Source organism: Rutidosis leptorrhynchoides, chromosome 4, assembly GCF_046630445.1.
Source record: "Rutidosis leptorrhynchoides isolate AG116_Rl617_1_P2 chromosome 4, CSIRO_AGI_Rlap_v1, whole genome shotgun sequence".
Taxonomy (NCBI): domain Eukaryota; kingdom Viridiplantae; phylum Streptophyta; class Magnoliopsida; order Asterales; family Asteraceae; genus Rutidosis; species Rutidosis leptorrhynchoides.
The window spans coordinates 51,883,132-51,955,220 of NC_092336.1; the positions used below are offsets into that span (position 1 = coordinate 51,883,132).

The 72,089-nt window shown below is 31.8% G+C and overlaps 7 protein-coding genes and 1 long non-coding RNA gene across 20 annotated transcripts in view; 5 read left to right on the forward strand and 3 right to left on the reverse strand.

The window, feature by feature from the left end:
• The first annotated feature begins 1,311 nt into the window (after positions 1-1,311).
• LOC139843482 (protein yippee-like) lies at positions 1,312-3,133 on the forward strand. Its single transcript, XM_071833566.1, has 5 exons — positions 1,312-1,477; positions 1,911-1,954; positions 2,350-2,458; positions 2,651-2,706; positions 2,802-3,133. The coding sequence occupies exons 1-5, from the start codon at positions 1,382-1,384 to the stop codon at positions 2,884-2,886; spliced, it is 390 nt and encodes a 129-aa protein (XP_071689667.1). The 5' UTR covers positions 1,312-1,381; the 3' UTR covers positions 2,887-3,133.
• Positions 3,134-6,331: 3,198 nt separating this feature from the next.
• Positions 6,332-12,702, forward strand: LOC139843483 (uncharacterized). 13 transcript variants are annotated; one of them, XM_071833576.1, is made up of 9 exons: positions 6,332-6,498; positions 6,793-6,854; positions 7,585-7,647; positions 7,810-7,845; positions 8,047-8,081; positions 8,198-8,232; positions 11,034-11,609; positions 11,888-11,978; positions 12,321-12,702. In XM_071833576.1, exons 7-9 carry the CDS (start codon positions 11,431-11,433, stop codon positions 12,417-12,419), a joined length of 369 nt encoding a protein of 122 aa, XP_071689677.1. In that variant the 5' UTR covers positions 6,332-6,498; positions 6,793-6,854; positions 7,585-7,647; positions 7,810-7,845; positions 8,047-8,081; positions 8,198-8,232; positions 11,034-11,430; the 3' UTR covers positions 12,420-12,702. The 13 variants fall into 13 exon arrangements, with proteins under 13 accessions (XP_071689677.1, XP_071689673.1, XP_071689671.1 ...); XM_071833572.1 differs by having other exon boundaries at positions 6,332-7,243; XM_071833570.1 differs by having other exon boundaries at positions 6,332-6,854; positions 7,123-7,647.
• A 4,684-nt stretch (positions 12,703-17,386) lies between these two features.
• On the reverse strand, positions 17,387-20,432 carry LOC139843654 (uncharacterized). The gene is made up of 3 exons (XR_011757668.1): positions 19,622-20,432; positions 19,324-19,485; positions 17,387-19,238 (listed from the first exon to the last, which is right to left on the reverse strand). It is a non-coding gene; the product is annotated as an uncharacterized lncRNA (long non-coding RNA).
• Positions 20,433-32,717: 12,285 nt separating this feature from the next.
• Positions 32,718-36,407, forward strand: LOC139840280 (uncharacterized). Its single transcript, XM_071830541.1, has 6 exons — positions 32,718-32,749; positions 33,049-33,288; positions 33,812-33,923; positions 34,083-34,197; positions 34,357-35,529; positions 35,899-36,407. The coding sequence occupies exons 2-6, from the start codon at positions 33,072-33,074 to the stop codon at positions 36,142-36,144; spliced, it is 1,863 nt and encodes a 620-aa protein (XP_071686642.1). The 5' UTR covers positions 32,718-32,749; positions 33,049-33,071; the 3' UTR covers positions 36,145-36,407.
• Positions 36,362-38,364, forward strand: LOC139840633 (lachrymatory-factor synthase-like). Its single transcript, XM_071830889.1, has 3 exons — positions 36,362-36,411; positions 36,526-36,625; positions 37,888-38,364. Exons 1-3 carry the CDS (start codon positions 36,362-36,364, stop codon positions 38,362-38,364), a joined length of 627 nt encoding a protein of 208 aa, XP_071686990.1.
• A 299-nt stretch (positions 38,365-38,663) lies between these two features.
• Positions 38,664-43,170, reverse strand: LOC139839524 (coronatine-insensitive protein 1-like). Its single transcript, XM_071829605.1, has 3 exons — positions 42,575-43,170; positions 40,461-40,932; positions 38,664-39,733 (listed from the first exon to the last, which is right to left on the reverse strand). The coding sequence occupies exons 1-3, from the start codon at positions 43,063-43,065 to the stop codon at positions 38,894-38,896; spliced, it is 1,803 nt and encodes a 600-aa protein (XP_071685706.1). The 5' UTR covers positions 43,066-43,170; the 3' UTR covers positions 38,664-38,893.
• Positions 43,171-51,286: 8,116 nt separating this feature from the next.
• Positions 51,287-55,248, reverse strand: LOC139842707 (signal peptidase complex subunit 2-like). Its single transcript, XM_071832821.1, has 5 exons — positions 55,051-55,248; positions 54,813-54,964; positions 54,595-54,676; positions 52,200-52,345; positions 51,287-51,560 (listed from the first exon to the last, which is right to left on the reverse strand). Exons 1-5 carry the CDS (start codon positions 55,168-55,170, stop codon positions 51,464-51,466), a joined length of 597 nt encoding a protein of 198 aa, XP_071688922.1. The 5' UTR covers positions 55,171-55,248; the 3' UTR covers positions 51,287-51,463.
• Positions 55,249-67,739: 12,491 nt separating this feature from the next.
• LOC139839525 (probable zinc metalloprotease EGY2, chloroplastic) overlaps positions 67,740-72,089 on the forward strand; it is a 5,678-nt gene continuing 1,328 nt past the window's right edge. Inside the window, exons 1-12 of the mRNA XM_071829606.1 lie at positions 67,740-68,033; positions 68,123-68,201; positions 69,076-69,159; positions 69,246-69,320; positions 69,387-69,473; positions 69,992-70,042; positions 70,132-70,242; positions 70,313-70,387; positions 70,469-70,574; positions 70,703-70,796; positions 71,137-71,290; positions 71,904-72,089. The exon at positions 71,904-72,089 is cut by the window's right edge and continues 22 nt beyond it. Of these exons, the coding sequence (XP_071685707.1) occupies positions 67,879-68,033; positions 68,123-68,201; positions 69,076-69,159; positions 69,246-69,320; positions 69,387-69,473; positions 69,992-70,042; positions 70,132-70,242; positions 70,313-70,387; positions 70,469-70,574; positions 70,703-70,796; positions 71,137-71,290; positions 71,904-72,089 (1,257 nt within the window). The 5' untranslated portion in view covers positions 67,740-67,878. The remainder of the gene's footprint in view (positions 68,034-68,122; positions 68,202-69,075; positions 69,160-69,245; positions 69,321-69,386; positions 69,474-69,991; positions 70,043-70,131; positions 70,243-70,312; positions 70,388-70,468; positions 70,575-70,702; positions 70,797-71,136; positions 71,291-71,903) is intronic.

Consider the following 72,089-nt stretch of genomic DNA (forward strand, 5'->3'; position numbering starts at 1 on the left):
CCTTAAAAAAATAATTACAAATATTGTGAGTATTAAACTCCTCATATTACCGTCAATGGTTTATTTGTTCTTAAAAGATTATGTCAAATCACCTTAAATATATAATCAAAAATATAATCAAACCTGATATTTAGGGGAGTGTCAACAATGGGCCCTCCTCATGTGCTACGAGGACCCCATCGGCACGGACCATGTCCGCATCCGCCCTTCAAAATTCGCCCTACACTTCGTGCTTTTTAAGCATTTTCCTGACGAGCATGCCAAAGAATGTGTTGTACATATACTTCATCACTTATACATTAGTTTATTTAATCAATAAAGTGGTTCTCAGTTTTTTTAAGAAGTATGTTATGGATAACAGTGATTTAGTTATGTTCTGGGAGGATATTTAATAAAATGCTGACGTGATACTTATGTGAAAATCCGTCCGGAAACGAAATGAAGTCATGGTTGTGACTTGTGTTACCAAACATCTTTTTAATTCAACTAAAAATGCTTGAGAGACAACATTTTTGTGACGAATTAAGTAACTAATGTTTTGGGTATTTTTATATTTCGAGTGTTTGCTTGCTTAGATTTGGTTTAATTTTTTTTTCAATAGTTGTTCGTTAGGTTGTATGTTTGATTTGGTTTCCTTGCCGTTTGTAGTCCCTTATCGTCTGGTTAGATGGTCCAAATGTTATCATTCGCTATTCGTTTTTTTTTTTTTGGTTGTTGTTAGCTTGTAGTGGCATTGTGTTTTTGCTCTTAGTGTGACTTTGACTGCTTCAGTTATTCATTTGTATCGTTTTTGTTTTTGCTCTTAGTATGGGGTCGGATTACTCGCTCTTCCCGGATAACCCGGACATGGAAAACCTTACAACTATCGCTAATATATCCCAATATATTCAATTTCAAGTTTTTTAACAAGGGAATATTTCTATAATTAAGTTGTAACCTTAAAGAACCAATTTCTTTTTGCAGACTGCAATGTCACTCGGTGCATTAACGACAATTAATCATACATATATCATATATGCATATAGTTTAGGGACAAGATTACTAAAGTGAAGGTTAACATGCTTCAAGATTCACGAAAACTATATAAAAGGATGGTGACTCACGTTATACGATTGTATTTTATGCAACATTAACTTGTAAAGTTGTAGTCTCACCAACAACCTATGCAAGTTAAGTTGTATTCTCTCCAAGTTAAGTTGTACTTTTTTAAAATAGAAATGTGTCACAGAAAATGATGAAAGTGGGGTCCACAACTCCTGCTAAAAGGTTACTGGGGTCAGATTGCGTGAACTTCTTGTTGATTAAATCCTTTCTAAACTGTCTTTCTATTTCTTCCCCAATTTCCTTCAAATCTTCAATTCGACATTTAATTCAACAACAAATGGGCCGATTGTTTTTAGTAAATTTGGAAGGGAAGGTTTACAGTTGTAAACACTGCAAAACTCATCTTGCTGTTGGTGATGACATTGTTTCAAAGGTTTATTGTTTTCAATCTTGATTCCATATATTTGATTGATTACTGAAATTGAATATATGGGTTTTGAATGTGATTGTTTAATTATTAAATCCCATGTTTTAATTTTGATTTTTGTGTGTAAAGTTTGAAACTTTATTGATGACGATGTTTTAAAATGATAATTGATTTCTGTTGAAAGCTTATTGATTTTACGAATTTATCACATCTTACATTGATTTGAGATTAAGATTATTTGATTGATTATATTTAACTAACTGTGTGAAGAAATAATGTGAATCGGTTATAATTAGAATTGAGATTGGTTATTTACATAAGAACTCATGTTAGATGAAATATCTGTAGGTATGTAATTGGTGATTTTAGTGTTTTGATTACTATTTTTTTTTTTTTTTGTGTGGCTGAATTGAGATTTATTTTTTTTGCATTTTTGTAGTCCTTTCATTGCAAACATGGGAAGGCTTATCTCTTCAGTAAGGTGTAAGTTTTCAAAGCTATTAGTATGTGTTAATGTTGTTTTTTCATGATTTAATTTGAATGATACTAAGACAATGTGGCTATTACTTTGCATGCCTTAATGAAAAAATAAGTATTAGAAGCCACTGAACCAAACATATCAGTACTCTATAATGATTTGTTCACCTGCATACCTTAGAAAAAGAATTACAACTATCACTAATGTTTGGGTTATTATATCAATTATATCATATTCTTGCAAGTGTATGATTGGTGGCAGCCTATGCTTTCATGAACAAGCAATGACTTTTTCGAATCAATAATTATATAAACAGTCTTAACGTCGAGTTTAATCTGTAGATTTGGATTTTAAAGATTGTTATGTTGTTAGATTTTCCGTAACCTCTCATGTTTTACAGATCAAATGTCACACTCGGAGTTAAAGAAGATAGATTGATGATGACAGGATTACACACTGTTGCTGACATTTTTTGTGTCAAGTGTGGATCAATTGTTGGATGGACATATGTAAGATCTTGATTCTTGAGGATTTGGATGTTCACCATTAACTTTTTTCACTTTATGGGTCACATATATAACTTATTTTTGTAGAAAATAACAATGTATAAAGTCATAAAACCAATGGAATCTTAGAGTTCAAATTTTTATAATATGCAAACACTTTTGTAAAAACTTTATGATTAATCTGTTGACTTTCAGGAAACTGCCCATGAGAAAGCCCAAAAGTACAAGGAGGGAAAATCAGTGCTAGAGCGGTTAGTATACGAGTTAAATTGTGGGTCATAAGTGCAGTGTTAATGAACTTTACCTGTGCACAAAGCGTAAGTTTACTGATCTTAAAACTGCGCAGGTTTAAGCTTTCGGGGCCAGATGGAAGCAATTATTGGGTTAGTCATGAAACACACATTGCTCGAGGTGAACAAGAAGAAGTTTGATGACATTTAAAAATCGTTCAAAAAGTTCTACATCTGAAAATTGTAAATTCTTCCACCCCTTTTCGTCCTAATGTTGTCGCTTATGAAATTGTGAATGTTGCTCTCTTTGATGTAATATAATGTGAAGCTATGTACTTCAAGTCTTTGTGAATGAAATTAAAATTTGAATTCTGGATAAAAGGATGATTTGTTTGCGTATTCATATTTGAATTTGCTTTTTAATCATTGTGTCTTATGTTTCTCGTTCTCGATGACTTTTCGCTCATTGCATTTGATTTCTTGATGCATGCCCATGGCTCTTACTTTTTTGCGCAACCATGTTTTCAAGTAGCTCCTTTCTTACCACCGCGCTTCTAGCCTAGTGGTATTCACATTCCTTGTGTTTGGGGCTAGGGTTGAGGTCGTGAGTTCGAGCCTCGCTCAGCCCACCCTCTTAATTAATCTGCCTGAAATATGGAGCTCCAGATTGACCCGGAGGGGTTTTTCTCCCGGATCCATTCAGGATTCAAACCCAGTCCGCCTGCCCCTCGGGAAGGTTTAAGGATCGGGTTCCTGCAATGCGATTCGAGTTTCCTCCCGAAAGTGCTTGCGTGCGTGGCAAATGTTCGCGAAGGTGGTTAATTCACCACTGGGTGATGACGACAACTTGCCTTAAAAAAAAGTAGCTCCTTTCTTTGGGTTCAAAAAGTGTTTCAGGTCAATAATTCCAATCTGCTTTTCGAAACATACTATAAGTTTAGTCTTGTAATCCCATCACCATAGTCATTTTGCCCACCTCTCGTCACCTCTACTCTTGAGTTATAGCAGGTCTTAAGAACATGAGTTTCCTACCATAGGTGCACATCTCAACCCATTTACTTATAAATATGTCAAATCATGTTATGCTTATTGTCTAATGGGTCAAATAGGTGTATAGTTTTTTTTTTTTTTTTTTTAAGGAAACCCATCCTCTTTGTCCATGACGGGGTCAAACTCACAACCTTAAAGTTGATGAGTTCCCTTAAAATCGTTAAATCAAAAGCCGTTTGGTCAAGTAGGTGTATGGTTAAACATTGGCACTTACCTAATCTTTCTTTGAAAAGAGGTGTACGCTTAAACAAATATCTACTATGTGCTTATATATGTCAAATCCTGACCCCTTTTGAGATGTACAAGAATTAACACTTTTGACCCGTAACCCAATCTTACATCTAAAACTAATAAATAAGCTCATGGGCTACCATTTATCTCATATTGATTTTAGAGCAAAACCTGAACCTGGTTATATGTGGACCTAAATGCCAAGAGTGGTGGCGAGATCTTGAAGTGTGTCCATCGAGAATTTTGTTTTTAATAATTCTTTTAAATGAGAACATATTGTTCGTGACCCATCAAAATTGTTACTTTAGAAAAAACTCGCGTTTTTCTATGTGAAGGTTTTAGTTGGTTAACAGTCAGTTTATTGAACGTTTGAAAAAAAGTTAACGGTCGGTTAATTTAACGTCAATAAATAAAAAAATGAAAAATGAAGGAGAAACAAGGAAGTAAATAACTTTTTTTGTTCTAAAGTAGCTATATGTCCAGAAAAATAACAGTGTACGCCACATACTTTCAAAAGGTGTTACTCCGTATAGTGTAGGCTTTAGTGACCGGTTACCTGCATGTACAGTCCTCGGGGCTAACGGACGTTAACAAGAATCATTCATAGAGCGAATTGATTAGAGTTTCAGGTCCGTGATTACTCCTCCAAGCTTCGTGTTGCATCATGTAATGCACACGCGGTTAACTAGTCACCAATAACCTACATTATAACGCTTTTTGAAGCTATGTGACATACACTAGTATTTTTCTGGGTATATAGCCTACATTAGAACAAAAAATAAAAGTATAAAATTATTTGGTAGCCTTAACCCTTAATTTAACTTTCAGTAAACTTTTGAATCTTAATCTCATTATTAGCTTCATTTTATAATTTACAATATACAATTCGTTACCCATAAAAAATTGTTTGATTAATTTAATTTTTAGTAAACTTCTGAAATTTAATTTGATTATTAGCTTTATTTTAAAATTTGTACTGGTATAAAATTTGTTGATACATACTTTGGATTTTCGTCACTTGACGAATACATTATGAATGCTTATTACATGTACTGTACACCTAGATTTGTAGATGTGAGAAACTTATCATTCGCACGGGCATATGCAGATAAAGGTACATCCATACGGATGAAGTGACTCATATGTACGGATCAAAGACTGGTTTGGGTATAATATTCATCCGTACGGATGAGTTAATTCATTAGCGAAAGGCATCTGTAGGAATGTAAACTAACAACCTATGAATACGAGTTCTTGTTTTCATTACGGTTTAAGAGTTTTGAGAGCCCTACTCTTGAGACTTGCGGCGATCCAGACGTGTGGGGTAGATTATGCTCAATCTCCATTTGCCAATCGATGTTTCTTTGCTTAAATCACGTAATCGTTCGCGTTCTATATAATATTAACTTTGATTCATCGTGTTTATCTCTTCTATCTTTTGATCTTGCTCGTATGTTGTATAAAGATCCAAATAACGTTTTCACAATTAAAAAATCGACTTAGAATTTAATTATTTTTTAATTGTAAGTGTTTTAAGCACTCAAACAATCTGTCTTTCGTATGGACTCTTTAAATAAAAATGTTTTAGTGATTTTGTGTAGACTAAAACACTTACAATATATATATATATATATATATATATATATATATATATATATATATATATATATATATATATAAAAGAGATTAATTTAGCTTTGTTGTCATTAGAGGAGTAATAATAGGGATGATTGACAAGTGGAATTTACACGTGTCAAATACTCATAGTTTTTGATTTTAATAAAAAAATTCTATTAAAACAAATGAAACACTCCAACTAATTTAGAAGAAATTTAAACTGCATCACTATCACTATCACTATTATTTATTTATACATTAAAAGAGAGTATCGATTAGCTAATAAATATTTTCAAAACCCCCTTAATTACCATTAGATTAGAAAATTACATTATAATACCCCTTAATCCAACGGTTCAAAATAATCCTATATTCATATTAGCTAATAAATCAATTTTAATTTTTAAACAACCTAAAATGCCCCTTTAATAATAAAAACATGGGAGTAAAATTAAGAATCTCATATTAAGGGTGTGTTTGGACGAAAGTAGCTGGAGCTGGAGCTGTAGTTTATGAGCAGAAGCAGGAGCTAGAGCTGGAGCTTATTTTTAAAGCTGGTAGCTGGAGCTTATTATTTTTTATAAATGTTTGATAAACTAGCTGGAGCTTATTTTTCAGTTCATAAGCTCTACTTTTTTTCATAAGCTACAAGTAACTTATTTTTTCAGAGTTTATGATTTTCATAAGCTCTATTTTTATGACTCGAAACTTATTAAAATCATAAGCTCTCAAGCTCCAATAACTCCGATAAGCTACTAGCCAAACACACAAATAACAACCTCATCTTCATTCAACAATATCACCTCCATCGCCACCATTAACCACCGGCGCCACTACCGCAAAGACCACCACCACCGCTCCTACGAACCTGATTGCTCCACATACCACCAGCAACACCGACGTTTGTTCAATTTTGTAAGTTCCTTTAAATTCAGCCTTCTATATCTTTGTATGTTTATGAGATGAACGGAATTTTCCCTTTGAAGTGATTTCTTGAGAGGTTAGGGTTTCCTTTATGTTAATTTCTTTTTGTTTGTTTCTTTTGTTCATTTAAATCTCCGGTTGCTGTAACTTAAGTTTGAGAAAACACACCAAGTAAATTACTTTGTTGTTTTTATTCTCCTTCAAAATGCTTAATGTAGGGCATATTTGGATTGCCACTTAATGGTAACAAATCCTCTCTATTATGTCAAATTTCTTGGAAAGCAGGTGCTTCAGGTTTCACTTTTCACTTTGAGGTGTCCACAGGTAGTATTATTTCATATGTTATGGTATAAGTTTGCATTTGATTTAGTTTGGATTATTGAAAATTGATGTTACTTTGAACTCATTAACCAATAAACAGGATATTTCTTCAGTTGTTAATAATAATATTTTTTACCGATATTTTTTATACATATGTATATGTATATGTATATTTAAATTTAATCTGCAATATACCAGTTTTAGTCCGCATAAATATTTCATCTTTATTCGAAGTCATACTACAATATCATCATTAGATGGATCATTTGAGTCATAAAGTTTCCATCTTCACAGCCTCATGTCGGGAAGCTGTCAAGTCTTTATCTTAGCTTTTGGTTTTAAATGAAGGAATTCCTGAGAACTTGAGATGGAAACTTGTTTTTGTTGGAAACAGATACTAACCAATTCCAGGAAGGTAGATTATTTATGTAGTCTATAAGTGACAAAATGAGTGCGTCTGGGTCAAAATACATCTTTTTGGTACATGTTGAAACAAGTTGGGTCGGTTCAGGCTGGAATTTTTCAAAACACTTTTAGCCTGTTTTCAGTTTCAAGAAGTGCATCCCTAATTATCTTAACCCATCGTCATCTACTTCTCAAAACTCCAGTTCAAAACAACTGTTGTTTCTATCTTTTATATAATTATTTTTCTAGATCAGTTTTTAGATACTTTTTCGCAAAAGCTCAAAGTCAACATTCATGTGTATCTTTAGAATTATTGATGCTACTGATTATTATCCTGGTGGAATTGTGTAGATTCTTATGCATATTGTACCAGGAAGCAAAAGCAGATCCACAAATTCTTGATACAATTTCCAAGTAGGTTATGAATCTATTTTATAGATTGATGTTTATTTAAGGTATATATATTTGATTAGAGATTAGATCCTTATGTTGTAATAATCTAAACCCTTTTTCATTATTTAGATTATTAAATATTAGATTATGATTCGTCATGATTTGTGATCTCTTTGTTTACAGGCGAAAGTTACGATTCAGGATCAACCATTGATTAGGGTATGATCACATTCTTTACACCCTCAATTGGTACGAGGTTTTGCGCAACTGCTTTCCGTTTCTGATTAACTGTTGCATGCTTTCATCTAGACTTCTTATTTGCTTATCCTACCTTTTTTTTTATCGACGAATATATCCACCATTTGTTATTTTATTTATTGATGTCTTCTTATTGATTTCATATTTTTTTTGTTGTTGCAGGTTTTGCTAGCAGGCTCTCGACTGAGTTATTTGTGGTAAGTAATACCTTAAAAAAAATTCTGTTAACCTTTTTTTAGTGATATACTTATGTTTATGTTTGTTTCCGTATTATGTATCATCGTCGCCATTTATTGGATTTTCGCATTCAAAGGCTATATTCTCGGATTCCGTTTATCACATTTTCAGGTCAGTGTTCGTTTGTTTTCCATTCGTGTGCTTTGGTTCTTTTTTCCCAATGTATTATTGTGTTTTGGTTGGATTATACGACATGCGTTTTCCAGCTGCATCTTTCAGTTGTTGTATTTGGATGGTCTTTTGAGCTTTATCTTCTTCATACAACCATATGTTGTTCTTTAGATATTATTGCATAAATGATTAGGTAGTATTTGTTGAATGCAGTTTGTGAGATGCATTGTTTTGAATGTCTTTTTGGTGTTAGTTTTTCCATACTAGCATGTGATTAAGTAATAGCTTTTGAATGCATTTAGTTATACATGTTGTTTTTGTTGGCCAGTGGTCAGATTATCTTATTTAAGTTTTCTTCCAATTGTCTTCATACAATTGTGTTCCTACTATTTTATTTTAAAAAAATACCCCTAAAAACGACAAAAGAATGTCAGCTCCTGGATGATAAAACTGACTTGAGGGTGTTAATGATGATCTTTTTCTTGCAAGCACATCTACTTTATCTTCCAGGCAAATTGTGATTACAAATATGTTGAAAAGCATAACCGTTTTGCAAGTTCGTTCTCTGATAAGTCATCTTCGGTTCTTGGTTCTGCTGAAAACTTTCCATTTCCATCAGATCGTCATGATGTTCCTTTTTTTGATTCAGTGAACGATGATGACGGGCCGGTTTCCATTGGTAAATAGATTTGTGAATTTTTTGTTATTATTTTCTCATCATTTTTTGTTATCAATATGTTTTTTCCATGTGTGTTCACAATGATTCTTATGATAACTATAAAATGGTGCTCACTCAATTGATTCTCCTCAACGTGGATTGCATGACAATAAACCGATTATTATGTTACTTTTCAATATTTATAGTGTCAGTTTTATTTTGATTTATAGTTATTCATTCAAAGTTTAGGGTCATACTTGATACAGTTATATCTGAATCCTTAATATTATGCCTCAGTATTAACTTTTGGATTGCAGAGTAGGTGTTTGTGTTTATGCCTCAATGAAGTTTTCTTGAAAATTAAATCGTAAGTTTTTATTATGTTTTAAGTCTTCTAATTGTGAATGGATTTCTTATATTTAGTTGGTTATGTTCTTCAACCTGCAACTGTAAATCCTTTTCTATGATCAAGGTAAACTGTACAATTTTTAAGGTTGAATTTTGATTTGTGCAAGTTTGAAGTTTGTATATTAGTTTCTTGGTAGTGCTTGAAAGCTGGGTCTTCCCAATCTTGTTGAAATTCAGCCAAGTTAGAGTGTATAAGATTTGTTACCCAAATTATATCTTGGACATAAGTTTCTAGGCGTTGAAACCAATACCTATTATCATGTCACCTAAAATGTTCAATAAACTTATTCTGCCACCTCTTGTAAATCAATACCTTCGTTGGTTATTCAAGATATGTTGATGTTGTAAGTACACATATATAGTGTTACGAAATATTATATTACTTAATTTTAATTTTATTGTTTACAACATATTCATTATCAAACGGGCCAGAATTGACACTTGAATCGTCTGTACTTCTATTACCAAATGTACTCACATAATTATTGTAATGTATTTAAATAGCTCATAATTTGATGGGTGAAATAATATCAATATTCATACCGCGTTTTTTAGTTAAATTTCATTAACAGGATGTATTTATGCTATTAATTGTTTAAATGGTTTATGGTTTTTTTTTTATTGTTTATAATGTATTTATGATATAATTGTTTTTGGTATAATTTAAAATATGAATATTATGACATATTTATTTATGATATAACTGATTATGGTTTAATTTAGGGTTAGTGTTTATATTTATAGTTTAGGGTTTATATTATAAGGTTTAGAGTTTAGCGTTTATATCATAGGGTTTAGGGTTTATATTTAGGGTTTAGTGTTTAGGTTTGGGGTTTAGAGTTTTGGGTTTAGGTTTAGGGTTTAGAGTTTTGGGTTTAGGGTTTAGGTTACGGTTTAGGGTTTGGGTTTAAATTTTAAGGCTTAGATTTAGGTTTAGGGTTTAGGGTTTATATTTTAGGGCTTAGGGTTTAGGGTTAGGGTTCAGAGTTTTTAGGGTTTATATTTTAGGCCTTAGGGTTTAGGGTCAGTGTTCAGAGTTTTTAGGGTTTAGAGTTTAGGTTTTGGGTTTAGATTTAGGGTTTAGAGGTTAGGTTTAGGGTTTTGGGTTTAGATTTAGGGTTTAGGGTTTAGGTTAGGGTTTTGGGTTTAGATTTAGGGTTTGGTGTTTAGATTTTAGGGCTTAGAGTTTAGGTTTAGGGTTTTGGAATTAGATTTAGGATTTCGGGTTTAGGGTTTATATTTTAGGGCTTATGGTTTAAAGTTAGGGTTCAGAGTTTTTAGGGTTTATATTGTAGGGCTTAGAGTTTAGGGTCAGTGTTCAGTTTTTTTAGCGTTTAGAGTTTAGGTTTTGGGTTTAGATTTAGGGTTTAGAGGTTAGGTTTAGAGTTTTGGGTTTAGATTTAGGTTAGGGTTTAGGTTAAGTTTTTAGATTTAGGGTTTAGGGTTTAGATTTTAGGGTTTTGGGTTTAGATTTATGGTTTAGGGTTAAAATTAATTTTGCATTATAATTATATATTTGTTGTGCTTGACCTGGTATCTACAACATTTTTATTGTTAAATATTATGGTTAGGTCTTTAATTCCTTTAATTTGCTTTAAAGTTTCTGTTTTGATGTGATTAACTTATAACTTATCAATAATAATTTGTTGTAATTTGATTTAAAGTACCAATTTTGATGTAGTTTTATATTAGTCATATTAATCTGCTTAAACATCTTTATTCTATTATGTGATAGACGAATTTGTAATTCATGTTGAGGTCGCATATGATGTATTCTTCAAAAACAAGTTTACCTCCAGAGGATTGTGGTTGCAAAAGCTTTTTCGGATACATATGCTTAAGTTTGGATCCAGGGTTGCAAAAGCTTTTTCGGATAAACATGCTTAACTTGGCTAATACGGCTGGAGAATTTCAGATTGCTTAACATGGTAGGATCAAGTTAAAGAATGGTGATTTGTGATGAAGCTAATGCTACCATTGAATCTGATATTGAATAAACTTTTACGCAACTTGTGCATTGGCTTAAAAAAATCCCCGAAAAGGTTTTTTGATGCACTTATGGATCATAACAGTTAATTTGGTTCCAATTGCATATTTGACCCAATTCATCTATTGATATTTACTTCAGAAGCATGAAAGGTATACCCTTGAGTCTGGATTCAAATGTATCCACTTCTCACAAAGTAGATAACATACGAGGCGAATCTTTATATCATTCATCTCCTTTTATGGGATTCAAGGATATCAGATGTTTGCTAAAGATATCCCTCCTAATGATAAGCAAGAATTGGATCAGGCTTTGCATACAAAAGTAAGTACTAAATATGCAACATCTCTTACGTATTGGAATCAATGAGCATGTTACATATAGACGTACAAGTCCCCTGTTAGTAAGAAACTAAATATAGCTCCAGATTAATAATATTTCCAATTTTGATTAATGTTCCTTAATGTGAATTATCATCTTGGGTTCCACAGGATAACATATTTTTATTCAATAATCCAAAAGTGATAATGTTTAAAGCATATGTAGTATAATCACATTAAGTGATAGTTACATCATTAACATTTCATTTGCATCAAATGAAGGAAAACTAAACGGATGTTTCATGTTTGTCTACTTTCCCGATTGATGGCTGCAAACATGTACTTTTCAAAGATTGAGGATCTAATGTTTGAGGTATGTATAATTTAGGGGCTTTTAAAACTTTGTGAAGTTGGTGAGAGTTTAGATGGAACTCAAAAATTTGGGACAAATTTGCATTATAAACTAAACAAGACAGCTGCAAATGGTCATTTAGTCATAAATTTACATTTGGTCATTTGGATCAAGTTTGCATTATCAACGAAATGGGTCAAATGTAAATGGTCATTTAGCCATAGAGTTACATTTTATCATTTGGTCATTTGGGTCAAATTTGCATAATTAACTAAATGGGTCAACTACAAATGGTCATTTGGTCATAAAGTTATTTTTGATCATTTTTTCATTTGGGTCATTTTGTTCTTTTTATTGCTGCAGATTCTTGAAATTGCACAACTTCAAGATGTAATATTGAGTTTTGGTTCTTACCTTTGTATAACTATTGTTTCTCATGGCAACACCAATGTTTGCATCTAAAAAATGTTCAAACTTCATAAATAAGTGGAATGCCTTTGTACATTGGAATTACATATTCAGTATTTATAGGTTAAGTTTGCAAAATGAGCATTCAGGGTAACTGGCCAAAACGGATAACTTTTCAAGTTATCGTAAAGGTCGAATGATGTTTTAGGCTATTGATCTTAAGTGGGCAGATGTTTGCTGTTTGATGCTTCAGCTGCATCAAGTGATGTTTTAGATCTTTGTTTGGTCAATGATGGATGGTCCATCATTCAGGTTTGTAATGCCATAGCTTCTCGTTATGATTTATCGCTTTTCACTAAATACAATATCAATTATCAATGAACTACAAAACAAAGTTATCATGCTTTTGGATTGAAAAGCTTATGTAGATATGTGATTTTCATGAACCAGGTGAAAAATATGATTAAGTAGTAAGTGAAATTGTAGTCTTATAAATAAGTAGTAAATTATGCTGTAGTTTGTTGCTTCATGCCTCATATTTTATTTTAAGTGAATTATAAATATAGACTAGTTAAAGACCCGTGATTTCGCGGGGTTTTCGAAGGGTGAAATCATTTATTAATATCATATTATATTGTATTTGTTATTTTGCTTTGAATTTGGTTATCCAAACAATCTACAATAGAAGATGATCAATATGAAGTTCATGTTTCCATAAGAATACTATTTGTAATATATTTATATTGGCAATTTTTTTTTATATACAGAAGAATAAGATTATACAAACATAAGATCATACATTTTAGTTGTTTAGTTGCAACTCGTATTTAATGATAAGATCTGTAGTATATCAAAATTACCATCATTCATCAATTGACATATCATAAAGTTCAATTGCATGCCAAAGTATTCAGTGCTAAGCTACCATAAGTTATATCTTTAAGCGTTTAATAATTACATGGCCAAACATCAAAATAGAAAGAAACTAAATCCATATTCATTAAAACTTCTGCACAAACTAACGAAAAACCTGCAGAATTAAAAGACTTTGATACCGAAACAAACTGTTACACCAGGTGAATTCCATCTAGGACCATGATGAACATGCGTTCGTCACGCGGGAACGCAATTAAACACTTGTCATCCGGAACATACCCATTTACAATTAAGAACTACCCTTTAGAAACATACTTTTTCTTTGATCTTTTTTCTTGCTTCATACCCCATATATGAGTTTTGTTGTTCAGATCGGGCCACTCATAGTCACAATTACTTTGTAGTTCTAAAATCTAAACTCTAAACCCTAACCTGTAAACAATAAACCCTAAACATTAAATCATTAACCCTATACACTAAACTATAAACCCTAAACCCTATATCTAAACCCTAAACTCTAAAACCTAAACCAACCCCGAACCCTAAACCACCGACGGTATACCCTACACACTAAACTTTAAACCCTAAACTCTATACCCTAAACCCTAAACCTTAAATTCTAAAATCTAAACTCTAAACCCTAAACTATAAACCCTAAACCATATACCCTAAACCCTATACATTAAACCATAAACCCCAAACCTAAACCCCAAATCCTATACACTAAACTCTAAACCATAAACTCTATATCTATACTCTAAACCATAAATTGTAAAAACAAAACCCTAAACACGAAACCCTATATCCTAAACCTTAAATCATAAATTCTAAAATCTAAACCTTAAACCTTAAAGTCTAAACCATAAACCCTAAACACTATACTCTAAACCCTATACACTAAACTCTAAACCCTAACCCTAAACACTAAACCCAAAACCATAAACGCTAATAAATAAACCCTAAACCCTAAAACCTAATATAACCTAAACCCTAAATCATAAATTCTAAATTCTAAACCCTAAACCCTAATCTGTAATCCATAAACCCTAAACACTAAATCATAAACATTATACACTAAACTCTAAACCCTAAACCCTATATCTAAACTCTAAACTCTAAAACTTAAACCAACCGTAAACCCTAAACCACCAACGCTATACCCTACACACTAAATCCTAAACCCTAAACCCTAAACCCTAAACCCTATACCATAAACCCTAAACCATAAACCTTAAATTTTAAAATCTAAACCCTAAACTATAAACATTAAACCCTAAACACTAAACCATATACCCTAAACCCTATACACTAAACCATAAAACCTAAACTTAAACCCTAAATCCTATACACTAAACCCTATATCTATACTCTAAACAATAAATTGTAAAAACAAAACCCGAAACCCGAAACCCTATATCATAAACCTTAAATCATAAATTCTAAAATTTAAAGCTTAAAGTGTAAACTATAAACCCTAAACACTAAACCCTATACACTAAACTCTAAACCCTAAACCCAATATCTAAACCATAAAAACCCTAAACCCTAAATCATTCCTAAACCCTAAACCCCAAACCCTCAACCCTACCCTAAACCATGGTCCAGACCTCCTAGAGGTCGAACCTCAAATGATTTAGTAGAGATCACTCAACTAATTGAACCTTTTTTCTTGTCTGACAGTGACGATGCTTGGAAATGGACGATGGACTCATTAGGAACCTTTACCTCAAGTTGCCTATCTGCTTTGATTGATGAGAAAAAGCTCGGATGCTGCCAGCAGTTTGAAAACCATCAGAAATAGAGCACTTCCACGAAAAATTTACATCTTCGTTGGAGAGGGATCATGCATATAATCCCAACTATGTCGGAACTCGGCAAAAGAGACATCGACTTAAACTCAGTTCTTTGCCCACTATGCAATTCAACGGTGGAAACAGTCGATCACATATTAATCACATGCTCAATATCGACATTCATTTGGGATCAACTTCTTAAGTGGTGGAACGGTCAAAATCATCACATTACAAATATCGAAGAAGCTTTCGTGGATATCCAAAACATAGCAAGCACATCGATGGACAAGACAATATGGCAAGCAACTAAATGGGTATGGAGTTATATAACTTGTTCAAAATAAAATACGGACTTAAAATCGAAAGTAATAGTAATCAATGATCCGTATCTGCTAATATGTTCGTCGTATATAGTTGCAGACGATGATAATTTAACTTTTTATGTTCTTTTCAATTCTTCGGTGTAGTTTCCCACAAATTAGTCAGTGTCCTAAATCTTTTGACGTGGTCATGATTTGTGAAGAATGTCATTGCTTGTGGTCATATTTTGAGTATCTTTTGGATCTCCGACAAAGCCTTTTGACGTAATTGGTCAGCCTGTAAAAATCATAACATTATATTTTCGTTATAAATGTGTATAATATTAAAACATATTCAAAGTTTAAAATGTATTGATTAAATTTATCTCATCCATAAAGTTGTGCATAATAGTTAGGTTCTCAACTGAACTTGACATACAATTTTCATTATTTGACATGGGAGATTCATCACCTTTATTCACAAAAATTTTCTCAGTTAAAGCATCTCCTATAATGGCTTCTAACTTGTTAAGATGTGTAGTTAGTGCAATCTCTTTTTCTAAGATACCAGCTTTCAAAGATTCCATTCTTTGAATTTGATTGTCAATCTTCTCGATGTGGTTACTGATTAACTATGATAAGATAATGAATGATAATATTAGTTTAACTACAAGTTTTAATGTGATAAAATACTTAAAGTAAAACGATTATATAATAAATATTAAGATTAAACTAACTAATATGTTATACTTAAATATAAGTATACTTGCCTTCAGTAAATCGGTTGGATGGAATCCTCCAACCAATATTGTACATCGTTCAGCAGGTGACATTCATGTTCCATAAACAATACTGAAGACATCAACTTTTCAAGCAAGTTTTTATAATTTGAACAGCTTATAGAAATGAGTAGATATATTATCGATAATGGGTATAATATCTGCATCAATAAAGTCTCCAATCAACTCTCTACAGAGGCTTAATATTAGTTGCTGATGATCTAAGAAACCTTAAAGATCTGAAGCCATTAGTTAGGGTTTCTTAAGACATGCGAATTTAAGGAGTTTTTGTAAGTGACAAATTAAATATCGAATTGTTCTAGTAATATGAATTTATATATAGTATTTGTTAGTTTGTTTTTAGCCAGTATTTATCTAAAGTGTATTCAAATACTTACAAACCAACTCGAATTATATAAGTCCAATAATGAATGACAGTTTAAGAGCATACCAAATAACTTGGTATACGCTAACGAACTAAAGTAGAACTAAGTTGTAGAAGTGATAATACAATAAACAGAAAGTACAACAAAATTAAGAAATACCACATTTCTTATCAGTACAAATCCAATAACCATATCTATTCTCATCAAGTTAGCAAAGTGATATGTATGAAACCGTGAATCAGGTGTCAGATGGTAAACAAGATCCAATAAAAAAGTAAGTCATAATCTCAATTAGGAGTATGTTTGTAGTAGTTAAATTAACATTTTGTAATCAAACTACAGAGAGTGAAATATTAATCGTTATCTAAACTATGATTATAACTTGTGACTCATTGGGATTTTGGATCGAGCAATTATTTTATTTTAAATGTAACTTGTGTATTTAAATCCTATATATACATACTAGCCTTTAAGAGCCCGTGCGTTGCACGGCGAATCTTAATACAACAAACTGGATACGTATATGTTAAATAAATTAACGGTATATTCTTGTGGATGAAATAAACATAATATGGTTACAATTTTTTGCTTTACACAAAACATATAGATTAAGGTTACTAATTTTAATATTAGCAAAACACAAAACACATTACCTACAAGTGATGAAATTATAAGCACAATTTAATACATTAGGTAAAAGTTGGTCAAATTGGGTGACACTCATATATTGTTCTATTTGTCAATGAAGTAATGAATAGTGCAACTAAACTCTTTTAAAGGAGAAGATTGACGCACCAATATACCAACTATTTCCATTGTTTCAAAACCAATTATTTTCAGTCAAGTGTTACTGAGGGGTAAGATTGACATCCATCACATAATTCCATCACATTCAGATACTTCCGTCACATTGCTCCAGTGGAAATACATAAGTTAGTTGTAAACATGAACATCTTCCTCGAATAAATATGAATAGATTTTGGTTAGCCACATGGAATCAGATGAATCCAATAGCACGTTTTTTTCCTTTCAACTATTGCTCAACAGGTTGGAATCAGATGAGGCCCGTTTCCTATTGCTAAACGGGTCGGATTTTTCTGGGTGAAAAAGGGAAATGGTGTCAACAGTAGAAACCGTCCCCCTCAACCAATCAACTGCCGTCAATATCGACGTAAATTAGAATTAGGATTAATAAGTACAAAAGACTACATCTCTAAAAGTGACTCTAAACGGGTATTATGAAACAAAACCAAACCGTTATAACTATCTATTAACAGTTGCCAACTATTGATAGTAAGTACAAAATGTTTAACTATTTGATAGAAACTTACCGATGAAGCTGATGAATTAGCTAACAGTTGGAATATAAGTAATCAAGAGAACTATTCAGACAGCTATTCCTATAACATCGCAAATCAAATAGGACAATCACTAATAAAGATAACTTACAAAAATAGCAAACATTTGGACCGAAATTATTCATTATTTAATAAGATATAGCAATAATATAATGTGTGGAGAGCAATAATACCACTGCGTATATTTAACAAAGTGTATTAAATTAGCTTGTGTTTACAGTATCAAATAAGTACAAATGTATAAGTATAAACACATAAAGATTGCATATAAAAGTACTTACTTTAAATCAATCAAGACGGAATTAATGAATTTCGAGTTCTCATGTTTACCATTCGTAATCGGACTAAAATAATGTACCCGACCAACACTCGAGCTACTCAAAAGTCTCACCACCACAGCCACCTGTTGCAGTCGCTTTCTACAAATTTATTGTTTGACGAAGTACTAAGACAAAGAAATGAGAAAGATACTTATTCCCGAAGCAAAGCATTAGCCCTGGAGGTATGTTGAGGTACACCACCAAAATTGGTGTCAGCAGCCCCACCGTTAAGAGCTTGCACAATAATATCTACTATGCATAGACTATTAGTAAGCTTCGAACCAATAAAGCTTACACACAATGTCGGGCAAAAAAAAAAAAATTTAACTTCGGCCTGGTTGCTTTGCAATGAAGTAAAAAAACTCAGAGGTGGCTCTTTTGACCCACCTAAACATGGACTGTTCGACTTAGGATAAGTTTTATTTTGATTGAGTTAGATAAAACAACAAAACCCAATATTTTGATACAGTTTGTTGAGTAAAAAAATCAACTTAGTTTACAAAGGCGGAACATGACAAAAGTATGGCAACTTAAACACATATTGGCATGTCTAAAAGTCAATGCATTTTGATCAGTAAAGCATTGTTCACCCACCTAAAATACTTTATGGGATTAAGCAATCCCAATTTTTACACTAACCCATTATGGCAGCTAACGTGTGCAATACCAAAAATGTGACTTAATGTCGGGGAATTTCTCCGCAAATTTCTCGTGTAAAATGATGCAAAAGCACTGTAATTTGTAGTACTGGAAATGGTCCAGAAAAAAGAAACATTCAAAACTATATCCTAAAAAATAATTAAGAACAATACCTACTTGGCAAGCTGGTGACTGACTCGTACTTCTGTGAGAGCAATAAAAATATTAGATATGACTACTGATATTCACATTTGCAATTAGTTTTCGGTGTTAACACCATCAGCACACGGGCAAGCTTGAATGAGACAAATGTGTGTTACCTAGTTGTAGAGGATTATGAATGACAAAGGTTGATTATGTGTTGAGCAAGGACATCATTGTCAAGGACCTGATTGCACATCACTTGGATGGCGATCTCCAAAGCTGAAATATTCATATTAATTTATCAATAGTAAGAAGCGATATACGTGTTATGGATCGTGTTATTGTAGAAGATGAAATACTATACCTCTAGTGTTGTACTTGGACCGATAAAAGTTAATGTGAGAGAGCCTTTGTAGCTGCGTAAACCAGAAGCCACAAAGTAATTTTTAGGCTTCTTTGCTCCAGGTGACCTCTTGTGCATTTGGAGTTTAGAAATTTTCTTAGCTTCGGTATCCATGTCATCATTCTGCAGAAATTAGATATATATTTTAATTCACGTCAACAAATTATAAGTTAACATGTAGTGAATTCCATTCGTCAACCATGCTTTACTGCAACTACAAATAATTCAACAAAGAAGTTACTTGGAAAGAATATCTTACTGGATTTACCAAAAGTTCCTCTTCAAAATGCTTGTATCTCTTTTTAGCCAGTTGTGACGATCAAAGGCCCTTATCACAATAACCTTAAAAAATAACAACTTTCCAAAACACATATAAGAAGGTATCTGAAATCATAAGAACATCTTCCCATTTTGTTTTGTGATTATAGATTGCTTCTTAAAAATTAAAATAAAAAATAACCTATGAACTGAAACCCTAGAAATTGTGCGACTCCAGAATTATGACTAAATTATTTTGGGTCTTCTAATAATCAAGTGAGATCACACAAATCTTGTTTGCATAACTCCAAATTTGAATATTTCAAAGGTAATCACCATTAAAATCGTTACTTTACATCAAAATTAACGACCAACAAATAATTGAACTTATATTTGTACCAGTGAACCACAAAATTTAGGGTTTCGAGTTTTTGATTTTGCTATTAATCTCAATTTGAAACCATGAATTAATCAATCAAAAGATTAAAATACCTGTAAATACACTACATACATGTACATCCTGATTCCTTGTATATATTGATTAAAAAAATTAGGGTTACTAACCTTGTTAAAATATACAACCTGGATGAATAATCAACCTCAAAATTGTACTTAGAAACTTAAATACTTGATCTTCCACATAACGGAAAAGGTTCGGAGCGGGCATCATCGACGTGAATCGTTTGAGACCAAGTTTAAGCCGTTTATACAAAGCGGATACCGTTCGATTTGTAAAACTCTCAACGGTAATACTATGATGTTGACATATGATTTCAAAGTTGAAGGTGTGAAAAAATGGCGTTTTGATTTATTTGTCTGGTTATGCGAAGAGAGAAGAAGAGACAGAGAGGGTGTGAATGAAATTTTCAGGATAGGTCTGGGACACGTGGTGTGTTCTATATTTTTACGGGAAAGAAAAAATAAAATGAAAGAAATTATGTGGGGTATGACACGTGTTTGTTAGGTAGGGGGACATTAGGTGCTGACACTTAGTATGTGATGTTATGCTTTATGTGATGTAGGGGATATCTTAAATACATGCTCAACCGAATTTAAAAACTTCTCTCAATTTAGAATCCTTTAACCAAGAAGATTCAATGATCCAAGGACATAGAAGTTAATGCTCTCCCCAATTATCCTCAAGAGTTCCCTCACTCATATATAGCTCTAGAGTATCCTGAATAAACATTGACACAAAATTAGTAGCTAATTAATATGATTCAGTGTAAGTTTATCAACAATATATTATGCATGTTGGCACACACCATAAAATTCACAACCACATAAGCCATCACGGCCGGTTCAACATAAACTTTAATTTACTAATAATGTGTGACTATCTACAACGTTCTTGGTCTCGGTCATGATCTTGTATTTATCTAAAGTGTATTCAAGTACTTACAAAGCAACTCGAATTACATAAGGCTCGAATATCTAAAAAACTAATAACGAATGACAGTTTAAGAGCAGACCAAAAAACTTGGTCTGGTCATTTTGTTACATTAACGAACTAAAATTTAAATAAGTTGTAGAACTGATAATAAAACAAACATAAATACACATTAATGTAAATGCACACATATCTCGACCTTTAAGGTTGTCAAGTGATTTTACTTCAATGACTCAAGCTGCTACATTATTTCTTAGCCTCATAGGTACTAACCTATAGAATACTAGATGTATTACAAATATTATTAACTTTTAACTTACACATTTGAAAACAAATGCTAACTAAGGACATTACTTTTTAATAAAGCGATGTAGTTGGTTGTATGCATTGAAATTGGCATTGGTCAACTTTCATTTGATATCACCCAGTCAACGCATTTAACTTGTTTCCATTTCCTTTATAAAAGTTATTTTATTGGGTACGTTTGAAGCAAATTGACCAAGTTATAAGCAAATGGGTTGAATCACATTTTCTACAAAGTAAGGCTGAATGGTAACAATTATAAGGAGCCTGGTGATGTAGATGGTAATCTTATAAGACAGGTTATACTATTGAGTAACTTACCTTGTAAGATTGAGAGAGTTGTCAATATCTGCCGAAGTAGCGTTCTCACGTCGCTATCTTTTTCGGTAATCCCAAATTAACGGTTAATTACAACTAATTATACCTAGTAGGTAAACTTAAGTAGACTAAAATAAACCCAATTTCACTTGTGTTACTTTTCATTGTATTTATAAAGTACCTGTCATCATTCGTCATATAAAAAAAACTGCCACTTTTGGCATGAGATGAAAACTCCAGAAAAGACACACTCTTACAAATCAATAACATGTCATCAACTCGGTTGATATTAGCAAATTTCGTAAGTCTCCTACAACTATGCGTATTATGTATTTACATGAACATTAACAGTTGCAAAACAAAATCAATTAACCCTAATGTACTATGATTTGTGATAAGCAAAAAACAACTTTCAATCACTACAGTAGATTTTTATGCTATAAAGTGTTATGGAAAAATATAGCCTGAACCGAGCCAACTTCCTTCAACATGCAAATAAAAGACGCATTTCGACCCTGACCCACCCATTTTGTCACTTATAGGCTACATAAATAATCTACCTTCCTGGAATTGGTAAGTACCCTCTTCCCGCAGGCAAGTTTCCATCTCAAGTTCTAAAATGGACTTGACAGCTTCCCAAGCTGAAGCTGTCAAGATGGAAAATTTATGACTTTAATGATCTAACTAATGATGATATTGTAGTATGATCAAGTAAATATGAAATTTTTATGCGGGCTAAAACTGGTCAGTATAGCTTGACCTATCAACATTATTTTTTATTTGAACTTCATAATAAGACAACTTTGACTTAAGTAAATTTTGAGGCTATAAGCGTTCGAAAACACCTTGATAAAATTCCATACCATCCATAGACGCAATTGGAAACCCAACTCAACTCAAGTATAAGTAAATGGGTTGAACGTGGTGAAACTTTTGTCTACAACAACTATTATCGTATGTAATTGTTAACCCTAGAAATGAATTAGTCTAATAAATAAGCATGTAAGTTTATTACCCGTTGTTCCAATACATTTTCTTGAAAGTCGATTACAACAAATTTATAGCTTCTTGAAACCATTCCATTGTTGAGTCCTCTGCATGAAGATTTATATCAACATCAACTTTTGCCAAAAAAAAAAAAAAAAAAAAAAAAAAAAAAACTTTTTGAACTAAAATCAACATTGTACTTATATGCATTGGAACTAAAATCAACATTACCTCAAAACTTTGAGCCCAGGTCAAGTTAAATTTTATTGTCTTTCAAGGAATGCCAGTCCAGGGTACGTGAATCAGTAAGAAATTGCATCAAATTTTTAATAATCCGCCATATTTGTGTCATTTTTTTTTTCCATTTATCATGAATTGATCAAGCAGGTAACCATGAGCACCATGTATCTAAATACCAATGTTACATTTTCCAACAAAAATGTAACATTAATAAATAATGACATTCTGTACAATGGTTATTTAGTTAAAAGTCAGTTAATATTAATAATTTGGCCAAATATCTATCTAGAGTATGTATGATAAACATAAATTAGAGTAGCTGAAGTCAATAATTAGTAAAATGCCATTTGAATTAAAGAAGTAACATTATTAACTATCATAATAAATATCATCAATTCATAAGTAACTAACCTTCTTTGACAATAATAATTGCAGCTGGACGATAGTCTTCCACCACCTCTGGTATTTCATATATTGCCGATGGGCGGGGATAAGAATATGGGGTGTAGGTTGCATATGGCATTATGACTTTCCAATTGTTTAATATGGTTGCTTGTAGAATGCTATTGGAGTAGTAACACTAATGTTCACTTTTATCCCCTTTGACATGTTCGACCCATATGATATCTCTTTTATTTGACCCGTTAGACTAAATGGTCTAAATGCAGATTATACGTTAAATCTATATAGCCACCATTTATCCTTGTTTCGACTCAATGTAGATTATATTAAAACGCAGCAAACTGATTTACAAATGCAACTAAAACCAAATCAATTAACTTCATTTTCTTGCTCGAGTTTTCTATCCCAAGCTGAGGTATCCTGTTAGGTATCAGAAAACGTTGGGCATCACATTTCTGGAACATGGAATACCATAAAAATGGTTAGTTTCGCATAAGGTGTGTCTACATTATTATAACATATAAAATCCATTCTTTCGTATGTTTATGAGCATTAAAGTAAAATGAAATTATTTTGTAATCCTGAATAGAACAACTTTTCGTGTCACTTGACGTTTAAAAGTGAACGACTATTTGACCATTTAATGCCTATATAATTATTTGTAGGTAAGTTAATTGGTGGAAACAACTTTTTTTAAAGCTATTTTAAAGCTAATGTGTGCTTCACTTTAGTTTCCAAACCATTTGGTCAAATTCCCATTTTGAAACTGGTGCTGGACAATTAGTTGTCAAACCAAAAGTATTAATTCGATACCCAAACCACAACTAATCACACTAAGAACTTATTTGTACATTGTAAAAATTCATATAATACACTTTCAAAACCAACCCATTTGACATTGATCCCAAACTGCAGATGGGTTAGGATGGCAATTTTAACCCATTTGACAACACACTGGTGGGATGACAATTCTAACCCATTTTGCTGTGATAATTTAGTAATTACCTAATTTTTTGATTACATTTATAATAATACCCTAATATACAACTATAGTCACACAAAAAAATATGAAAACTATGAATCAGATTGATTATGCATAATCATACCAATATTGTGGATAATGATTTGATGATTAAACGCTGAGAATAAACCGAATGTGATGTTACCCTGATTGTTTCTCTTCGAGATGCCATCCTTCTTCATCCCAATTTTAGAGCAAACGATTAATTTTCTGTGCGTTCTTGATTATCTACTACAAATTTAGGACAAACATCAGAAACTAACAAAATTATACACATACTACAAATAACTGATTATATACATTTCAAACATAATTTAGTTTTTTTTTTTAGATCCGTAATTAGATTTTTCTGGGCAATCTTTCACACAGTGGCCACTTTGTTTGCATATAAAGCAGTCTTTTCCCTGCAAAACAAATATAGAAAATAGAACAATTATGTAGGTTTAGCTTGCGTTCCTTCTTTTGGTGGACCACTCTCTAGTGCACCACTATCTCCTTTAATCTCCACATTTTCTTCAACCTGATACAACAACAAAGTTATAAATTTGAATAGAAAAACTTGTTTCATAAGTCCCAAAAATAACAATAAAACTTTTTTCATAAGTCCCAAAAATAACAATAGCACAACCTCGCGGGTTTCTATTTTAACAGTTCATCTTCATCTATGCATTCTTTGACGTTTTAATGAAGAAAGAACTACGCTTACCTACTTATTTTAGAATGAAATAATTTGTTATCAATAATGACCAGTTTCGGATTGCTCATGTGATACATATTATTACCAGTAACTTAAACAACTGTTGTTTTCAACCAACTGTTTTAATTCATAGTTCTGTTCAGTTGCAGCATAATTACTATTACTAATCAACATCTTCTTCCTAGACTGAATAATTCTGAACATCAAACTCATAACTTAAAAAAATTAATTAAGAAAACTAAACAGACACCAATTACTATTCTTAAATTCACTACCTTACCTAAAAGGAAACACAAATAACCATAAAACGACTCCCAAATATATCAAAACAAACAAACAATATCCGACATTAAATCAATACACTACAAGTTTGACTTACCTAAAAGCTATAAGCAAACATGATAAATCCAATTAAACTCAAATGATTCATATTGCAAAATCATAATTCAACAGTTACATAATGCCCATAATATAGATGCATATAATCTATATATCGAATCAAACGTAAACACATATAGAATATCTCTTTTCTCAATTTCTAAGTCATTGTTAGTTATATGAAAATAAGATGACCAAACAAAAAGAAACAAACCTTGTAACATAGAGATTATCTGCATATATACAAATTGTAGCCGAGATGATGATGATGATGATGACGACGATGATGATGATGATGATGAAGGATCGGTGTTGGGTCGTTCATTACCACAAGCTCTTAACATTGATTTTTGTACAATTATTAAATTTAAATCTGCATATGCTTCATCATCGCTGTTGCTCAAAATAATCGGTTATTTATTTCAATAATCAAAATAGAAACTTCTCTGAAGATTGGATCGATGAAGAAGATGAATTCATCTGGGTTTAATCTGTAGTCTCTCTGAAGATGGATGCGAATAGAAACTTGAGGTCCGGGTATTTTATTTTTAAGGGTTTTAGGTCCGCGTATTTATTTTAAAGGGTATTAAGGGTATAATTTTTGTTAAGAATGATTTATTAGCTAATATTTTAAGGGGATGATTAAGGACCGTTGGATAAGGGGTATTATGATGTAATTTTCTAATCTAACGGTAATAAAAAGAGTTTTGAAAATAATTATTAGTTAATCGAAATCCTCTTTTAATGTATATAGTGATAGTGATCTTTATATAGGTATCCATCATAAAAAATAATAATTCTTGATAATATGCAAATCCATTGAGTTATATCAACTTGTCTCAGATTTTATGATGATTTTATCATGAAATCAAGCACCCAGCTAGACAACAGGTTACTAATCAAAAACTGTTAAAATTTAATATTTTTATTGAGTACTATTTCTCATTTAATACTAACGTTAAGTGACTAATGGCTAATGTCAACATCTCTTTTGGTACTATATTTTGTTAATTCAACTAAATCCATGATTCTGTATCTCTTAAAACTAATGACATGTATGTACGTCACTTATTTTGTACTTAGACGTCACTTATTTTGTACTTAGAATAATATTACTTACCTAACTGACTCTTTAACGTAATATGTTTAAGAGATCATCAAACTTTTGTCAATGTAATCATATATTACAATCTGTTCAATGTTAGTCAACTATAATAGATACAATTTTATATTTTTACATTAACAGTATAAAAAAATGTAGTTATATAAACATCTAAAATCATGTTTATACAAAAAAACATAAAATAAAATATAATTAACATAATAAAAATTTAGCCTTTCAAAAATCTCGCGAATTCGCGGGTTATTAACTAGTTAAATAAAAAAATTGAAACGGTGAGGATCTACGCATCTTTTATTCACAACCCTAAATTCTCTTTTAAACTAACCTCAAACAAACCCTAAATTGTATTAATAATACGGAGTAACTGCATTAAACACTAATTGAATAAGAAAACGTTAACATCTTCCTTCATTCCTTTTCTCCCACCTCCAGAAAATTCGTTCTTAATAAAAATTGTATAGTTTGGTTCTTTGTAAATAATCCATAGTCCAAACCAAATCATTTGTGGATATGAAATCGGAAGAAACCAATCAAATCGATATATATTCAGATCGAGTTATTTTGGATAATTTTAACGGTGAAAATTATCGGTGTGTTCAAGTTTAAATCACAAAAAAACCGTCGATCGATTCAAGTCGGATTCGGAACAATGAAATCAATGCAGCGTCTAAAAACACAGATGATTCATATTGCATGTTTTCAATTCATGTTTTGCATAAAGGTACCAAAATTAACCATCTCGGTTAAATAATGATGATTCATAATAGTCTGACAAATGTGGACAACAAAGATTCACAAAATGAATCATTTAGTCATAATGAAACGTTGGTTGATGTTAAACATTTGTGATTATGTATTTCACCATCTGGGCTTCTTTACGCGTAGGTGTTACAACTAGATAGAATTTTTATTTTTTTTTGGAACCGCAAATAGCAACTAAATAGAAATTGAAAGTGTCTTTTTTATAATAGTAAAAATAATGATACTGAAATATTCATATTATTGGTTGCAAGTTTGTAGGTCAAAAGGACTATGTAAGAGTTTAAAGAATGTTATTGTTGTTTTAACTTGTAGGTGATAAATTTGAAGCTGCACAAAATGATGGACGTGCCTTTAGTGGAATCAATCCAGCTCCTTATATAAACTATATAATAGAAATCGATATGTATATTTTATATATCTATATCTATGTACTAAATGATTTGAAAGGGTTATTGAGCAGCCGTGCAACGCACGGACTCAAAACCTAGTATATATATATATATATATATATATATATATATATATATATATATATATATATATATATATATATATATAGTAGAGGGATCAAATGAGAACTATTTTTAGAATGAGAACTCTGAGAATTAGGTATTCGAGTAAAAAAAATGACGCGGCCGAACAAAAAATAGGCATAGTCGAACAATTTTTATTTTTGGTCTTTAGATGCATTGTTAGCTTGTTCTACATTTTATGTAGAAGATGATGATAGAACAGCATGTAGAACATGCTGTTCTACACTAGTTGTACATCAATTTTCATCAAATTAAGTTAGAGTTCTCAGAGTTCTCATTTTAAAAATGGTTCTCATTTGATCCCTCTACTATATATATATATATATATATATATATATATATATATATATATATATATATATATATATATATATATATAGTGGTAGGATCAAGAGGGAAGTAACCATTCGGGGGGAAGCAAAAACTTTTTTTTTCGTTTTTTGAAAAAACTTTGTTCACGAACATTATAGATGAGATGAAAATATGAACATTTAGTAGAGACACTTTGTGATAAATATTTTTTTTTTTGGCGGAAAAATGCTCGAAGAAGTAATATATAACAATTATCGTGTTTTTTGAGCGTATTTTGAGGTTTTAGCTATTGGGGTTTAAATATTAGGGTTTAGATATTAGGGTTTATAGGGTTTAGATATTAGGGTTTATAAATTTAGGGTTTAGGGTTTAGATTTAGGATTTAGATTTAGGATTTAGATTGAGTTTTTAACACGAACGGTTTAGAGTTTAGGGTTTAGGGTTTGTTGTTTTGGGTTTATGGAATAAACCCAAAACACCAAACCCTAAACCCTAAACCCTAAACTCTAAATCGGGCTAAATTTTACTTCACAAAACATGAAGAAAAAAAACGTTCATATTCTTCACGAACAATATTATCTTGAATGTTATTTTTGTCGATCGTTTTCCCGCCTAAATAATAACATTCATCACGAAGTGTCTCTTCTAAATGTTCATATTTTCATGTGATCTTGATACCGGGAAAAAAAAAATTCAAAAAAAACGAAAAAAAATTTGCTTCCCCCCGATTGGTTACTTCCCCATTGATCCTGCCCCTATATATATATATATATATATATATATATATATATATATATATATATATATATATATATATATATATATGACTTGACCTTTTCAATTGTATAAACAATTTATTAAACTAAATGAATACTTGAATTATATTTTAAAAGTTTATTAAAAATAAATTAATCGAATACAATATATAAATTATAATTATAATTTTTTTGACCAGCTTCTTAAAAATCACCGACGGGCCCTGATCACATCCAAAACACATGTCAGATGGAAACCCGGGACATGAGAAAACTCATTGATGAGATTCGAACGCGAGTCATGTACATTGAAATCTCATCTCTGGGACAAGGGCTGATATCACATAGCTACGACCAAGGTTGCAAAATTCGCTACTCGGGGTTTAATCGTTCGGGAATTTGAAAAGAGTAATCGACAATTTGAGGATTAATTGTATTGTAAATAATTAATTTTAAATTTATACGTGTAAGAAGAAAACCATAAATATAAACATAAACTTTAACATAATTGACTACTATCATTCATTTTGTTCAGAAAATCTAAAATTTTAGTTTAAATTCAGTATAAATGTTGACTTATTTGACTTTGATGGACTATGATCAAAAATCTGATTTTGACTCATTAACCGACTAATTAAAGGGATTTTGAAAAATCGGGACTGATTGTTATTAATAACGAGTAATCCGAGATTAATTTGGGGAGTAATCAAATTTTTTAAAACCGTGAGCCTACTCGTGGTAACTTGTGATGACCCGGAAAATTTCGACTAATTTAAACCAATTCTCTATATGATTTAATACTATGTAAATATACATATATATATATATATATGTATGTATATATATATATATATATATATATATATATATATATGTACAAGTAAAAATGACTTTGCTACAGTAAAACACTATTTTGCTACAGTAAAACACTATTTGCTACAGTGAAACCGTATTTTGCTACAGTGCTACAGTGAAAACACTATTTGCTACAGTAAACACTATTTGCTACAGTAAACACTATTTGCTACAGTACACACTATTTGCTACAGTAAAAACTATTTGATGTCGACGAACTAGCAAACAAAAACAGAAAAGGCGGTCATGCGATCGCATGGCAAAAACACTAAAAACTCATGCGATCGCATGAGCTACAGTAAATCGAAAAGTACTATAAAAGGTCAGTTTTGCTTGACGATTTTTTTCATTCTTATTCTGTACTTAAAATTTATATTTATAATTTTAATTATAATTTTAATTTTAAGTTTAATAATAATAAAGTATATTCGAGGGTATTTTTAATTCGGGTTTCAAACCGTTTTAAAATAAGGAAATATTGGGTATTGTTCGGGGTATTGTTCTTGAATCCAAGGCCAACCATACAGTCGTCTACCATCATTACGTCTACGCAATTTGCCTACAATATTGAGTCTCAATATTGAATCGTGAGTTATAGTCTCCCTTTTTAAATACTTTAAATATTTTTGGGCTGAGAATACATGCAATTTATTTTAAACGCAATAAGACACAAGTACATACTAAATTCTACACTGAGTTAAATCGAAAATCCCTTAGCTTTGGTAACTAGTAGCTGCCAGTACATAGGATATGGACTGGTAAACGCGAATAATTGTATATGGATCCATAGGGCTTGACATCCCCGTCCGAGCTAGAGCGCTAGCCTTTTAACGGACGTATGTTATTTGAGTTTAAGACACGTTGGTTTGCGTGTATTAAAACGAATGGGGTAATTATCACTATAGCGTTAAGTTTAGTTACCAAGGTGCTCTGTTACGTAGAATCTATTGATAAACTTCTGATGAAATCTTGTAGTCTATCTTTATATATGTTTATGACTCGAGCAATTAAACCTATAACTCACCAACATTCGTGTTGACTTTTTAGCATATTTTATTCTCAGGTCCTTAGAATGCTTCCGCTGTGATGTGCTTGTTGCCTGCATGGAGTCTCTCATGTTTTGTACAAAGTTTATTGCATTCAAAATAAAACTGCATTGTGTAATAAATAATTGGACTGTGATGTCAACCTGTAAATTAAAGACTTGTGTATTTCGGGGTTTTGCTTATACCTAAGCACTCGCCCACATGTTTATAACTTTCTATGTTTAGAAAGTCACTTATTTTAATGAATGCAATATTTTATCAAAATGTATCATATAGAGGTCAAAACCTCACTGTGGAATCAATGATTAACGTGCCGCGTCAATAGCGATTTTGACGGGTCGTTACATAACTATAATTATAAGTAAATAATAAATGAAACTTAATGAATACACGATCCATCTAACATTTTTCATTTACGAGAATGATCACGTAAAAAAATTCTAATAACAAATACATAGCAGTAATAAGGGTATGTTTGGCAAAACTAGCTGGTAGCTTTTAGCTGTTAGCTAATAGCTAGTAGCTGGTAGCATTTAGCTGTTAGCTAGTAGCTAATAGCTAGTAGCTTTTAACTGTTAGCTTATAGCTTATAGCTAATAGCTGGTAACTGTTAGTTTTTTTTTATATGTATTTAATTAGTTGGCGGAGTGGCTGAAAATGTTCAAATAAAAAGTAAAATGATAAAAAGCTACAAATTAAAAGTCAAACGCTAGTTTTAGTAACATTTAGCTTTTAATTTTTCTCTCCTTCAAAAGGCTTTAAACTCTTGCAACCAAACAAATTTTTTTTATTTTATATGATTTTTTTTATAAACGTCAAAAGCTTAAAAAAATTTTGTTGGCAAACATGACATAAGTTACAAGAAAGTGGAAACCAAATACACAACCTGATTAAGTGAGTCAACAGTAAGCGTCGATTTATTGACGACTTGACTGCCGCTTAGAGGTTAAATGTGTCTGTTGACTGTTGTTGTTGTGTATTCAATCTTGACAATCCATAAACAAAGAGTGTGATTTTATTTTTTCACTAGTAATTATGATAAATTCATTTTTAGATGTACAATACAAATACCTTATTTATATCCATATTTTTCAAACACTTTTAAACACTTTATACTGTTATTTACTTATTTAATTTAATTTATCTATATATCTATATAGTCATATAAAGCTCTAAAATAATGATGTCGTCATTAAGTTAATTACCTTTTAATTTTCATAATGATGATGTCATAATTATATATTAATTTAATTGATAAAATAATACAAAATTTTTTATAAAAGAAAATACTAATATCTCCTAAATTGTAATTTTAATTTTCTAAAAAAATTTAAAAGGCATAATTATTACTAATAATAATAATAATTATTATTAAAAATAAAAATACTCCACTTTTAGCGAACTTTATTATTATTATTATTTACTTTTAATCTAATAGTAATAATTATAATTATTATATTATTAATATTTAAATATGGATTATTTTTACGAAATTAATTACGTTATATATGTATGCGAAAATACATGTCTCTATATGTTTGTAAAAACAGCGATAAGTTTTTTAGTCAAATGGGTAATTAAAATAAATGACTTTAATATTTACATTCACTTAATACTTAAAACATGTCATTAAATTATTTCGTATAAACAAACACGTGATTTCACGGGTCATTATTTATATTTATATATTTAATATAGCAATTAAAAAAAACTTTTTATATTTACTGGGGAAATAAAAATTGTTGTCGTATTATTCCCAATAATATAACCCCCTTTAATATTCCTTATTTACGTTCATGCCACTACTGTTTCTCTATCTTCCCCTGTTTATGCTACCATCTTTCAATTCGACCTCACCTTCATCCAACTTTCTCTCTCTAAACTTCTGTCTTTCTCCCAATTTTCTCTCTCTATAAATAAATTACACCTTCATTACAATTAATCCTCAAACCTCACACATATATATATAGTGTATAGTATATTCTTATACAGATATAACTATATAAGGTACGGAGTAATAATAGAGTAATAAATAAATAAATAAAATCATCCTTTCCGTTTCATTTTCATTTACACCTGAAAGTAAAGATTTTTTTTTTTTTAAATTGAATTTAAAATGTTAATGTTATCTCCACTACATTAGAGGCATGGTTCAGCTCAGCTATCAGATCTGTAGCTGAAATACTGTGCACATTAACTTATATTTTATATATTGAAAACCTAGGGTTTGTAAATTATAGGTTTTAAGCTCTTGCTTTGGTTTCCGTAAGTGTATGGTGTTTTATCTAGGGTTAGGGTTTCTGTAGATGTGAAAAAATTTATTCTGGTGATGAATCGAAGTTTTCGAGCGCCGGAAAAGGTAATGCCGGCACCGGCGACTGTGAAGCAACGGCAGAAGCAGCCGCAAATGATTGGTAGTTTTAGGAAGTCTGAATTGAAAGATAAAGATGAAGAGTTAGGGTTATTTTTGGAAATGAGAAAACGTGAAAAAGAACGTGATCTTCTCTTTCAGAATACTGATGAAGATGAGTTTGATTCATCACTTGGTAATTTCAGTAACCTAAATGTTTTTTTAATATATATATGTATTTGTATGTATATAAATTCATTAATTACATTTTTTTTTTTGCATATTTGAAGTGTTTATCTAAAAATGTACAAGTAGATGCCTTTAAAAAAAAAAAAAAAAAAAAAAATGTACAAGTAGAATATATTAGATGGGTAGTTAAAGTATAACTAGAATTGAAAAAGATTCGATTTTTTGAAATGCTTCATTTAACATCTAGCCAATTAATAATACAGTAACGGGTTTTTTGGCAGTTGGTAGAGGGGCAAGTAGGATAACTTATTTATTAATTGAATAAATTCAGTATTGTTGCTGATATTGATATCAATATTCAAAGATTTCAGTAAGTAAGATGCTGAACTTTTAGGTAGTGTTTGGGATTGCCTATTTAAACAGCGTATCAGCCTATCAGGTTATTTTTGTTTTGGTACAGCCGTTTGTATGAAATAAGCAAAGCTCAAACAAGTCCAGACTAATTTTTTGTTATTACTTCGATTATATAGGATCAATTGAAGGTACTTCACAGATGTTCAGTATGCCTTCAGTAACATCTGCACGAAAGAATGGTGCTGATGAGCTTCTCAACTCTGAAAATGATAAGAATGATTATGATTGGTAACTTACGATATATCTTCTTTATTTCAACCTGTTAAAAGTATGCCTGATATTAAATTATTTTATGCACAGTGCTAAGAATTACTATTAATTTGTTATATTCATTTCATACATAGGCATGTTTTTGTTATTACTTGCTAAATATTGCTATTTTTTCAGGCTTTTGACGCCCCCTGGAACACCTCTTTTCCCTTCTCTTGAAATGGAATCACAGAAAACCGTCATGGGTCAGATGGGAACTCCTAAAACCCGTCCTGCTGGACTAAAATCTCGAGTAAGAATAGTTTCTGTCTTTATAAATGGTAGCTTAACAGCTCAAGTGCTATATTTGTATATATGATTCTATTTCATTAATATCAGTTTGATACATCATGGTGCAATTCAATGAATCTGTTAATCAATAATGTCATTTACTTGGTTGCTTTTGGTATAGCTATCAAATACCCACCCGGAGACTACTGGTAGGAATAATATGGTATCTAGACAACCGATGATGTCATCTCCCGGGTTAAACACTTCAAGTAATGGACTCCGTAGGCCCTCCTCTTCTGGAGGTCCAGGATCACGTCCAGCTACTCCAACTGGAAGGCCCGCTACCTCAAGCGGAAGGCCCGCTACCTCAACTGGTAGGCCCGCTACCTCAAACGGAAGGCCCGCTACCTCAAACGGAAGGCCCACTAGCTCAAACGGAAGGCCTGCTACTCCAACTGGGAGGCCCACGTTGGGTTCGTCAACTAGGTCTGTATCATCAAATTCTATACCTAAAGCAGCTTCTAACTCAACTTCTAGAACCACGTCAACTGCAACATCTAGACCTTCAAGATCATCTACACCTACTTCTCGACCCATTACGGGCCCAACTAAGCCTACGGTCCCATCTCGATCTTCTACTCCTACACCAAGATCTACTGCCAGGTCATCAACCCCCACAACTAGACCATCTTTAAATGCATACAAACCCGCATCACGGGCCTCAACACCAACTCGTAGACAACCAACATCGTCTACAATAACAAGAACATCATCAAACCCTACGCTTAAATCTCCTACATTCACTAAGCCTGCACCAAGTACAACAAGAAGTGCACCAAGTACAACACGAACTGCACCACCTCAACGGGCTAGTTCTCCTAGCGTAAGACCGCGCCCATGGAAACCTCATGAAATGCCTGGTTACTCACTTGATGCACCGCCAAATTTACGGACCTCACTTTCGGATAGGCCTACTTCAGCTCAAAGGGGTCGGTCTGGTGCACCAAGTAGCCGGTCTTCATCGGTTGAGCCAGTAGCTAATGGAAGGGTAAGAAGGCAATCTTGCTCACCTTCAAGAGGACGTCTACCTAACGGGATGGGTCATTATAGTGGAAGCTCTGTACCTGTTCCTGCACTGAATCGTGCGTATGCTAAAGCTAATGACAATTTGAGTCCCGGTTTATATGGAACAAAGATGGTTGAAAGGGTAATAAACATGAGAAAACTTGTACCTCCAAGGCAAGATGATAACCGTTCACCTCATAGTAACTTATCTTCCAAATCATCTCCTGATAGCTCTGGATTCGGAAGATCACTTTCAAAGAAATCCTTGGATATGGCTATACGACATATGGTATCTTTCTTACTCATCCGACATTATAAAGTTATTACTTTGTATATATTCTAGCTTTTCATTGCAACCTAATCAAGTTGTTGTACACATGCCCAAAAAAAAAAAACATAACATGGAAGAATGAGTAATTTTGTTTGCGATATGGTCGTTTGACAAGTCTTCTATTTAAAATTTCCGAAAAACATGTCAAAAGAATACCGAAAGTCATGTGAATTGTATTTTGAAAAATTATATATTTAAAAACTCTAAGTTTTAGACCTTAAGTGTTCTGGGTCTGCCAGCCTTGAGCTGTTTGATCTGTATGTTTGTTTTTTTGCCACTCATAGAATTTGGTAATATGAGCGAACCTAAAGTTTATGTTTGGAACAGGATATAAGGCGGACAGTGCCAGGAAACCTGAGGCCGTTGATGACTAATATTCCAGCATCATCAATGTACAGTGTGAGACCTGGTCCCACAAGAAGTCGAACAATCGGCGTTTCAGATTCACCTCTTGCAACCAGCAGCAATGCAAGCTCTGAGATGAGTGTTAGTAACAATGGTCCGTGTTTGGATGGAAACATGGACGATGAGATCAGCAGCGAGAGGGGCATCTATAACATCCGTGGAAGGTAAGACTTATGAGATGGATTCATGAATTGTTACCTCTGATTTTACACTCTAATTTGTATGTTAACATGTCGACCTGCTTACCCTATGAATGATACAGTATTATCTAATTTAGTTATTAGTTTGAAAAGTTCGAATCTTGGTTATCTCAACTTGCTAACAAGTGACACATTTCCTTAGTTTCTTGACTAATTTGGTTTGTATGTTGTCCTTTATATTAGAAATGCCACACAAATCGACCGAGTTGTCTTGTAGAAACTGTTTTTCACCGGGGTGTGGTCGTGTTTGATGATAAGGAAATATGTTAAAAGGTGTTATAGAAAGTTAGACTTGTTCAAATGTTAAAATTATGTCTCATAAAGTTTCTGGTTATATAATGTTTTTTAGCAATAAATTAAACAATCAAGGAGAGGGTTGTCCTATGTTTGATGGCTGTAGATTGTCTTGTTTGATGGAATCATATGATCTTTTTGCCCATAAAGATGAAGTCTTGTGACCTCTCATTTGTCGACTGTATGTGATTAGCTTTTTGTCTTGTTCGATTGCCATCATGCGGACGTGTTCAAGAATAGAATGAGAATGGTCCCGAACACTACTAAAATCCAAGGGGTGGAATGAGGTTATGTGCATAACGATTTGATAAAGACTACTACCGTTCATAATCCAGCCAAATTAGTTAGCATCTGCTGCATGTGTATAAAAATCATGTTAGTTGTACATTGCAACTTAATCAACTCCCTAAATCAACAAATTATGAGTCTGCTAACCAAACAATATATACGAGTACGAATGATTTTGGTAACTAAACACCACAATAAATGAAACAAAGTCAATATTATATTTATGTCTAACAAAAATAGTTTTGAAGTGGATCAATTATAGTCAGTAATCAGGGTTGTACCGTAGTTTAACTAATCCTTGAAGTCATCAAATTAATGACATTTTGTGTCATATATTTCAAGAAACATGGCATAGAGCTTACATTAATCCCTAAGTTTTCTATGTTGATTTGGTAACATCTATGAATTCTCTCAAGACAAAAATTATATATTAATCATTTAACATCAACATTTATCGATTTAGTTTTACTAAAAGTTTCCAACGATTTTCACCAAGAAGGTCTGCACTACATGGTATGCATTTTGCTTTATCAATTTCTCAATTATACTTATGATTATCAATTAGTTTAAATCATACATACATGGGTGTCTTCGGTGCATGTGCGAAGTGTGCAGCCGCACAGGGCTCCAAATTTTTAAGGGGCCCAAAATTTTGAAAAATCTATGTAATAATTCATTTATTCGTACATTGTAACTGAATATCTTACTTGCGATCTATCATCTAACAAGAAAGACTTAATAGATAGATTGACGTTTATAGGTATTAAGACAATATAATCGGAGTATTGACTATAAAGAGTTGACTAATTACTTCGTTACCAAAAATGTTAGGATTACGGTTTTTTATAAACAATAGTGTAACTATAACGAGTTGACAACAATTTGAGAATAACACTTTGCAACGGTTGTTTTGAAAAAATTTAATTCTATTGATTACGCTATCATAGTATTATACGTATTAAAAAAATTAACATTGAGTTTCGAACAGGGCCTCCGACATACATATAATATTATTCATAACAACATATGATTACACATAAGTAATGTATAACTGGGGTATGTAAACGAAAAAGTTAAACATAAACGAAAAAAACATTATTGTTTGACGTTGGTCGCATTTGTGTGAAAGGAAAATTGGCCTGAAAACCAATGGCGAGGTTCGGTTGGGGGCATAGTCGACGCACCTGTAGACAAAGTATGGTACATAGTATCAAAAACTGATTGGCTAACTGAATGGATGCCTATGGTTGAAACATGTACCCATCTAAAAGGCGTCGAGGGTCAACCTGGCTATGTTCGATTAGTCTCAGGATTCATGTTCCCTCACGATGATGGTGATCGATCTTGGATCAAGGAACGACTAGTTTCCATGGACCCGTTATTGCACAAATTTTCATATAAAATGGAAGCTACCAATGTGGGCTTGGATGGGTCCCTAAATTCACTCAAACTCATAGATTATGGGGATGATTCTACTCTTGTAGACTGGTCCTTTGAAATAAGTCCAGTTGAAGGTGCATCAGAAGAAAGTCTAATTGATTATCTTGGATTTTTGTATAAATCATGTATTAACAAGATTTCAGGTGCTATTAAAGCTTCATCATGAACACTAATTTAAGCCCGAATAAGTGATACGTTTGATACAAAATAGCAATAATCAAAGTTTGTTATGCGCAATAGAAGTTTTGACAATTCAATACACACAATAGATATTATGTGATAAATTTGTTACATTTCTGAACACTCAACCCATCAAAATTCAGAATCTGTTCTAAGTATAAAATTTTATGAAAAAAAATTGTGAATAAACAATGCTAATTCTTTAAATCATAAAAGGTGATCACACTATAACTAGAATAAACAACAATGAAACTTGTCAATGTCATGGAAGAAATAATTGGGCAACAACACATTTATTATGCAATATATAAACATTATTATGTACATTGTTCACACTATTAACAATTTAATCATCCGAAAAAGCAGACAATGCCAAACTGAAAATGTCAAAATGAAAAATCTCATGATCACATTTTCATTTTCTTCTCACGCCACATAAATACAAAACTAAAAAATGAAAGAAAAAAAATATATGTTACATGACTGAAAACAACAATAAAGGCAAGGCTTTTATATTATTTAGGGTAGTCTAAATCTTGAAATCTACTCATATGATCTTGACTTGAAGTGGGATCTAATGGTACAACAGAAGGGGGAAAATCAGTTCTTGATTCAGCAAGAGAATAATAAGCAAGAACATGTGCTGGATGGTCCACCTCTTTATCTTCACCAACGCTAACTTTTCTTGAAGGAATTATTTCAATTTTCCAGTATGGTCTAGCCATGGTCAAAAAGTCAAACCCACCTGGTGACCCTCTATACCCTTGAACCCAAAGATACCTAAGTGACCTCAACTGCAAAACAGCACTAGCAAGTGCATGTTCACTAAAACAACACCCTCTTACTTCAAGTTTTTGCAAACTAGGACACCCTTTAGAGAACCCTAACAGACCCTTATCCGATTCACCAACGTACCCTAACAACATCCATTTTATATTTTGACTATATTGACCAATATAAGTCAAACCCACATCAGTCAACCCTCCAGGTCTAAGATAAAGTGCAAATCTTCTAAGGTTATGGCAACTACTTACTAAAGATCGTACACCGTTATCAAGAGGTAAATCGGCTATTACCTCTTCTCGGTCTAGTAAGACCATTCGAAAGTCGACGAGGTTTTTCAAGTGTAGGCCCACGCACTCGAGGGCTGCGTTTGTGATATCGGATACATATACAGCAATGTACTCTAGGTTTAAACAGCCTTGAGCTATGGCGGTTAGTCCCCTTTGAGAAACAACGCCTTCTTCGTATTCCAATTCTAACTCATCTGCCCCTCGTTCAATCCTTAAACGTTTTAGCTTCTTGCAATAGGTAGAGAGTATTTCCATACCACGATCTCCTATCACATTTCTTGCCTGTCCATCAAGTTTAAAAAAAAAAAAACACTTAAATGTGAAATACTACAAGCTATAGAATTGCAAAATTTTATTTCGGACAAGTTTCATCCTAGAATGACAGATTTTTCCATTTTTAACATTTCAAGAAACTTGTGTTATCAATAATAGTCTAGTCTACAGATTGCTATATTTTTTTCAATGTTCAAATATAATGACATCACAAGTAAGTTTTTTTTAACTAAGGTGTCAACTTAATTAAAATGATATAAAGCAGCTCAAACATGTATACAACCATATTATAATTAATTATCAACACATCAGTGTCATATCAGCGCAAGTCGGCTACATTAAGAAGTCAAACTTTAATAAGTTCACATACACATCAGAAACATCAGCATTTTGACTTGGTAATGCATACGAATTACATTAAGCGGGAAATTTATTTAGAAATATATAAAAGATTTTTATGAGGCACATACATGAAATTAGTCAACTTTCATAAGGCACATCAGCATTTTGACTTGGTAATGCATATGAATTACATTAAGCTGTTTTTTTTTTTAAGAAAAAAAATCAAGGTTTTTTATGAACAAAAGATAGAAGCTACAAACTAAAATTAGACCATTTTTATAAAAAAAAAATAAAAATAATTACATATTTTACTACAAATTTGGAGTAATTATCACTTCATTTGACATTATCACAACAACAAAGCCAAAGTAAAAAAAAAAAAAAAAGATACTACCTCAAGAATTTCAAGGTTGATACACTGCTGCAGCAAGAGACAATGATCATCTGTATCCAGAAAGCAATAAAGAAGATCCAGTTTCTTGAGCCGCGATGCAACAGGAAGCACAATTGGAACTTCGTGGGTCGCCATGTAATTTAGACCCAATCCACAAAATCTTGGTGGAAACACTACATCACCGTACTGTTCAGCTTTATCTTGAAACCAACTTCCACAAAATTCTTGTAATGAAGTAGCAACACGAAGAAATGCAGCTAAATCAAAGTAATCACAATCGCTTATTTTAATAGAAACTAAAGACTTGCATTTTGTAGCAATAAGTTGAAGATCTTTATACTTGGGTTGAGAAAGGTCGGTCATGTAAAAGTTCAACGTTTCAAGGATGCTGTTGTTCAAAGCAAGCTCATGTAACCACTCTCCGTCCTTTTCGGTTATTTGGCTTTCTTCTAGAAACAAAGTTTTCAAATTCCTGCTTAAAATCAATAATAAAATGTGTAAACTTTTTGATATGTCCCATTAATATTGTATCGTGTTCTTTAATGGAAAGTATATAACTAATAACTTATATACCATACTCATAACCAAAACAATGGTTATATTGATATCAAGTTTCTTGCTTTTAGTGATTATAGAGGACCAATTTGACTACTCAACCACTATCACCTAAATTTCTTAAATTAAGAGTGCAACTTGCAAACTTAATATCTAGCGCCAGCAGAACTAATTCGAGATTTTCAGGCCAGATATCCTAACTACAGGCCATCATAAATGAACATCAATTATTCATATTTTCAAGCAACTTGATGTTGACAATTAGATTGATACAATAAGATATTTGTTGCTCTGGAAACTATAATTTTTTTTTATGTATTTTAATACTAGATAGTTGTTGAATAATTCATAGGGAAATTATCTTACAATTGCAACTACGTTTCACTTTTATTTTGGAATGGGTCAAGTCACTGCAGTTATAATGTCATTCACTTTCCTCATATTAATCCGTAAATTTGTGTTATATGTCAACCTCATCCTTTATAAATATGAATTGAATAACAACATCAATCAAAGCATTAAACATATCTAGCAACAATTTTATAGAAGACAAGGAACAAGTAATTCATATGATCCGCTTACAATACCATGAATGTTATCAATAACACCTAGTTACTTGCATTTTGATACCAATCATACCCATTTTTTACTTTAATTCTTTTCACCAATAGCAACATATACACAACCATTTATAATAACATTGATGTACTAAGAAAGAGAGTATCAATACAATGATAATAACATACCCGCATCCTCTCACCAAACATAACAATTCTCGTGTGTGAGTTTGCCTTTCACAATAATAATAATAATAATAATAATAATAATAATAATAATAATAAAATATAAAATTTCATTTTCTTTTCAATATCATTAACCGCATGGCGGTTGGGGCCTGATATCCTCACAAAACGGTCACAGGATAACCCGGTTAGGCCACGTACATGTGAGTAAAAATATTTCCCCCGGGTAGCCTAAACAGGGAAAGCCGTATCCGTTTACCCGTTTATTAACCGTATAAAAGCATTACAGTGATGGCAGGTGTTTTGATGCATATTCTCATACGTTTCATCACAGTCTATACCCGATCTTACGAGTTTTGACTTGTAAATAATTATATAAGATGTCTGTGGAGAATAAGAGATATATAAATAAATACCTACTGTTTGTTTTATATGCTTAAAAATCGTCTGAATAACTGAAATTACTAAATTGACACTGTGGATACCGTGTGCTATTATTAGTCTCCATATTAAGTTTCATTCCATATTAAGTTCAAACGAAACATATAATTTTAGGAAAAAGGTCACAAAAGTTAAAAGAATTCACAGTGAAGGTAAATCAAGTTAACAAAAAAATCATAACAGTTTTTTTTTTTTTTTTTATGAACAATCTGATCTAACAGTTGAGTACTCATTAAATAAATTGCAGATGAATTTACTTTGCTAACAATAAACAAAACAATTCCTAATTTTGATTATTTTTTCCAAATTTTCACAGATCAAAACAACAACAATAAATATATAAAAAAAAACAAATTGTTAGAAATCAAAACATACCTGCAAGAGCGACAAATATACAACAATCCATCAGTTGAAAAGCCAGAACACTTATCAAGTTTAATATCCTTCAAATTAGCACCACGACTTTGACTAATTACTTTCAAATCATCATCACTCACAATCATCCTTCTAAAATGCAACGATTTCAAGCACCGAAACGACGTCGCAATTTCCATAACCCAGGGTGTCACAAACCCTCCCCAATCTTCAGGTATTAAATTATACATAGCAGCACGTGGCTTTCCTTTCAGTTTGAGCGATTCTAGATACGGGAACCGGCGCCGAAGCTGCTCCGGTGTCGAAGAGTAACATAAAGCGATTGTGACGTGTTTACGTGTTTGGGAATCGATCACGTGCCATTGACGGCAGACGAGTGAGATGGATTGACGGTCACGTGAGTCGTTGATGTATGGAATTACGCATTCGAAAACGACGTCGGATGGTGCATTCGGGTTGGTCCGGTGATTACTGTAGCTCCGCTGTTCCATTTTTAATTATATTTAATTTAATTTAATTTAAATTGGAAAAATAGAAGATGAGTAGATTTTGGAGATGAAGATGTGGAAGGAGTTTAGGGTGTTTGATTGGGGACCAGAGAGATGAGACCACAAATGACAAAACACAAGTGGCCTATTGGGTTGGTAAACACGTATATAATGAAGTAGTTTATTACTTAGCATCTTAATCTTGATTTTGATGTTTGAATTGATTATTAGATTTACATTACAAATAACAATATCAGTGTCAATGCTAACCGTAACTTTTAGATTTACTCTATAAATTATGAATAATAATATCACTTAAAGATGCTAAACGTAATTTTTAAAAGACTACTTTTAAATGTATCATATTTAAACTTAAAACTTTAATTAATTAATTGTATACTATAAATATTTTTTTAGTATCGACTATATCCGTCAATCTGGCTAGCACCAACTGACGATATGTAACGAAAATAATGCAGCATCAACTTTAGACAAAAATATAGTGTGTCAGTTTTTTAACGGATCGTGAGTTTAAGTGTCAAACCAATCAAAATTTAAAACCATATATTAATATTATTAAATTAATTTGTTCATACACCACTTTCAATTACTATATTTTATCACATTATTTTATAAATATTTGACATTTAAAGTTAACGAATGTCAAAAATAATCACAGTTAAAAATCCAGTTTTTCATCAAAAAATGCACAATTTAACTCTGAAATGATTATCATGATTAAGAATAATCTTATGTTCAAGTCTTCAACCCAACAAACACATTTTTATCCAACCTATCACAAACGTCAAGCTCTATCTTTACCATTGATAAAAAAAATGCATCAACATTGTCCCTTCAATTTACCAGCTTCAATTTCTAAAAACTCAAGGTTCAGTTGAATCCAATAGTCCATCTTCTCAGACCAAATGTTTCGAGATTTGAACTTAGGTTAATGGATTCAGCTTCCAACACCTCCAATTTTCAATTCAATAATCAATATTATCACATATTTCATTTTTACACACTATGAAAAACACTGAATTCGTACACTATAATTTTTAGTCATACACTATTATATATGTATTCGAGTGTTGTACAGTACAATGCTTTTAAATACGTTAAATGATATGTGTGTGTGTGTGTATATATATATATATATATATATATATATATATATATATATATATATATATTGGGGGAGGTTCAATACAGAACCAAAAATGCTACAGAACTAACTAATGTGCACGGATTTACACTTGTGCACAATGGTGCACATTAAAAAAGTTATGTATTTGTGCACAAAAATACACTTGTGCACAATGGTGCACATTAAAAAAGTTTTGTATTGAACTTCTGGCTATATATATATATATATATATATATATATATGTGTGTGTGTGTGTGTGTGTGTGTGTGTGTGTGTGTGTGTGTGTGTGTGTGTGTGTGTGGTAGGGTCAAGAGGAAAGTAACCAATCGGGGGGAAGCGGGGGGGAAGCAAAAACTTTTTTTTTTTCGTTTTTTGAAAAAAATTTGTTCACGAACATTATAGATGGGATGAAAATATGAACATTTAGTAAAGACACTTTGTGATAAATGTTTTTATTTTGGCGGGAAAACGCTCGAAGAAGTAATATATAACAATTATCGTGTTTTTCGAGCGTATGTTGAGGTTTTAGTTATTGGGGTTTAGATATTAGGGTTTATATATTAGGGTTTATAGGGTTTAGATATTAGGGTTTAGAAATTTAGTGTTTAGGGTTTAGATTTAGGATTTAGATTGAGTTTTTAACACGAACGGTTTAGAGCTTATGGTTTAGGGTTTGGTGTTTTGGGTTTATGGAATAAACCCAAAACACCAAACCCTAAACCCTAAACTCTAAATCGGGCTAAATTTTACTTCACAAAACATGGAAAAAAAAACGTTCATATTCTTCATGAACAATATTATCTTGAATGTTATTTTTGTCGATCGTTTTCCCGCCTAAATAATAACATTCATCACGAAGTGTCTCTTCTAAATGTTCATATTTTCGTGTGATCTTGATGCCGGAAAAAAAAAATTTGCTTCCCCCCGCTTCTCCCCGATTGGTTACTATATATATATATATATATATATATATATATATATATATATATATATATATATATATATATATATATGTGTGTGTGTGTGTGTGTGTGTGTGTGTGATATAAAAAGCATCAGCCATTTAAGGAAGGCCTATGAGCTGCTAGTGAACCAAGTCGAAATATATTCCTATAAACTATGTGGTTAACTGCACTATCTCATTCGAAATGGTATAAGACAATAAACCACCATAAATGTCACCGGAAAACTTGTTGGACGATAAGTCAAGATATTGAAAGGACGAGCACAAACAATTAATAACAGGACACATCTTGCCGACATTGTTTCTTTTATAGTAGCAAATATTTCATCATCGAACACCCATTGATATAAACCCATCCAACAACGTTATTGATTAAATTTGTTTTTTGTCAATATTTTAATTAATGTGAATATTTGATTAGTTTTACGAGCTGACTAATTCCAGAAAAATCTCTCGTTACGAGTTGCTCGGAGTCGTCGGAGTGACCCTCCATAATCACAAAGTGGTATAGGTTTTTTTTCTTCTAGATATATAGGATTCAAACTTGAAACTTATACATGCATCTGCTACCATTATTAGATTTATGTGATATTTGTTATAAAACACGTGTTATCAAATTTGAAGTTATGAGTTCAAATCCCGTGATAAGTTATTTGTAATTGGACGTGTGTTTGTTGTTTAAAAAATCAAAAGCAATATTGATAAATTTATGAGTATGATCGTATAACACACTATATTCTTGTATTCCAACTAGCTACATAACGGACTGCGTGTGGCGCGATTGCCGTTTGATGTATTTTTCGGATTTAGCTGTTGGGTTTACGATATAATAGCGTTTAGTATTATTCGATAGTGTCATACACATAATTGCTATGTATATATTACATACAGAATGTTTTGTGGTAGAGTTACGTAACATTAATTATGAACATTGGTAATGGCTACGACGCGTTGCTGCAGAAAATATTTCATTCGATAATGTAAATATTGTTTAAGTAGAAGTGGAAAATCCGCTCATTATTCCGAGAAAACGTCTACGACAACACAGTATTGAACACCTTTTGATTATACACATATAAAAAATTAGTATAATTAATTAAATGAAATGTAAGAAAATTTTATAATGATACTATTCTAAAAAGTTTCAAGAAAATTAAAAAAGTGACAATTTCCATTTCCATTATATGTAATAATAAAAATTAAACTATGAAAATTGAACTATATGAAGCTGTATACGCAAATTCATATTAGTAAGTTATTACTCCACTAATTCCATTACCATCATGACCGATCTCGAGAATTTAAATACTCAACGAGGTAAAAAAAAACTCTTAAACGCTAACGAATAATATAAACTATTTTAAAACACCCAATTAACTGTCATATCTATATCCACATGTAATTAGGTCCATTTACATATGAATATGTAGGTTGACCCTGTTGGCCTTTTTTTTTTTTTTTTGGACAAAAAAACGAAAACTTATATAAATACGGAACACGTTTTCGAAAAGAAAACGTTTTCAACAAAAGATACAAGAGGGAATCCGAAGAGGCTCGTACCTAGAAAGCGGCACACTTACAAACTAACTATACCGAACCTTAACATGAATATACCGAAACAATAACCGAAACAAACACTACAAATTAACAAGAGACAAAACACAAAATCGAAATAACACTACGAAACACTAAAATGATACCTCCGAGCTCAAATATCTTTAATAAAAACGCCGAATTCTTCCATTTCCGCACCTTGAAACAATCTCTTTTTTCTCTTTTGTTGATTCTTGTTTTTAACCGGGACACTAGAGTTCACGCTAGTGTTGATAAGAGTGGCGATAACTGGTTCGCTCTGCTCGACCATACTCGTCATCATAACATCAAAGGCCGCGAAAGCCTCCTCGGTCATTATTCCTTTCCCATTTGCCAATAAACCGCCTTTACTACAATCTTGAGGACCCATAAACAAGTTTTGAATTGCTTCACCATAATCCAAGTCTTCAATGTGATCTTTAAGATTATAAGAACCCGAAGTGGAAGCATTAGTCGCCTTCCTTCTCGACCCCAAGTTAACATCTTCAAATTAGTCTCGTGAAACATGCCTATTCAAGACGTACCACGATTTACAAAAACCTTCACATGAAGGAACCTCGCAATCGCAATATTTTCTTCCACTGAGACCAAACAACACCGGTTTAGGTCTATCTTTTTTCGTTTCTTCCTTTTCTTTTGCCAACAAATCTTCCTTCTTTTTCTTCTTCTCCTTCTTCAAACGAGCCAATCTATCAGCAAACGTGATGTTATCATCATTTGATTCCGGGTCATCGAAAGATACATCAGTGTTAGGATCAAATGGGCTCTGCAAAGGCCCAACAGCAGCTAAACATTCAGCCGCATCAGCTACTGTTTTCAACTTCGCTGCAACAGCAACTTCTGCTGTTTTCAACTTTGTTATAGTCTCCTTATTTCTACAAGAACCGTTCACTTGTTTGTCAACACGACTACTCTTGCCCATCTTATTCACGATTTCCGGAAAACCAATCTCATTTACATTCAAATCGCCAACACCAACACCCACTGTAGGTACATTTTCATTGTCCACGGGAGTTTTCGGCATTACATTATCCAAAACAGAAGGATCCAACGAACCAAATCTAATCTCCCAATTATCATTCGTAATAGCATCACCATTTTGAACACATCTATTACCTAAAACCGAATTATTGCTAGCAACAGAACCCTTCAAAGACACAGCTAATGACTCAGTATGGGAAGAGTAAACCGAATCCTTATCGACCCGAACAACATTATTAATAACCATCGAACCACTAGTCACAATAAACCTATTAGTGGCCTCCATCAAGTGTTTGTCGAAAACATCAAACAAAACACGCTTCAAATTATTAATATCTGAAATCTCTGAAACCCAAACGTTACATATAGAATAAACCTTATCTACCAAATCCACCTCAACTAAGTCATGAATATGTTTCGGATCAGAAGATTTAACAAAAACAAATGATGAAACAACATTACCTAAATTAGAAGTAATAGTTGCCACTGCCATCACGTCGCCAAAGAGTGAAGCAATTTCAGAGGCATTTTCTTTAGATGCATAAGTAACAGGAAGACCCAAGACTTCCACCCAAGCAATCGATGAAAAAAAGATGCCGAATATGAGAAAGGTGAAATCGACAGAAAATCCGACGAACAAGAATTGATGATATTCAGGAAGCTATCTTCATCCCCACAGATGCAAATATAACCAAAATGGCCAAATTTCGTTATGTGCGAAACCTGAGCCTTGCACGAAATCAAGAAACTTGAAACCTTTGTTTCATCAATCGGAACCAAATCGATTAATAGGACCGCGAGATGAAGCTGCTTCAATATCAGATCATTTGGTACAGCTTTACACCAGAGCTTCATGTTCAAATTAAGCCGAAATCTGCCGGTTGAACCACCACCTGAATGACCGGAATTGCTATCAATTTGAAATTTTGGCCAACCCACAAAAATTGGTCGACCAAAAACCTTAGAACCGTTAAGTTCTTCAACAGCCTTGAGAGCGTCGACTTCGTTAGTAAAGGAAATGAACGAATAACGCCTAGATGGCCAAATTTTGATCTCCTTCAAACGACCGACTTTACCAAAAATTGACTCCAACATGTGTCGTGTAACAGACCCCTCAATCCTGCCAATGAAGACAGTGAACTTACCGCTGGTCGAAGCACCGTTTCCAGAAGTCGATCCGATTCCGGCATTGGGTTCACAAGAATTTCTAGTCTCCGGAATATCTTGGTGGAGATGTATCGTCCGAGAGTAATGGGAACAGGGTAGGGTTAAGAAAATTACCATGAGATAACAAACCATGAGATAAAAATTACCACAAAAGCAATTTAGTTTACACACATTAGCTGTAGAATACAATATATCTAAGAGATTGTTTTGAGTAGCTAACATAAAACATATTATCGTAGCACATACATGTACATAACAGGAAAAAAAAAAAAAAAAAAAAAAAAAAAAAAAAACTAAAACAAAACGCAATATAATTAATTAAATTATGAACAAATAAACATATATTCAACAAACCTTCTTTATATAATCTCAAGGTCTTAGTTTATTGGTTATGACCTTACTTCTCAGATGAGAAGTCAGGGGTTCGATCGTCAAGAGCTGCAATATATATTCCTTAAGGTTACCGCCTCATTTCATGGGTCTCGGAGGTTGTAGACATCTTGCATTCGAGCCTTACTCGAGGGGGTTTTAACACACGCAATGCCTGTATGAATTCGTCGTGAGGGTTTCTTCTTGAGGGGCGGTGAGATTTTAATGTTCGTCCCAGGAAATAATCGGGTAGAAGGGTTCCGACATTGCGTTCGGACTCCGTCGGTGATTCCTAATCACCGTTAAAAAAAGAAACCTCTTTTATATACATAAGAATAATACATACAAATATTAAGAGTGCACACGTTCGGCGCACAAAAGTTACGATCCTGCACACTAGTCCATATACGATCTAGGTCCAGATCATACTCCGTTGGTGTAGGCCATACACACTGGTGCAAGCCGTCTCTCCCAGCAAGCAAGATGAGATCACCACTTCTCTCGGACTTCCTTTACTTCGTAACCTTAGCTTTAGATGTCATTTCATAGATTCTTGAACCTCCACATAATATCCACGCGCCCCCTTTTGGGTATGCATGTACTAAGGGTCCTCTCACTACCAACCAGCAGACATCATCTGGCAGGGTCTTGCCGATATTAACAACGATAAAAAACCACCAAATGAAAACAACAACTAACTATGGCTCTTGATGGGCCCAGACACAGTCTAACACATCATTTAACCATACAAAATATCATATTTTTATAGTTTCGACACACGGGATGAGTTTTGAACACCAATATGACAATGTCAAGGTGCATCAGTTAACATCTCAAATCTACCATAAGGATCACATCATTTCAAATCTCCAACACAATCAATCATCGACTAGACACTCCTTTCTGTCTCTAATTTATATTTCTAATTCAGTTTTTAGTCATTTGTCTAGTCAATTCTAGGTTAACTAAATTTCTCCCCCATAAGCCGCATCTTGAAAAATGAGAGGTTATTATACTACAAATATGACTCGCACAAGTCCACATGATTAAATGATTCCTAAGTTTTTTATTTTTGGTTTCATTTTGTGGCCTTGGAGTTGACTCTTTGTCAACAGGTATTTTTTTTTTTTTTTGGTTGCTATAATAACGATAATATTAAAACTAAGTCTATTCATCAGAAGATTAAAAAAACGAACAAAGGCACAATCGAAACCACAAACCACTGCAAGGCTCGGAAGCTTTAAGCGAACTCTAATCGCTAAACAATGAGCAAAATCTAACTAAACCCGAGCTTGATCAAACTTAAACAATGCAATACCCGCATATCAGCAACTATATACAAATAAGGATCACATTATTTTATACTCTACATATTTAGATTTTTTTGCTGATGGGATCTTTCAGTTAATAACTGGCTTTAACTAGAACCCAACCCAACTAAATGGGTATAATCGATACCGAGAAAGTTCGGTTTTCAGCTTCTCTTAGCTGACAATTCAGTTGATTGTTCATCTTAGGGACATAATCAACTTAAATCATCTAGTGCTCACCCCTAATATTTATGTTAGCAGTTTGAACTTAATATATCATACAACTGGAAACAGCCCCGATTGATGTCTGGAATACAAACACTAGGGTAATAAATCCAGGAACAAATTGTGAGAATCTGCAAGTTGGTTGGTACACCAGATAGCTATCATCAGCCGACAACTCGAACATTATGAGTTGACGTTTTTTGCGTACTCAAGAAGGTTAAAACAGTTGAATCAATTATTACAGGCCTTGGTTGATGACTGGAGGACAGACAGTCAGGTAATAAAATCCAGGAACAAATTTTATGAGAATCTGCAAGTTGGTTTGTACACCAGATAGCGCTATCATCAGCCGACAACTCGAACGTTTTGAATTAGAGAACGTTTTTACGTGCCTCAATATGGTTAAACAGTTGTATCAATTAACTGATACCACAGCAAATGAGAAAGGCGGCATTTAGATAGCGATACATTTAAAAAAGCCATATGTGGATTTTCAATAAATTTTGCCAGTAAAGTACCAAATCCACTCACATGTTTGTAGGTTTAAAATAAAAATATCCATTACTGTTTGGTAAAATATGTCTACGAGTTCTCGATATTTTGTTTATATCCCTTATGGATCACAATTCAATATGAAGTTCAAAGTTTACTTGCTTTTCTTGTTAGCGTTAGCATAGTTGGTAACTAGGGCCTCAACATCTTTCCAGAACAACCATTCCACCAACACTCCGTCCTTTGTGAACCTGTAAAATACCCATGCCAACTTAATAAACCAACTAAAATTCAACAAAAATCCCTATCCCTATACCCAACATGAAACCATTACATTATTTGTCTTCCTTGAGTTGAGTTTATAACTGAAAAAATATAGGTGGTAATTTAGAACCTTTTTACTCATGAAAGGATCAATACAACTATACAAGCGGTGTTTTATCAATGAGTCACATAACAAAATTAGTCCAATGGGAATGGGTTGAAAATTGCTCAATGGTAATCATTTTATTACTCCGTAAAAGACTCAAATTATTAGTAGTTATGATTATTTTTCAGTGTGGTTACCACATTCTATATTCTGGAATTCATAAATTAAATTAACATAGGATTTCATAGTTCTGGACGAAAAATGATTTGCAATCATCCCAACCCAGCCCTGCCCATATTGATATGCATTAAAAGTCTAAAAGATGACCATTTCAATCCAAACTCATTTTGATTAGTTGCCCTACCCGCCCAACTTGACACCTCTGTTATATATGATCGAACAAGGGCAAGCCGTTTACTGAAGATGGTAGTTTAGTGTTTGTTCAAGTATATGTGTGTGTGGGTGAGAGTGTGTGTGTGTGTGTGTGTGTGTGTGTGAGAGAGAGAGAGAGAGAGAGGACCATTTAGTAACGCTTTTGGTGAACTCTACAGTAGGTTTTGCAGAAATGGATTTTGGATCGGCACTAGCTATAGTGAGAGTATACATGTCAGAGAATCTGGGCAACTTAGAAGATATCATCAACCCAGTGCTGTTATAAGCAGAACCCTGTCATGATACAAACTATTATAAGTAATAGAGTCCTACCAAAATCAAAAACATGTCACATTCTATATCAAGCGTTATTTAAACATTACTCAGAGATGTCAAGTAAGAATATATAACAACATAACAACTATAGCAAAAAGCTCAAATTAATAACATCCTTATGACATATCAAAACTATAAGTTTTAAACTTGTGTTCTGAGATGATTGACGACGTAGGGAGAGTTAAACTTACCATATAGACTACCACACTCCACTTCTTCAAACCTGACCAAGACCTTTTTGATACAAATGTTTTTTGCTTAGAAAGATAGTTCCCTATTAACAAATATGTAATATTTGGTATTCGTTTTAACCTAGTTGCTGTGTTTCACTTAGGTCAAATAGCTATCTGATTTTGAATAATATTAAGCATATAAATATATTGTATGTTGTTCATAAGCACGTGTGGGACCATGCCAAAACCACCATCATAATAGATGGACTGTAAATGACAAAAGAGAAGCCTGGTAACAGGTTGGGATTTATATTCATCTCCCAGAGTCCCAGGCACAAAAAGGTTATCATAGGGTAATTTCAAATCAATGCCATCATGTAATGAGTCTTTCAGAAACCGTATATTCCACAACCGCAATTAAGAAGGGTGTGCACTAGAAAGATCAAATATTCCACACCCGCAATCAATGCCATCATGTAATGAGTCTCTCAGAAACCGTATAGTCCAAGCAACTAATGCTTGGACTTCATGAAATATGGCTTGCATGATGCAACATCATGCAAAGGTCCAACACAACAAGAAAAACATATAGGCTTATATGAAAACAAAAGATCAAATATGGGGCAAATGGCAAGATACTGCTTCTGAATTAATCTAGGCAATGAGTAAGACTTTAATATACTGCCCAATCTTTTAGTGCAAAACCTGAGATTCGTAGCAAATTCAGCATCTTAATTATTCCTTGAAAATTAAAAAAGAACTTGCATCTCTGACATCAAGAAGTTATCATCATTACTGAAATTGGAATTTTATGCTAAAATTGTTCCCAGTAAAGGAAGTTAGACAATGTTGATTGGGCCTTTGTTGTGATTACACGTTTATTAGAGATAAGCCTTTAAGAATTTCTAGCAGATGCACCATGCTGATTCAGGTTTGGGCAACAGAGTGCATTATATGCCTTACTAAAAAATACAACATACAAGTTCCAAAGATCTTTTGCAGCATAAAGTACTTTACTTAAGATGACAGGAATGTTAAATATCTAAAGACTTCTTCAAAAGACACCTTGAAACCTAAAATCGTATATTCATATGTACAAAAATTGTTTATTTTGGTACACAAAGTCACAAACATGTCAAAGTGGACGCACCACTCCGATTTCATATAAAGGATTTTAGAAGTCATAACTACGAACTTAATTGCAGTTAGGCTAAATTAAATGTCGTACAATTGTATTGAAAAATCAGTCAAGATAGCATCTATACTTATCCAGCAAAAACACAAGGGCATATCCAAACTGATATAGCTGCTCAAACACTAGACACTACAAGTACATGTGTGTGTGCAGCAAAACATCTAAAAGCAACTAGATGAAACTACTGCCTACTCTATTCTAGTCTTACCAATAAATCACTGAATAGGTGTTTATCATACTAGAAGCGGTAGAAGATTTTCATTAATTTTTACTCCTCATTTTTCTAGATACAGGACGAGTTTTTTTATCTTTAGAGAATCAGTTGATTTTTATTTATTTTTTTTTTTTTTCATAATGTGCTCAATTGTTATCATTGTACAGCTTAGACAATAAGAGGTTTCCATCTCTGATAAAAAAGTTGAAAACTGTATAATGGAGTTTTATAAAGTATAATTAAAAAAATTTCAAAAAGTTTTATTTCCATTTCCAATTTCAACCTGATATTTAAACAAGTTTTCTGTTTAGCAGGCATTTCGTGAAAAAATTCCAGAAAGCACCTTCACCTCAAATAAACCCTTAAAGTATCGAATTTCAGGTTTGTATATGGAAAAACATGCTATAACCAGATTATATTTCTGGGCTCATTACATAAAAACAATGCTTCCATCTTAAATCTTAAATAATGTAATAATAATATAAGAATATAGCATATACGTGTCATCTTCATTAACAGTTCAATATCAGTAATCAATAAGAACATATAAACTTCGATATAATTCACCAAAAGTTCAATACTAAAAATCTATTATAAGTTTTAAAAACTTAAAATTAAAACTTACTGAAGGAGGATAAGTAAGCAAAAACGCATTCTTTTCCTTAGTGTAGATGACCAGCTGCAATATCCCATTGAATAGCACATACTTGCCATAGTCAAGGACTAAACAAAACTCACGTATTAACCATTCCTTTTTTTTTTTTTTATAAAGACAAAATCAACAATATTACAAGCATAACAATAATCAAATCAGATGCAATTTCAAAATATTAAAAAGGATATAATACAATGCATCCAATGAGGAAATTTCGGTTATCTGGAAACTTCTTATTGTAAAACTGAGCAAAAAGAGCAACGATTACAATGATCGCACCGATCAACAATCTAACGTTACTCATTCTCACATCTTCATTGTAACCGCGATTCGTAACGATCTGCATCAAATTAATAACGAGTTATATTATAAAATTGAGGTATTATTAGCGAGAATTTGGTATTGGCGAGTGCAATTAAAGTGTACCTCAGTGACAGTTTCATCGAGTAAGTGTTTGATTGAGTGATGATCTAATAGATTCGTTTTTTTAGGGTTATTGGTTGCGGAAATGGTGGTGGTCGTGGTGGTTCCGTTTGTCGTCGTCATTTCCGATTTCGGTTACTGATTTTCCGATTGAGGATTTCTAGGGTTTGTCTGAAAACTTTGTTAATTGGGGATTTTAGTTTGGTTTTAACTGGAAAGCTGAAAGTGAGTATACATGTTCATGGGCCTGTACAAGTTACGCTTATTATATTTAGGCCCATTAAGTTACTACCTCCGTATAATTTTGGATCACAAAATAATATTTGGCCCATGTATGTATAACTACTAGTTTCAACTTTTACCTTTTTTGTTTCAATTTTTACCAAGATTAAAAAACAAATATATTTAAATTAATTTTTGTCAAAACGACAACTCACACACTTAATACGAATTTATCCACAAATATGTTTATGAATTACGGGTCTCAAACTCGCAACTTAAAGGTTAATGAGTTACTTTGATAACGCTAGGTCAATGATCGTTTGGTTATTGACAAATTGTTATAACAGTGTGAATGTATGATATAAGCCTTTGTTTATTTAAGGTCTATTTACTTGGAGCTTAGTGAGACTAATTATTAAAAGACAAAATTGCTGAAATGGTCCATGTAGTTTGTACCAAAATGATGGTTTCGTCCATGTACTTTTTTTGATGGATTTGGTCCCGGTGGTTTGTAAAAGTTGCTGATTTAGTCCCTCTGACCGACGGCCGTCAAAAAAAGCCGTTAACTCGAGTCATGTGCCAGACATATGAGGGTATTTTCGTCCGTTTGTTTCCTTTATTGACAAAATTACTGAAATTGTCCTTGTGATTTGTACCAAAATTGTTGAAATGATCGTTTGTCTTCCCTTTGAAAAACTTCAATCTCTCTCAAGACATATACAGTACACCAGATAAAAATAAAAATAAAACAAAAAAAATACCGTGTCTTCTTTTATTGAATACCGAATCCATCTATCTGATATCATCATCGAGCATCTTCATCTTTTAATCAAAGATTCAACCTTCATCGATCAACAATCAATCACTGATCACTTCGTTTTCGTCAAAAACAAGATCAACAAAATCGATTCGAGTGATAATTTGTTGATTTTCGTGCTACAGTACCTGGATATCAATCGACTTTGCTCTCTGGAACAAATGACTTATTCATAGATCAAATTGATCCTATATTCAGATTCCTAATCGTTTACTCAAGCTTCGTGAAGCAACAAATTGATCTGAAAAATGTTAAATGATCTCTAGATTCGAAAGTCAACGAATGAAACTTTTTGGTCAAAGTTTCAATTGGATTGATTGAAGCAATTTCTGTTGTTGTAATTGATAATCGAGAATTCTATTAGTGATTTGCAACGTATTTCATGTTGTAATCGTGGACTGAGATTGGCTAAATATACACTTCATATTTTGGTGTTCTTCAAAGCTAACCGACTGTTCATCACGATTTCTGAAATATGCTGCTGTTCTCGATCTGATTTCTACATAAAACTTGTTAATCGATGTCTCTTGATCATGCTTCAATCAGATTTAATTGCTAATTTGATTGAGATAAAGCTTTTGGTGATTTGATGTTCATCAAGAGGAAGATGAACATATTCGGTATCCAGGTGAGACGACCCATCCTAATCCAGAAGGACGAATACAATAACATATGATTACATTGTGAGGTATTTGACCTCTAAATGATACATTTTACAAACATTGCATTCGTTTTTAGATGACAAACTTTCATTACATCAAAAGTTGACAGGCATGCATACTATTTCATAATATATCCAAACTATGAATGACTTATTATTAATCTTGATGAACTCAACAACTTGAATGCAACGTCTTTTGAAATATGCCATGAACGACTCCAAGTAATATCTTTAAAATGAGCAAATGCACAGCGAAAGATTTCCTTAATACCTGAGAATAAACATGCTTTAAAGTGTCAACCAAAAAGGTTGGTGAGTTCATTAGTTTATCATAACAATCATTTCTAATAATTTAATAGACCACAAGATTTCATATTTCAATTTCTTATAAACTTAATCTCGTATCAGGCATTTCGCACGGCATATAGATAAAAATCATTCATATGGATTGAACACCTGGTAACCGACGTTAACTTTAATGCATAGAATATCCCCAAACAGAACCTCTCGTCTGTATAATAATAATCTCGAAGTACTAAAGCATTCATACCCCGAATGGGACTTGTCAAGGTCCATAGATCTATCTTTAGGATTCGCGTCAATCAGGAGCCATTTCCCTAAATTCTTAGGTTACCAGACTTGAAGGGCGATATTCGGTTTAATAATCCAACCATAGAATGTAATTTTAAGTACTTGTGTCTATTTCGTAAAACATTTATAAAAGCAACGCATGTATGATCAGTCCCAAAAATATATATATAAAAAGGGAGTAATAAAACTCACAATACTGTATTTGTAGTAAAAATACATATGACGAAACTGAACAATGCAGGGTTGGCCTCGGATTCACGAACCTATATCAATTGTATATCTATTAAAAAATATAATGGAAATCACATAATTTCCTTTATTAATTATATATTATTTATGTGTTTGTAGTTTATATAATTTATATTAAATTCCATTTAAAAATATATACTTATATTATATTTTAAAGTATATGTTATATATATTTATTTTATATATATTTAAAATGATTAGAATCTATACATTTAGTTATATATATATATATATATATATATATATATATATATATATATATATATATATATATATATATATATATATATATATATATATATAGTATTATATTAAAAATATCGAATTTGTTGTATGTCGGTATTTATATAAGAAATGTTAATATGTGTTGTATATAGTTATATAGATTATTAATATAGTTGTAGTATATATAATAAGTAGGTTTTATGTACCAAATATCTATTTGTTAAAAATGATAGTTTTGATATAAATGATTTTACTAATAATAGTCCTACTAATAATAACTTTATTAATAATGATAATACTAATAATAAAAATGATAATGATAATAATGATAATACATATGTTAATAATGATTCTAATAATACTAATAAGTACATAATGATACTAATTCTAATATGAATAATAATAATAACAGTTTGTGTTATCTTGATAATAATAATAATCCTAATCATAATAATAGTAATAATACACATATTAGTAATAATAATGATAAAAATTATAATTTTAGTAACAATAACAATAATAATAATAATAATAATAATAATAATAATAATAATAATAATAATAATAATAATAATAATAATAATAATAATAATAATAATAATAATAATTTTGGTAATGAAATCTACCTTCCAAAGCTTTTCTAAAAAAAATGTCCTGAACAAGGCTCGAACCCGAGACCTCTCGCTCACCCGCAAACACCCTTAACCATTCCCTCTGTCTTGTTTATCTGATTTATAATACAACCCAAAGTATTTATCTATTACATGTTTCAACCCACTTCATCTTCTTCACCAAAATCCAAACGATCATACAACTTCATTCTTAATAGTCAATCATCAAAATGGTTTTAGGACTTTTAAACAAACATGAAACAAAAAATAAAAGTGTTCTTGTAATTAAGAAAATTCAAAAAAAAACTAAAAAACAACCTACTGCTGAAGCTGGTAGCTTCCTTAAAAAAAAAATTGTTTTCAATTTTGAGTTCATTTTGGACAATCTTTACAACATGAAATATGTTTCAAATCATTTCTAAAAACTATTGAAATCGTCAATTGAACTTAAAACATCAAAACAGGCTCTAATTTGTCGATGAACAAATTAGTTGACTTTTGACAAAATAACTTTGACTCGCAAATTCGTATTCGTTAATAAGAATTGGAACTTGAGATTTTGCAGGAAGTTTAAGTAAATAATTCCTAACAACTTTATATTTTTAATTTTTGAAATTTGTTTCAAATTCATGTTAGTGTATATCACTGTGAAGAACTCAAGAACTCAAAAATTGATTTTTAGATTAAGAGTGTTATAGGTTATGATTACAACATGAATTGTGTTGCAAATCATTTCTATAATCTTTATGGATCATCAAATTAACTGGAGATATCAAAACAAACTCGAATTTGATTCAAGAACACTTAGTTGACTTTGAAAACCAAAACTTTGACTCTCAAATTAGAAATTAATAGAAAGAATTGAGGATTGAAAACTTACAGATAGTTTAGATAGACGATTCCTAACAAGAATGCATTATTATATTTTGAAAATTTGTTCCAGATCAAAATATGGTGAAAAAGATGAATGTACAGAGTGTCGAGCTTATTTTCTGGGTTTCTTGTTAGTTTCTCTTATGATTTACAGAAATTAGTATATATAATCAGAGTATCATTGATCAATTAGATGGATTGATATGGACGTATGACAAAATCAGACAGGAAACAAATTTAAACACAGTAATGATAGTAACATGTAACAAACTGGTACTCTTTTCTTTATATATATATATATATATATATATATATATATATATATATATATATATATATATATATATATATATATATATATATATATATATATTTTATTTATTATTAATAATAATTAAATAAATATACTGGTAATATTAATACTGATTATATATAAAAATACTAAGTAATAATAATAGATATATTAATAATAAAATAGAAACATTATTATTAATAATGATGATATAAATAATAATTTGTAAATATACTAGCATAAAAAATTATGATTCTTATAACAATGATATTAATAAATATATTAGATTAGAATTACTAATATTAATGATAATGGTAAATATAAAAATAATAATAATAACAATCTTAATCAAAATTTTACTACTCATTATAATATATTAATGATATTAATAAAGATAGCAATAATATTAGTAATAATAATATCATAATAATTTAGATATCAATATTAATAATACTGATATTATTATTAATATTAATATTTACAATAATAATGAATGTAATAATAATATTAATATAACAACTATAGTTTAACTTGTAATTAAGTTTAAACTATTAATTTTTACATATTAATACTTATGTAACATTTATATCATATCTCATGTTGAATATTTAATATTTATACATTATAATATTCATACAATCAATAATTATGTATATTAATCATATATATATATATATATATATATATATATATATATATATATATATATATATATATATATATTTCAACTACTACATATATAATTAAATGTCAAGTAAATAATTATATTAATTATATACGTATTGAAACAAATAATCTTATAATATAACATTTAATACTTTGTTATAGTCTTGCAAGTTATTATATATAGATACACATCTAATCATAAACTATTGTTCGTGAATCGTCGGGAATAGTCGAAGGTCAACTGAATCATGTAAATAGTTCAAAATTTTTGATACTCGGTTTAATAGACTTTGCTTATCGTGTCGAAATTATATTAAGATTAAGTTTAAATTTGGTCGAAAATTTCTGGGTCGTCACATTACCTACCCGTTAAAGAAATTTCGTCCCGAAATTTGAGAGTGGTCGTCGTGACTAACAATAAAAATGTTTTCCTGACTAATATGAGCTGATAAATAGTGTTTTATTACTGTTGAGTAATATGGATAAAACAATTCGATTACTCGAAGCGTACGAGTGAAGCTATCACAAAAGAGTGACTTGAGTAAATGTAGATTCGTCATATCTTTTGACGTAGATATGATCGATTTCCAAAGTTCAGGAGATTTGGAGAAAATCTTTGTAATACGATTTGATTCTTCGGTAATTAAGGAAATTAGAATCCTCTTTGGTTAAATGCGATAATCTATATTGATTTCTCTGTCGGATTTTTCACTATAAATCCACCCTCTTCATTTCTTTATTTTCACAGTTCACACCCTCTATTCTTTCTCCCTCAATTCTAACTTTTGTTTTCTCTTCTCGACTTTAAGTCGAATGAATAATGATCCAGAATTTGTAAGTATGAAGTTTCGAATGAACATGATTAACGTTCTAAGAGAAAGATTGGAATAGCATGATCTTGATTTATTACATTACCAAAATTCAAGAGAAAAGATAGAACTATTAAGAAGATATGTTCTCGATATGTTTGGAGATTAGGTAGAATGTAAGAGTCGTGTAACATGTCACATGATGACGTTATGATCTGTGAATCATCACGTTCCATTAGAAACTCAGCATAACTTACTGTAATATAATCACGTTGATCAAGTGTCATTATATTATACTAACTCATGCATCAGTTTCCAACACTACTTCAAAAACATTCATATTTTAAATTCGAAGGTTCGCAGAATATAGAAACTAAAACAGTTTCCTTTTATGATATAATACGGATAGCGCAGAGAGATAATTAATATCGAACGAGAATATTTATGAAGATATCTTCAGAAATATTGAGGATATTAATAAAGAAAGGTACGATGATATCTTAGGATTTCAGAATCAAATTGTGATGAAGAAATTCATTCACGATGATTTAGAGTGGTTAAGGAGTAAGGTATTCGCTAAAGATTTCGTCAGAAACAGAATCATTTAGATTCTTTATGTACAAGTTTAGTCCTTATAATTTGTTCAGAGTCTTCTTCATGGTTTGCTCAATCCGGTTTTTGGTACTAAATTTTCTATTGAGCGTTTCCAACACTCCATTCTTTATCATCATACTTTTGACTGTTAAGGTCGTTTTTGGTTGTATACCATTTCTGCTGTTTCATTCCGCTTTTTCAAACTTTGGAGTATTGATTCGTAGATTGAGTGCTTTTCAGAATTTCAAAATGGAAAATCAAAATTCTATAAAATAAATGTTATATATATAACTGTTGATGTAGACATGCTGCGAGTTTTCAAAGTACTGATTGCTGATTCCCGGTAATTGGTATGTCAGTTCTAGTTTCAAGATACGGATGAGTATATGATAAGGTTTTAACGAATAAATATAATGGTTCTTCGGAGAAACTTAAGCCGGTGAGTAATGAAGTTTCTGGTAAGTTTACTGCTAATGTGGTGGAATATAAACGGTTCTCTGGTAACGATGACGACAGGCAAACTTATATATCGATGTTATAATAAGACTAATTCGAATGGAATTCGAAGTTGACTTGCTGGAGCTGTGACAAAGTTGGCTACTTTGGAAAGGAATTGTAAAGTTATTTTCGATAATAACAACGTCAAAGGAGCTAGCACAGATACGTGTTAAATGTTTACTCAGGTTCCAAGAGTTTTTCAGGTGCATAACTATATGCATCAATCTTTTCTTCTGTAGATGAAGTGCGGTTGGTTCATCCTCTCGATTGAGGTGTTTTTCAAGAATCATGAAAGGTTTGAATTCAGATTGTAACCGTCAAAATACCAATGAGGTTTAAGATGAAATCAAGTGGCAAACTTGAAGAAATATTTAGTTTCATATGTTATAATCAATATTTTAATTCATTTTAATTGTCCAGTGTTATTAGTCCACAGTCGATAGTCCTCAGTTAGCAGTTCAATAATTTAATATATAATATTCGAATTAATTAATATGTATCGTGACGGACTCGATCACAACTCAAATTATATATATTATTATAGAATCAACCTCAACCCTGTATAGCGAACTCGATCATTACAGCATATAGAGTGTCTATGGTTATTCCAAATAATATATATAGATGCGTCGATATGATATGTCAAAACCTTGTATACGTGTCCCTATATTTAAAGTGCGTAAAATAAATAACAGAATTTAAATGACGATAAATGAAATTGCGAGAATTTAAATTGCGATAAATAAATTGCGATAATTAAATTGCGATAAATAAATTGCGATAAATAAAATGTAATATGGAATTAACAGTTAGCTAGGAACAGTTAGCTAGGATTTTATTAGCGTGGATTCTTAAAATTTCTCATAGTTAAATTGTCTGTTTCTAACAAATTTTATTTTATACAATGTTTTCTTCATCATGCCACTTGTTGGATTTTGATAAGTCAAAATCCAAATATGAAATTGAATGAAAATCGTTATTCTGTGGTGAACGGATTCGTATATCTGTGAATGTAAGTAGGATAGTAAATGACTGTTGAATAAGATTCGAAGAATGTACAGTTTAACTTATTAATGTGAAATCTAAATATTCCTCGGGTATTACCTACCCGTTAAAATATTTTCACCATTAACAGTTTGTACGAAAGAATTTTTAATTACAATCTTGATGAAAAAATATAAATACCTATATATTTTCTTCAGATGTAATCATGGATTTAATGAGTCAATATGATATTAAACTCATTTAATTTACCGTTAAACAAGAATATATAATCTCTAAAACATTAGAGATTACATAATTGCTATGTTGAACGAAGATAAATGATGTAGAACGTCATGTAGAACGATGATTATACTCGAGGTACAGAATGAGATGTCGAAGCTGGTGATGCGGATGTTGTTGGTGGTGGTACTAGTGTTGTTGGTGCTGAGGCTGGTGATGTTACTGGTGTTGGTGATACTGATGGTGCTTGCAAATTGTGTACCGTGCTCTCTAAAGTTAACACTCGAGCTCGGAGTTCTGAAAAACAACCTACTGCTGAAGCTAGTAGCTTCCTTAAAAAAAAATTGTTTTCAATTTTGAGTTCGTTTTGGACAATCTTTACAACATGAAATATGTTTCAAATCATTCCTAAAAACTATTGGAATCGTCAATTGAACTTAAAACATCAAAACAGGCTCTAATTTATCGATGAACAAATTAGTTGACTTTTGACAAAATAACTTTGACTCGCAAATTCGTATTCGTTAATAAGAATTGGAACTTGAGATTTTGCAGGAAGTTTAAGTAAATAATTCCTAACAACTTTATATTTTTAATTTTTGAAATTTGTTTCAAATTCATGTTAGTGTATATCACTGTGAAGAACTCAAGAACTCAAAAATTGATTTTTAGATTAAGAGTGTTATAGGTTATGATTACAACATGAATTGTGTTGCAAATCATTTCTATAATCTTTATGGATCATCAAATTAACTGGAGATATCAAAACAAACTCGAATTTGATTCAAGAACACTTAGTTAACTTTGAAAACCAAAACTTTGACTCTCAAATTAGAAATTAATAGAAATAATTGAGGATTGAAAACTTACAGATAGTTTAGATAGACGATTCCTAACAAGAATGCATTATTACATTTTAAAAATTTGTTCTAGATCAAAATATGGTGAAAAAGATGAATGTACAGAGTGTCGAACTTATTTTCTGGGTTTCTTTTTAGTTTCTCTTATGATTTATAGAAATTAGTATATATAATCAGAGTATCATTGATCAATTAGATGGATTGATATGGACGTATAACAAAATCAGACAGGAAACAAATTTAAACACAGTAATGATAGTTACATGTAACAAACTGGTACTCTTTTCTTTTATATATATATATATATATATATATATATATATATATATATATATATATATATATATATATATATATATATATATATATATATATATATATATTATTTATTATTAATAATAATTAAATAAATATACTGGTAATATTAATACTAATTATATATAAAAATACTAAGTAATAATAATAGAGATACTAATAATAAAATAGAAACATTATTATTAATAATGATGATATAAATAATAATTTGTAAATATACTAGCATAAAAAATTATGATACTTATAACAATGATATTAATAAATATATTAGATTAGAATTACTAATATTAATGATAATGGTAAATATAAAAATAATAATAATAACAATCTTAATCAAAATTTTACTACTCATTATAATATATTAATGATATTAATAAAGATAGCAATAATATTAGTAATAATAATATCATAATAATTTAGATATCAATATTAATAATACTGATATTATTATTAATATTAATATTTACAATAATAATGAATGTAATAATAATATTAATATAACAACTATAGTTTAACTTGTAATTAAGTTTAAACTATTAATTTTTACATATTAATACTTATGTAACATTTATATCATATCTCATGTTGAATATTTAATATTTATACATTATAATATTCATACAATTAATAATTATGTATATATATATATATATATATATATATATATATATATATATATATATATTTCAACTACTACATATATAATTAAATGTCAAGTAAATAATTATATTAATTATATACGTATTGAAACAAATAATCTTATAATATAACATTTAATACTTTGTTATAGTCTTGCAAGTTATTATATATAGATACACATCTAATCATAAACTATTGTTCGTGAATCGTCGGAAATAGTCGAAGGTCAACTGAATCATGTAAATAGTTCAAAAATTTTGATACCCGGTTTAATAGACTTTGCTTATCGTGTCGAAATTATATTAAGATTAAGTTTAAATTTGGTCGAAAATTTCTGGGTCGTCACACCAGGCTTCATGAATCACACTCGGTATTAGCTGTGATATTTGTTATATGAGACTCGGTTTAGTGATGGATCTAGTTATTTTAATTTGGTTTTAGTTTTTAGGGTTTTTAATGGTGTTGATTTGGGGAAGATGAAGATAGATGATGAATTAAAGGATAAAATAAAAGAATTAATTAATATGCCTAAAATACCCTCATGTGCATAATATGTGACCTGATTTAACGGAATTTTTTAACGACCGTTAGCGTGAGGGACTATTTCAGTTCGATTTGCATACCACAGGGACGAAATCCATCAAAAAAACCCTAGGGACTAAATCAGCATTTTGGTACAAACCACAGGGACCATTTCAGCAATTTTGTCATATTAAAAGGAAGTACTGAGTCGGGTAATTACTTGTTTACTTAGCACTTATTAACATATAAATATAAGGATTAATAAGTAGAAAAGTAATGTCATCCATCATGAATGGATTAACTACACATTTTTAATAAAATATTTGTTTTTTCTCTTTCATTACTTATCATTTTTATCATTTTGTCCAATGTTATTATTTTACCCTCAAATTGACAAGACAGCAAATTAATAATAAAAGTGAGCCTCCAGAAGTTATAGGTTCATGACGGCAGTGGTGTGGTGGCTAACAACACAAAGCAGCGAGGATCTTCATCAATGATGCAGTGACAACACACGTCTTGGTTTATCACATGTTGCTCCATTAAGTTAAAAAGGGCTACACTGACAACAATGATGAAAACAAACCTAATGGTGTCTTGTTTGTGAAATGATGAAAACAAACCTAATGGAGTCTTGTTTGTGATGAGTGGTTTTTGTTATCATCTGATTTGTTAATTGCATGATGTTTTCAAACTATGCGTTTTTTGTTTGATTCTAATTAATAGATTGGGATCCTCTCAAGTAGTAAAATTACTTAATAGGTCAAGTTATACGAGTAATTATTAAGAGGCTGAAAAGTAGTAATTTTTATTTATTTATTTCATCTCTCTAACGACAATTACAACTTGATCAATCAAGTTATAATGTAAACTGAGATAATTTCGATCCTTAACTAATATACAAAGAACTAGCAGTTTTTTTTCTCTACTGTCATCATGTGCCATGTGACTGAAGTAAAATTTAGGAATCATTGTAAACTACAAGGACCAGTAATGCTAAAATATTAAAGTCTATATCAGTAAATTGATGTAAACTACATAACAACCAACTAATCTAAATTTACGAATCTTTGTAGATTCTTCATTATTGGTAGAATGGAAAGGAATGGAGGAAGAGGAACAGAATGAATTGAAAGATCGAAAAGTTGGAAGAAGAAAAGATTTTTTTTGCTTAGACGCATGAATTCGACTGAGCATTTTATTCGAACAGATATAGAACCAAAATGGATGGTTTTGTGTCTATTACCAGTTCTTCCTCCTGAGCTGAGACCAATCTATCGTATATATGAGGATAAACTAGTGACCTCGAATATTAATGAAATCTATAGAAGAATTATGTGTCGAAATAATACTCTTACAAATCTATTAAGAATAATTATCCCTAAACATATACTCCAGTCATAATACTAGGAATCAACCAACTTAGGGTGCGTTTGATAAAACTGAATGAGAAAAACCTGAATGATTCAGAATCTGAATGGTCCAGAGCCTCTGAATAATGTTTGCTTTGAATGAAAAATAAGTTGTTTGATAATCATTTAGGATGAATGATATGAACTGACTAAAACTACCTTATTAACGTGTGACATGAATAAAAATTTCAATATACTTGTTAGTTATGTGATCAACATATGATTTGAGGAGAATATTATAGATAATTTAGGCTCTTAATGGTTAAGAGAGTGTTTCATCTCTGAATGGTTCAGAGCTGAATTCTGAACCATTCAGCATCATATGTCATTCAGAGGTCAGAAACAAACGCATTGAATGCTGAATGATTTAGCATTCAGTACTGAACCATTATATTAAGAGGCAAACAAACGCATCCTTAGTGAACAGACAAGTAAAAAGGTTTAATGGGCTTAAGCCCTAACTAAAAACTATTGTCATTTAATAGCAGTGATTCTACCAGCCCACCACTAAAAACCAGTACAATTAGGCGGGTACATAATAACTAACAATTTAATTTTAATTTAAAAACATTCCGTATGTTTTTATTCTATTTTTGCATATTTTTAAGAAGATAAGATTTTGAAATATCTCGTTCCTTTCCCTCTCCACCTTTAACAATCCATACACCCAAAAAACCCTCAACTGTATCAATTCAATTCCCATAAAACCCTAATCTATCAAACCATTAATCTCAATGTCTGATGCTTTAACATGAGCTTAACAGCAATTATGACCACAACGGCTTGTTTTCGCGGCAACTTCGTTCCGTTATCACATTGTAATTCAAGTCGTGACCTTCGATTTCAGCCGTTCATTTCATCGTACGGTCGCACACGGACTAATTATTCCGTGAAATGCATTTCCAGGTGAAGTTTGTTCAGTCTGTGTTTATTGTGATATTTTTGTGAATTTTGTGTTTGGAGTATAAGTTTAATGGTGTGAATTGTACATTTAGGTTAGTGATTAGTGGAAACCGAGTGGTTAAATGCCGAGCGGTTGAGTCGAACACTGCACCGGATGATGATAACAATAAAGTAACGCACCTTATATTTTGAATCCTTTTAGTTTACTTATGTAAGTATGTATGTATAACGTTTAATATACTTGATTAATATGTGAATTTGTTAAGTAGAAACAGACTGTGTGATAATTTTCAAGTTTTATCTAAATCGTTTTATAATATTTGATGTGATTGAAGTACTCTTAAAAGTGATCAAGTCATCTACTTATATACGCGTAGAAAATCGAAAGTCATTTATAGAAAAGAGAAGTTCTTGAATTAGTTAGCAACATTAGTTTTGGGCATATGTGACATGGTAATCATCGGTTTCTCTGTTTGTTGTGGAAAGCAGAATAACAATGTAGACAACACATTTTTTTTTGAAAGTCAAGTTGTTGGCATCGAATACTCTCATTTGCCACGCACGCACGCGCTTTCGGGCGAAAACCCGAACCGCGTTACACGGATCTGAACCTTAAACCATCCCGAGGGCCAGGCGGGTCGGACCATGGTTCTAAATACGGGTCGGTAAAACCTCCCCTGGGCAATCCGGATTTCACGTAATAAATCCCACGGATATTTTAAGGGGAGGGACTCGAATTTGAGACCTCCCCACCCCCATCCCAATACACAAGTGTAAAGGGGTGAACCACTGGACCACTAGGGTGGGTTCGTAGACAACATTGTTAATGAGATCTGAACATGATCTGGGTGGTTAAGATGATTAAAACACGCGAGTTCAGTAATAAAAGCCGTTGGTGGGATTGTTGTTGTTGTTGTTGAGTCGAGTCATTAAAGTCATAAAACCACATTTGGCCAAAATATGAGTTTTCTTATGTATGAATGATATATTATTTCAAACGTTTTATGTCTAGTTTCAAGCCTTTATTTCCTAACACGTTGTCTAGGAAAGTGAAGAGCATGAAGTGGTAGAAATTGCAGAATCAACAACGAACTCTAGCGCTCCTGTTAGTGGGAATGATAAAGAAAAAGTAACCACATTTGATCGATCTAATCATCTTTTTATATACGTGTGTTAAATTGTTACTTATATACAAGTGATAAAATTTCTTATCAGGATAAGAGCCAACTTAGTCAATTGGAATCACTCAACAAGTTCCTAGATGGTTCTAAGGCTCAAGAACTAAATGAGGTATTTATCAAGTTTGTGTGCTTACTCATTATCTTTATCATCTGATCGAAAATTGTTCTTGTTTAGGATAAAAGCAAGAAAACACAGTTGGAGATGCTTAACAAGTTACTAAATAAAGATGTTGTTGAAACTAAAGCGACCGAAGTCACCGAGGTATTTATCATATACTTGTAGGATCAAGTCCCTTATTAATTCAAATGTAAACTATGTACAAGAAAATATGACGGTTGTTGTATGTATTTGTCGTATAGAACAGAAAACTAAAATAATAGTACGGAGTAGAAGTAATCAAATGGAACTACTCTTTTATTAGCATACTGATATTGGCTATATATAGCCTAAACAAAAGTAATGCTCCCCTCTACTGCCTAAAGAATAGGTGTACCACTCCACCCACTTACTAACGTCTCAATTTGCCATCTTTTAATGCTTGAGAACAGGCCTACCAAATACCAATTCCTAGTGACAAAAACTAACTGACATTTAATTAAATAAACCTATAACTAAACCTTATTTAATACTACTAACTAAGATATTAAACATAACTCATAACCATGCACAATTATTTTGCAATATAACCAATTAGCACCAACAATAGTTATAAATCGTGCCAGAATATACATATATTGGTCATTCATATTGATATGATTAACTTACTTTTCTCAAATTAGGAGGTTCCTAATATAGAGATTGCAAGTGGATCACCCCTGCCAGGTGTGAAGGTGAATATTTCGCTGATGTCATTTCCTTTTTTATGCATATCATACCATTCTTTATCTTTAATATTTATATATTAAATCACTCTGTACAGCCACAGCAGCTTAATGACATATACATGATCCCAAAGGAAACTATCGACATACTAAAAGACCAAGTTTTTGGATTTGACACTTTCTTTATCACTAGTCAGGAGCCATATGAGGTAATTGAATACATGGAAATCATTTACGTTATTAATAAATGAGTATATTTTATGAATCTTTATGCTACAGGGTGGAGTATTGTTCAAAGGAAATTTGCGTGGACAAGCTTCTGTGAGTTACAAAAAAATAGAAAAAAGACTGCTGGTTAGTTTACCATTTTACCCCCAGATCGATATTTTTTCTCCATAAGAAAGGTTAACTATGCTACTTTTACGTGTTGTGTAGGAGACTTTCGGGGATCAGTATAAGCTTTTCCTTTTGATAAACCCCGAGGATGATAAACCTGTAGCAGTTGTGGTTCCAAGAAAGACGTTACAACCTGAAACGACTGGTATTATGTAGATATTATGAAGTATACATTTTCTGTCTTTTAAAGTACACAACTCTACTAGAAAACGTTGAAGTTTAACACTAATATTCATGTTTTTTTTTTTTTCTTTCTTTCTTAATTCTCTGAAGCTGTCCCCGAATGGTTTGCTGCTGGAGCTTTTGGATTAGTTACGATATTCACATTACTATTACGTAACGTCCCGGCATTGCAGTCCAACTTGTTGTATGTAACTTATTTCCCACCTTTGTATTCTGATGTCTACTTCTTTAAATACTGTTACCTTGAACTAGACTACTAGAGGTTGCTGGTAATGGGTCATAACAGGTTCCGTTTGAAACGGGTCATTTTTTAGTATGGCTTATGACGGGTTAGGTGGGTAGACCTGCGAACAATTTGTAGTCCTTTATTAGAAATTTAACTGGAATAGCTAATCTGTCAATTTTGATGACAAAAATGACATCATTACCATGATAAATCATCTTTGAAAAACAATAAAGGGTGTTATAACCATTCAGTTTAGGTATTTTTTAGCCTGTTTGACCCGTTTTTTGATTTGTCCCAGATCCGTATTTGACAATCCTGAGTTATTAAAGGATGGGCTTGCTGGAGCTCTTGTAACTGCACTTTCTTTGGGTGTACATGAAGTCAGCCACATTTTAGTTGCCAAAAATGCAGGAGTTAAACTTGGGGTTCCATATTTTGTACCAAGTTGGCAGGTACGCTGAATTTGTATGTTTTATACCAAGTAGAACCGCCATTTTTTATTTTATTTTTTCATTTACCTATGAATTGGTTGCTCCAGGTTTTATCTTATATAAAAGGGATAAAAAAAAGTTACTAGATTTAAACAAAGCAGGTCAAATATCAGTCGAGGTGTATCATACTACTGTCAACGGAAAATACCTCCCACGTTAATTTATTCATACGTTCATGTTTTTTTGGATGAAGTGTCACATGTTTATGTTAGCGTTGAAATAATGCAACTATTTAATCTTGTTTCTAACTATTTACTAACATTATTATTTGGACAAAGGATGTTATAATCCATATCAGAACCCACCTTTTGACATATTGCCCAACCTGCACATATTCTCAACTCTAATACATAGTTATATGTGTCATATTGCCCAACCTGCACATATTCTCAACTCTAATACATAGTTATATGTGTGAGGTGCTCGTTAACGGGTCCTATGGAGATTAAACAATAGTGTTAACGGGTCCTATGGAGATTAAACAATAGTACCGCCAACTGTAAAGCAAATTTGTGTGAAAAAACACTCGGAGAAAGAGATATATGAAACAACTAAGGGTCTATTTTGGTGGCAGATAGGCTCGTTTGGTGGAATCACAAGGATTTTAAACATTGTCCCAAACCGTGAAGATCTTCTTAAAATTGCAGCAGCCGGACCATTAGCGGGATTTTCGATAGGTCTCATTCTTCTTCTATTAGGATTTTATATTCCACCTTCGGATGGTATCGGGATCATTGTTGATACTGCTGTCTTTCACGAA

Bases quoted from the DNA above. Each gene is read 5' to 3' on its own strand.
- LOC139840280 (XM_071830541.1), top strand. From the start codon at position 33,072: ATGAATCGAAGTTTTCGAGCGCCGGAAAAGGTAATGCCGGCACCGGCG. The intron at 33,924-34,082 runs GTAACTTACGAT...CTATTTTTTCAG, and splicing joins GATAAGAATGATTATGATTG to GCTTTTGACGCCCCCTGGAA. The intron at 35,530-35,898 runs GTATCTTTCTTA...TGTTTGGAACAG, and splicing joins ATATGGCTATACGACATATG to GATATAAGGCGGACAGTGCC.
- LOC139839524 (XM_071829605.1), bottom strand. From the start codon at position 43,065: ATGGAACAGCGGAGCTACAGTAATCACCGGACCAACCCGAATGCACCA. The intron at 40,933-42,574 runs GTATGTTTTGAT...GATTTTAAGCAG, and splicing joins TATATTTGTCGCTCTTGCAG to GAATTTGAAAACTTTGTTTC. The intron at 39,734-40,460 runs GTAGTATCTTTT...CTTGATGGACAG, and splicing joins TCAACCTTGAAATTCTTGAG to GCAAGAAATGTGATAGGAGA.
- LOC139843482 (XM_071833566.1), top strand. From the start codon at position 1,382: ATGGGCCGATTGTTTTTAGTAAATTTGGAAGGGAAGGTTTACAGTTGT. The intron at 1,478-1,910 runs GTTTATTGTTTT...GCATTTTTGTAG, and splicing joins GTGATGACATTGTTTCAAAG to TCCTTTCATTGCAAACATGG. The intron at 1,955-2,349 runs GTAAGTTTTCAA...CATGTTTTACAG, and splicing joins GCTTATCTCTTCAGTAAGGT to ATCAAATGTCACACTCGGAG.
- LOC139840633 (XM_071830889.1), top strand. From the start codon at position 36,362: ATGCCACACAAATCGACCGAGTTGTCTTGTAGAAACTGTTTTTCACCG. The intron at 36,412-36,525 runs GTGTGGTCGTGT...AATGTTTTTTAG, and splicing joins AGAAACTGTTTTTCACCGGG to CAATAAATTAAACAATCAAG. The intron at 36,626-37,887 runs GTCTTGTGACCT...TTTGTGTGAAAG, and splicing joins TTTTTGCCCATAAAGATGAA to GAAAATTGGCCTGAAAACCA.
- LOC139843483 (XM_071833572.1), top strand. From the start codon at position 11,431: ATGAAAGGTATACCCTTGAGTCTGGATTCAAATGTATCCACTTCTCAC. The intron at 11,610-11,887 runs GTAAGTACTAAA...CATCAAATGAAG, and splicing joins ATCAGGCTTTGCATACAAAA to GAAAACTAAACGGATGTTTC. The intron at 11,979-12,320 runs GTATGTATAATT...TTATTGCTGCAG, and splicing joins TTGAGGATCTAATGTTTGAG to ATTCTTGAAATTGCACAACT.
- LOC139842707 (XM_071832821.1), bottom strand. From the start codon at position 55,170: ATGACGACGACAAACGGAACCACCACGACCACCACCATTTCCGCAACC. The intron at 52,346-54,594 runs GTAAGTTTTAAT...GTATCATGACAG, and splicing joins TGCTTACTTATCCTCCTTCA to GGTTCTGCTTATAACAGCAC. The intron at 51,561-52,199 runs GTCCTCTCTCTC...GGTATTTTACAG, and splicing joins ACCAAAAGCGTTACTAAATG to GTTCACAAAGGACGGAGTGT.